This window comes from Lithobates pipiens, unplaced genomic scaffold, assembly GCF_037356315.1.
Source record: "Lithobates pipiens isolate NorthernLeopardFrog02 unplaced genomic scaffold, aLitPip1_a1.2 Scaffold_8, whole genome shotgun sequence".
In the NCBI taxonomy this organism is placed as follows: Eukaryota; Metazoa; Chordata; class Amphibia; order Anura; family Ranidae; genus Lithobates; species Lithobates pipiens.
Genome location: NW_027507903.1, coordinates 683,246,883 through 683,318,971, shown reverse-complemented (window position 1 = coordinate 683,318,971; position 72,089 = coordinate 683,246,883). Strand labels below are relative to the sequence as shown.

General features: G+C 44.6%; 1 protein-coding gene across 1 annotated transcript; it reads right to left on the bottom strand.

Moving 5' to 3' along the window:
- Positions 1-42,148: 42,148 nt before the first annotated feature.
- Positions 42,149-63,438, bottom strand: LOC143962149 (serum amyloid P-component-like). The gene is made up of 4 exons (XM_077471480.1): positions 63,286-63,438; positions 61,279-61,349; positions 44,785-45,393; positions 42,149-42,825 (listed from the first exon to the last, which is right to left on the bottom strand). The coding sequence occupies exons 2-4, from the start codon at positions 61,334-61,336 to the stop codon at positions 42,227-42,229; spliced, it is 1,266 nt and encodes a 421-aa protein (XP_077327606.1). The 5' UTR covers positions 61,337-61,349; positions 63,286-63,438; the 3' UTR covers positions 42,149-42,226.
- Positions 63,439-72,089: the final 8,651 nt, after the last annotated feature.

Here is a 72,089-nt window from a genome sequence, read left to right as displayed (position 1 = left end):
GCTAGTACCTCATGCTTATATCCCTTTTCTTCAAATTGTGTAGCTAGCTTATCAGCTTGGGAGGAAAAATCCTCCATTGAGTTGCAGTTCCTCCTAATCCTTAGGAGTTGCCCCTTTGGGATATTAGCTTTCCATTTAGGATGATGGCAACTTGAGGTGGGGATATAGCTATTCCTATCTGTTTCTATGAAGAAGGTTTTCGTATGGAGACCATCATTTCTCTTAAAAATTTCTAAATCCAGGAATTCTATCTTCTTCTCATCGCATTTTCCACTGAATGTCAATCCATATCTGTTGTTATTCAGATTTGATAGAAATCTCTCAAAGTCTTCTCGGTTGCCATCCCATAGTATCACCAGGTCATCAATGTACCACCAAAAGAATTTTATCTGAGGTACATTCTTCAAATATATATACTCCTCCTCCCACATGTTCATGAGAAGGTTGGCGACGCTTGGTGCATAGCTACTCCCATGGTCTGTACATAATAATGGTGTCCATACCAAAAATAGTTGCAGGCCATGGCCATCTTTAGCCCCTCGATAATAAACTGCACTTGTTCTTGTTTCATGTTCGTGTGTTCATATAGGGCTCTTTCTACTCCTATTAGACCGTCTTCCTGTGCAATGCTCGTGTACAATGAATTTACATCTATGGTTGCTAATAGATATTTTTCTGTACCCTTGATGTTACTCAATAGTTCTATAAGTTGTGCACTGTCCCTTAAATAAGACTTTCCCTTAACCACCAGCGGTTTCAAAAAGGTATCTAGGTATTCTCCCAACCTTGAAAATACCGAATTTATAGCACTGATGATAGGCCTTCCTGGTGGTTTATTCAATCTTTTATGTATTTTTGGATTATAATACATCACTGGTGTTTTAGTAGAATTTGACACCAAATATTCGGCTTCTTTTTCATTGAGGATCCCTATTGACAGTCCCTTCTTCACATAGGCTTTCAGCTGATCTTCATACTTTGATTTTGGGTTGCCACGTAGTTTTTTATAGGTGTTTTCAATTTTTAGTAGGTTCTTCATTTCTTCTTGATAATCTTTCTTGTCCAAGATAACTAAACCTCCCCCTTTATCCGCCGGCCTTATCATCTTCTTTATTATCCCCTAGCTGCTTAATTGTTTTCCAAATGTTATTAGATCTCTTTTTTCTATTATGTTTTAATTTCCTCAGGTAATTTTCCACCATCTTGCTAAATGCTGCCAGACATTGATTGCCTGCTGTGTTAGGGTTAAACACTGACTTGTTCTTAAGCTTTGTTTGGGTATACACCGGTATTGGTCTTATTGTACTTTCTGTGTTGGTCGCAAAGTGTTTTTTTAAATTTAGTTTCCTCATAAATTTTTTTAAGTCTATATATGTCTCAAATTTATCCAAATGTTTTTCCGGAGCGTATTTCAATCCCAGATCTAGAACTTTCATTTCATCTTCACTAAATTGTACTTGGCTTAGATTGTATATACCCTTTCCTATTATGTTCTTCTCTTTCTTGTTCTTTCCTCCACGGCATCCCCTATATTTTCTTCTCTTTCTCCATACCTTTGCGTGACTTCCATTCTGCTCCTGTATTGGTTGTTCCAATTCCCTCTCGGTATCCATTGTCCCCTTTCTTCTCTGTGTTCCTCCCTGTACTCTCCTCTCCTGTAAGGGCCCCCCTCTCTGAACTGCCTTCTCTCTGTATTGACTCCTCTCCATCTCGGGGTTCTGTATGGTACCCTTGCAGTCCATCTCCCAGGCGGTTTGTCTCTGGGGCCACTCCCCCGAAAATCCCCATATCCTCTCGATGGTTTCCTAGATGGATACCTTTGTTCTCTCCTGTATTGGGTATCTTCCTGCGGGTATGTTTCATACCTGTATTCTCTTACAGGGGAAAATTGATTCTGAGTCGGGATACTGTATCTAGGCGTTTCCTCTTCATAAAACTCCTGATGGTTACTTCTTCTGTTGCCCACCGAGTTGTTGCCCTGATAGCTACTTTTAAGTATAGGTCTCCGTCTAGGTGTTGTATTGTAATTACTCTGTATTGTTGCTAATGCCTCAGTCATTCCTCCCACTATTTCCATAGATCCTTTATTTGGATCTTCTATTGAGCCATCTTCCTGTCCATTACTCTCTTCTTGTATCAATGTTTGCCATTTATACACTCTCATTTCATTATAGTCTGCAACATCTCTCTTGATGAGGTCTGCATCATACTTTTTTATAGCTTCCTGTAGTTCTTGTTCTTTATCTTTATAGTCCTTGTGTTCAATGAATGGTACAAGCTGATTTTTGATGTCTGCTATAGTGTTTTCCACTGCTTTCAATTTAAATTCCCTTCTCTTAATTATTTTATGTAACAGCTCATTCTCACTTTTATTAAAAAATAAATACCAGTCTTCCATTAATTCTGGGTCTTCAATGCTGTCATTAGGGTTAATATCCCACCTAAGACTCCTGGGGGTCATTTTGGCATTAATATACATTTCCATGGTGGCTATATCCCACCAAACTCTCAGTTGTTTCTCCATGCTATGCTTAAGTTGTTTCATCAGGCTCTGTAAGTCCTGAGAGTTGGTCACTATTTCTTGGTTAAAGATTCCCTTCACATCTATCTTCCTGTTACTCATATATCCAAATATATCCATAGCTGCAGCTTAAATACGTGTACTCCTCCAACAAGGAGTCAACTTATTTTAAACCAGTTATACAGAAAGGCCGCGCTTAGGAGATGGATTATAATAAACAGGATTATAGGTATATAATATAGGTCTTTAAAGGGTTTCTCCCTTATACTTTATTGTTATTCTTCCTTTAGAGGTTGCTGCCACCCTCAAAATACACGGGCTGAATTCAATAACCCGTGTTTAAAAAGATGAGAAACAAATATGGGCTAATGGCGCCCATAACAATCCTCCCAAAAAAAACGAAATTCATCTACAGAAGAGCGCCTACACTACGCAATATGTTAGCACATAACGTGATTGATGCTCCTAAAAATAGAACATTTCTAGAGGAATTGAAAGGCTTCTACAGATGTAATAAGTGTTTGGCCTGTAGGGTCAGCAAGCCTCAACCTCGAAGGAAAACTATATTCAGATCAAAAACAGATCCTATTGAGTATAAGATTAGAGAACTTATAACATGTAGGAGTACACACGTCACATATGTACTGGAATGCCCCTGCAATTTGCAATATGTGGGTAGGACAACTAGACCACTACATATACGAATAAGGGAGCATATTAACAACATCAGGAAGGGGTTCCCTAATCATAATATATCCAGACATTTTGACTTATTCCACCAACGAGACCCCTCAAAATTGATCTTTTATGGAATTGACTGCATAAAACAAAATTGGAGAGGAGGTAATATGACTACTTTGATATCACAGAATGAAACCAGCTGGATATATAGATTAAATACCTTAGCCCCCAAAGGGCTAAACATTGACATAGACCTTAACTGTTTTATAGCAAATCCATAAAATGGATAGATAGAAAGATAGGGGCTCTGAAACCGGAGGTAGTGTAAAAGGTTCCCTCTGGGATCAATTGAAACCTTTGAGGAGACTCTCAGGTGACTCAAGTTTCTGCAGGGATAGTTTTACATGATAATATCCAGATATGTGTAAGATAGTGTTGGCTGTTTTGTGCCTTCTATTTTTGTTGTCTCCTATTAGAAAGGATTGGTACTAACGGATGTTGATGTAAAAGAGTCCCTCTTCAAATGGTCTACATGTTAACGTCTGAGGGAGAAAGGGACCATTTGAGGAAGCCTGATGATGGCAGAAAATAAAAAATAAGAATTAATTATGCTGCAAAAATAATGAAATAGTGTTTGGGTAAAAAAGAAGAAAAAATTTTCTCCTTTAACCAGTTGCCGACCGCCGCACGACGATGTACGTCGATAGCATGGCACGGGCAGGCATATTGGCGTACATGTACGTCCCTTGCCTCCCGCGGGTCGGGGGCCCGATCGGGCCCCCGCCCGGTGCCTGCGGCGGTCGGTATTCGTGCGGGAGCGATCCCGGACGAGGGGACGGCCATTCGTTCATGGCCACCCCCTCGCGATCGCTCCCGACGAATAGGAATCCCCCGTGACATCACTTCCTCTCCTGTAATGTAAACACAGGAGAGGAAGTGATGTATTCTCTCCTCCGTGTCGGTATTTTTCGTTCCGACACGGAGGAGAGCGGATCAGTGAGTTGCACCAACACATCCCACACACAGTAGAACATGCCAGGCACACTCACACCCCCCCTTTACCCCCCGATCACCCCCCCAATTACCCCTGCCCCCCAGTCACAGTGACACCAATGTCATTTTTTTTTTTTTTTTTTTTTTTTTGCATTGGTGTCATTTGTGACTGTAATAACTGTTAGGGCAGTTAGAGTTAGCCCCCTTTAGTTCTAATGTACCCCCCTAACCCCCCCAATAAAGGTTTAACCCCGTGATCACCCCCCGTCGCCAGTGTCACTAAGGCTGGGTTCACATTGCAGCGGTTTATGAGAACGAATGTGATTCGCACCGCACTGCAGTGCAAATCACATCCGATCTCTGTGCGATTCGAGTTCAGCCATTCGCCGCACCCGCCGCACCCGCCGCACCCGCCGCACCCACCGCAAATTCGCACGGGACCCTTTTTTTGGCCCGCAGCAGAATCGGATCGCATGGGTGTTCACACCATGCGATCCGAGTTTGCAGATCGCACTGCGATATGCGAACTGATCTGGGGGTGTCAGTAACATTTCACTGACACTCCCAGCAGTTCGCATAGGGCAGTGTGAACTGCCGCCGGGAGGCATGCGATGCGGGAACCCGCCGCGGATTTGCGGCGTTTCCGCATCGCTCCAGTGTGAACCCAGCCTAATAAGCGATCATTTTTCTGATCGCCGTATTAGTGTCACAGGTGACGCTAGTTAGGCAGGTAGGTATTTAGGTTCGCCGCAGCTTTTTATAGCGCCAGGGACCCCCATATACTACCGCATAAAGCCCCCTGATTGCCCCCTAGTTAACCCTTTCACCAGTGATCACCATATAACTGTTACAGGTGACGCTGGTTGGTTAGTTATTTTTTATAGTTTCAGGGCACCCGCCATTTATTACCTAATAAAGGTTTAACCCCCTGATCACCCGGCGGGTGTCATTTGTGACTAATAACTGTTAGGGCAGTTAGGGTTAGCCCCCTTTAGTTCTAAGGTACCCCCCTAACCCCCCCAATAAAGGTTTAACCCCGTGATCACCCCCCGTCGCCAGTGTCACTAAGGCTGGGTTCACATTGCAGCGGTTTATGAGAACGGATGTGATTCGCACCGCACTGCAGTGCAAATCACATCCGATCTCTGTGCGATTCGAGTTCAGCCATTCGCCGCACCCGCCGCACCCGCCACACCCGCCGCACCCGCCGCAAATTCGCACGGGACCCTTTTTTTGGCCCGCAGCAGAATCGGATCGCATGGGTGTTCACACCATGCGATCCGAGTTTGCAGATCGCACTGCGATATGCGAACTGATCTGGGGGTGTCATTAACATTTCACTGACACTCCCAGCAGTTCGCATAGGGCAGTGTGAACTGCCGCCGGGAGGCATGCGATGCGGGAACCCGCCGCGCATTCGTGGCGTTCCCGCATCGCTCCAGTGTGAACCCAGCCTAATAAGCGATCGTTTTTCTGATCGCTGTATTAGTGTCACAGGTGACGCTAGTTAGGCAGGTAGGTATTTAGGTTCGCCGCAGCTTTTTATAGCGCCAGGGACCCCCATATACTACCGCATAAAGCCCCCTGATTGCCCCCTAGTTAACCCTTTCACCAGTGATCACCATATAACTGTTACAGGTGACGCTGGTTGGTTAGTTATTTTTTTATAGTTTCAGGGCACCCGCCATTTATTACCTAGTCTCACTAGTGTACCCCTAAATTTAGGGGTGTCTACTTTCCAAAATGGGGTCATTTGGGGGGGGTTTGTGCCATCTTGGCATTTTATGGCCTTCAAAACTGTAACGCCCTTAGAAAGCCTGAAGGCGGTGCTTGGTTTTCGGGGCCCCGTACGCGGCTAGGCTCCCAAAAAGTCACACATATGTGGTATCCCCGTACTCAGGAGAAGCAGCAGAATTTATTTTGGGGTGTCATTTCACATATGCCCATGGCATGCGTGAGCAATATATCATTTAGTGACAACTTTGTGAAAAAAAAAAAAAAAAAAAAAAAGTTTGTAATTTTCCCGCAACTTGTGGCAAAATATAAAATATTCCATGGACTCAACATGCCTCTCAGCAAATAGCTTGGGGTGTCTACTTTCTAAAATGGGGTCATTTGTGGGGGTTTTGTGCCATCTTGGCATTTTATGGCCTTCAAAACTGTAATAGGTAGTGAGAAGTGAACTCAAAAATTTACGCCCTTAGAAAGCCTGAAGGCGGTGCTTGGTTTTCGGGGCCCCGTACGCGGCTAGGCTCCCAAAAAGTCCCACATATGTGGTATCCCCGTACTCAGGAGAAGCAGCAGAATTTATTTTGGGGTGTCATTTCACATATGCCCATGGCATGTGTGAGCAATATATCATTTAGTGACAACTTTGTGAAAAAAAAAAAAAAAAAAAAAAAGTTTGTAATTTTCCCGCAACTTGTGGCAAAATATAAAATATTCCATGAACTCAACATGCCTCTCAGCAAATAGCTTGGGGTGTCTACTTTCTAAAATGGGGTCATTTGTGGGGGTTTTGTGCCATCTTGGCATTTTATGGCCTTCAAAACTGTAATAGGTAGTGAGAAGTGAACTCAAAAATGTACGCCCTTAGAAAGCCTGAAGGCGGTGCTTGGTTTTCGGGGCCCCGTACGCGGCTAGGCTCCCAAAAAGTCCCACATATGTGGTATCCCCGTACTCAGGAGAAGCAGCAGAATTTATTTTGGGGTGTTATTTCACATACGCCCATAGCATGTGTGAGCAATATATCATTTAGTGACAACTTTGTGTAAAAAAAAAAAAAATTTTTTTTTTTGTCATTATTCAATCGCTTGAGGCAAAAAAATTAAATATTCAATGGGCTCAACATGCCTCTTATCAATTTCCTTAGGGGGTCTACTTTCCAAAATGGGGTCATTTGGGGGGGTTTTGTACTGCCCTGCCATTTTAGCACCTCAAGAAATGAGATAGGCAGTCGTAAACTAAAAGCTGCGTAAATTGCAGAAAACGTACCTTAGTTTGTAGATGTGACAACTTTTGCGCAAACCAATAAATATACAATTATTGACTTTTTTTTTACCAAAGACATGTGGCTGAATACATTTTGGCCTAAATGTATGACTAAAATTGAGTTTATTGGATTTTTCTAATAACAAAAAGTAGAAAATATCATTTTTTTTCAAAATTTGCGGTCTTTTTACGTTTATATCGCAAAAAATAAAAATCGCAGAGGCAATCAAATACCATCAAAAGAAAGCTCTATTTGTGGGAAGAAAAGGACGCAAATTTTGTTTGGGTACAACATTGCATGACCGCGCAATTACCAGTTAAAGCAGCGCAGTGCCAAAGTGTAAAAAGACCTCTGGTCATTTACCAGCAAAATGGTCCGGTCTGAAAGTGGTTAAAAGCTTTACAAGGTAATATCTGAAGTGGATAGGGTTGAGTTTGAGAAGCCCAACGCTGGTAGATAATAAGATGAAGAATGAGGGCATTATAACAATAAAGAACAAACAAAAAATTAATAAGATCTAGTATATATATGTAATCTATTCCTCATTTAGATTTATAAGGTAATATCTGATATAAGGTTAAAACCTTAAAATTGGTAACAAACCCGCACATTGAGGTGTACAAAATAGCAGCTGATGGGGAGAAATAAATAGGAAGGAAAAAAAACACACCTCTGTTATTGTCAAAGGATCCAAAATAAGTCCGGGAACTGTATACTAATATATAAAAATAAAATAATGATTAAAATATTATATTTTTCTTTTTTGCCCACTGGCAGGTTTACAGGAGAATATCTGGTATGGATGGTTCTTTTGTTTTGAGGGAAGAAAAGCCTGATGTAGGCAAAGAAGATTAATATGTTCGCTAAGATGGCAATAGAGTCAAGTAAATGTAAAGGGTGTAAAAATAGATCTTGTCCCAGCATAATATGGTGAAAATAAAGGTATACTATAAGGCTAATAAGAGCATGATGGAAATGGTGACTAGCCTAGGGTATGTAACGTCCCCATTCTCCGTACTAAGAACAGAGCACTGGAGCTTTTATAATATATAGCTGCCTTCCTTTAATATTAGGCGTTTTCATCTCTAGAAGTTATATAAATAAAGATAGGTTTGCCTGCTGTAAGTTTACTAGTAAAGGAGGCGATAACGAAAGTATAACTCCACCCTGGCTGCTTATTGGCTAAAATCCGGGAGTGGGAGGATCGATAACCTTCAAAGATGACTGTGGGGGTATGCGTGGTATCGCTGCTGAGGACATCTCTGACGAAACGCGTACAGCATCATTACGCATACCACGTCACTTCCGGCGCGCCAGTCCCGTTGGAGCGCAGCTGGAGCGCACGCCGCTCGCTCAATGGAGCATTTTTGCATTGGCGAACCAGTGGGTTTTTTTGCTTTACCCTTGTTGCGCAAGGGACGTAAGGACACTACCAAGGTAGTTACAAGGTAGAAACAATCTAGACAGAGCCTTTAGAACCTGGGAAAGGGTCCCGCTGAGGGACACATTATTTATGGAGGATAAGATTTTTTTTAAAAATCCCCACTTTCTCAAGGGAACAAAATAGGCATTACTAGATTGGCTATCTATAACATATACATTTTTTTTTTTAATTTTTTTAAAAAAAAACTTTTTTATATATATTTTTTGGTACGTCACTTTTTATATATATTTTTTATCTATTTTTGTATTGTTTATAAAATTTGTATTTTTTCCTTTTTTTGTATGATTTTGTATTTAAAAATTTTTTTCTGCAAAATATTTTTTCTACAATTATTACTGGCTGTACAAGTGCCGAGATAATATTGTTTTGCAGTTTGGAAGAATTTTTTACCTTTGTAATAAAATATTGAATTTTTAAAAATAGTGGTCATAAGCCTCCCACTATATATAAAGACCAAAAAAAACCCTCTTTGGCTCTGATATAAGCACAACAGAGCAACAGCTTATTCCCCTCCCCCCAATGAGAAGCAAGTTATGCATCAAAAATACTGCACCATGAGCGGATCTTTTTTCCTTTGAGGAACCACCACGGAATATTCTCTCTAAACAACGAAAGTGTTTGTGGGGAGTCGTTTTTGAAGACACATCAGATTGGTGAAATCCTCAACAAAAGTGGAATACAGCTTACATGCGCATAACCCCTTAGGGGGTGAGTGGATTTGGTGAGTGGGGACCCTTGAGGGGGAAGGAGCACAGAAGTCACGATTAAACTGTCATAATCACGAAAAGTCACAGCTGAACCTTTGGGAGCAGAAATAATTTGCACTATTCTGGACATTTGATAAACAGCATCACCGAGGACTTTATATGTATAAAAAAAAATTTTTTTCCTAAAAATTTTTTTTTTTTTTTTTTTTTTTTTTAGGGTTAAGGGTTTTTTTTTTAAATCCGTCACTGTATAATCACAGTATAAATATTATATTTTTATAATTTGTTATATGCACACATTGGTTTATAATTTTTCACATATATGATTGTATAGCATAATATTGCGATAATAGAAGTACTTAAGAGCCATTTAAGGAAGGTGCATGATTGGGGTATATATACACACATATATATATAAAACAAAAAAAAATTTCTGGCACACACACCACTTGGAGATATATATCTTACATAATTTTTATTTTTTATTTTTGTATATATAATATTTTCATAATTTTTGTGTATTTTCCGCTATGGGGTACTCGGAATATTTCATATAGTCGGTTTTGCTTAAAACGGGTAGTTTAGTGGGGATATTCCCAATAGAAAAGGAGAAAGTCTGCTATATATATATATATATATAAATATAAATACATCTGTTGTCTTTCATAGAATCCCCTTATCTGGGCGTGCAATAGGCCCTGGGGCCAGAGAAAGGGATTAAATCAAGGATAGACTTAAAGGTTGTACATTTGTAATACAAATAAGTGTTGAGGTAGCGCCATTAGCCCATATTTGTTTCTCATCTTTTTAAACACGGGTTATTGAATTCAGCTCGTGTATTTTGAGGGTGGCAGCAACCTCTAAAGGAAGAATAACAATAAAGTATAAGGGAGAAATCCTTTAAAGACCTATATTATATACCTATAATCCTGTTTATTATAATCCATCTCCTAAGCGCGGCCTTTCTGTACAACGTACATGTATGTGCTTGCCTTCCAGCGGGTGGGGGGTCCGATCGGACCCCCTCCCGCTGGATGCGGCGGTCCGTTTGGCTTCAGGAGCGATCCGGGATGAGGGGATGGCCGTTGGTTTCTGGCCATCCCCTCTCGATCTCTCCTGGCGAATGAGAAGCTTCCCCCCACTGTGTATTGTATACACAGGAAGGAGGAAGTGATGTCATTCTCCTCGGGGCGGTCTTTTTGACCGGACTACGAGGAGAAGACTGAGCCCTTGTACACACGGTCGGATAATCTGTCGGATTGCGTCTTATCGGACCGTGTCGTCGGATAATCTGACTGTGTGTGGTATGCATCGGACTAATTCCGTCCGAATCTCCGTCCAACCTAATTTTCCAACATGTTGGAAATATTTCCCGACCAACTGGGCCGGTCGGACCTAATCCGATTATGTGTAGAGCATTTTCATCGGACCAAGTGCCACGCATGCTCAGATCAAATTCCTACATCAAAGCTATTGGCTACTAGCCTGAATGTAGTCCCACCGTAACGAAATTACGTCATCACGCTCTGAAAGATCGGATTTTTCGCCAACTTGGCCCGACCGTGTGTATGCAACAGTTTCGGACAAGATCCGACGGACAAAATCTGACAGGCAAAATCCGACGGATTTGGTTGTGGAAATCTCCGACCGTGTGTACAGGGGCTAAAAGTAAGTGCACCAAACACTACACTGACACTAACTAACACACAGGCACAAACCCCCCCCCCCCCCATCTCGCCCCCCGATCCCCCCCCCAGTCACAGTGTCACTGATTGCAGTGATCATTTATTTACTGATCACTGCATTCAGTGTCAGTTGTAAAAGTAAAAACTGTCAGGGCAGTTAGTGTTAGGTCCAGGATAGCCCCCTACCACCCCCCAATAAAGGTTTAACCCCCTGATTGCCCCTAGAGTTAACCCTTTCACCCCCTTTTGCCAGTGTCACTAAGCGATCGTTTTTCTGATCGCTGCATTAGTGTCATTGGTGCCGCTAGGTAGCTAGTTATTTTTTTAGGTTCACCGCCAGGTTTTTATAGCGCTAGGTACCCCGATATACTACCCAATAATGGTTTTAACCCCCTGATTGCCCCTAGTTAACCCTTTCACCCCCTTTTGCCAGTGTCACTAAGCAATCGTTTTTCTGATCGCTGCATTAGTGTCACTGGTGCCGCTAAGTAGCTAGTTATTTTTTTAGGTTCACCGCCAGGTTTTTATAGCGCTAGGTACCCCGATATACTACCCAATAATGGTTTTAACCCCCTGATTACCCCTAGTTAACCCTTTCACCCCCTTTTGCCAGTGTCACTAAGCGATCGTTTTTCTGATCGCTGCATTAGTGTCACTGGTGCCGCTAAGTAGCTAGTTATTTTTTTAGGTTCACCGCCAGGTTTTTATAGCGCTAGGTACCCCGATATACTACCCAATAATGGTTTTAACCCCGATTGCCCCTAGTTAACCCTTTCACTAGCAATCACCGTATAAGTGTCACTGGTGACGCTGGTTAGCCAGTTAGTTATTTAGGTTCCCCGTCAGGTTTTTATATAGCGCCAGGGACCCCCATATACTACCTAATAAAAATTTAAACCCCCTGATTGCCCCTAGTTAACCCTTTCACCAGTGATCACCGTATACATTTTACAGGTGACTCTGGTTAGTTAGTTTGCTTTTTATAGCATCAGGGCACCCACCATTTATTACCCAATAAAGGTTTAACCCCCTGATCACCCGGCGGGTGATATCAATTAGGTTTTAGGTTCAGGGTCTGCGTCGCCCCAAGCAGTGCTAGGTTAGTGCCAGTACCGCTAACACCCACGCGCAAGAGGCATACACCACCCGTAGTGGTATAGTATCTGAACAGATCAATATCTGATCTGATCAGATCTATACTAGCGTCCCCAGCAGTTTAGGGTTCCAAAAAAACGCATTTTTAGCGGGATCAGCCCAGATACCTGCTAGCACCTGCGTTTTGCCCCCCTGTCCAGCCCACCCAAGTGCAGTATCGATCGATCACTGTCACTTACAAAACACTAAACACATAACTGCAGCAATCGCAGAGTCAGGCCTGATCCCTGCGATCGCTAACAGTTTTTTTTGGTAGCGTTTTATATTTAAATCCGGAAGGCAGTGCTTGGTTTTCGGGGTCCCGTATGTGGCTAGGCTCCCAAAAAGTCCTCCACATGTGGTATCTCCGTACTCGGAAGAAGCAGCAGAATGTATTTTGGGGTGTAATTTGACTTATGCCCATAGCATGTGTGAGCAATATATCATTTAGTGACAACTTTGTGCAAAAAAAAAAGTAATATTCCTGCAATTTGTGGCAAAATATAAAATATTTCATGGACTCAACATGCCTTTCAGTAGATAGCTTGGGGTGTCTACTTTCCAAAATGGGGTCATTTGGGGGGGTTTTGTCTTATTTTGGCATTTTATGGCCTTCGAAACTGTGATAGGTAATGAGGAGTGAAATCAAAAATTTGCACCCTTAGAAACTCTGAAGGCAGTGACTGGTTTTTGGGGGTGCCGTACACAGCTAGACTCCCAAAAAGTCCCACATATTTGGTATCCCCGTACTCAGGAGAAGCAGCAGAATATATTTTGGGGTGCAATTCCACATATAACTATGGCATGTGTGAGAAATATATCATTTAGTGACAACTTTTTTTACCCCTTTTTTTTTTTGTGTCATTATTCAATCACTTGGGACAAAAAAAAAATACTCAATGGGTTCAACATGCCCCTCAGCAATTTCCTTGGGGTGTCTACTTTCCAAAATGGGGTCATTTGAGGGTGTGTGTACTGCCCTGCCATTTTAGCACCTCAAGAAATGAGATAGGCAGTCATAAATTAAAAGCTGTGTAAATTCCAGAAAATGTACTCTAGTTTGTAGACGCTATAACTTTTGCTCAAACCAAAAAATATACGCTTATTGACATTTTTTTTACTAAAGACATGTGGCTGAATACATTTTACCCTAAATGTATGACTAAAATTGAGTTTATTCGATTTTTCTTATAACAAAAAGTAGAAAATATTTATTTTTCTCCAAATTTTCGGTCTTTTTCCATTTATATCGCAAAAAATAAAAATCGCAGAGGCAATCAAATACCATCAAAAGAAAGCTCTATTTGTGGTAAGAAAAGGACGTAAATTTCGTTTGGGTACAACATTGCATGACCGCGCAATTACCAGTTAAAGCAGTGCAGTGCGAAATTGTAAAAAGACATCTGGTCCTTAGGCTGTTAATTGGTCCGGGGCTGAAGTGGTTAAGCATTTCTTTTAGAATACTTCAGAAAAGTCCACAGAGGGGATTCAACTATTATTTAGTTTGGGAAATCTCCAGGCAAATTTTTTTTAAGGACTATAGCCAGTTCAGGGATGTTCTGGCAAGTAGTGAAAAAAAGCAGCAACATTGACAGTGCTAGGACCTGTCTACCCAATTCTCGGCCAGAGAGTAGCTACCTCTGAAGTTAAGACAACCTGTAAAGAGGTTGGGGAGACAGTTCAAGGTCTATAGTAAATATGGGTCTTGGGTTGTGAAATCAAGATTGGGATTGCTGAACTTGGAAAAAGTATTCTAAAAGAGGTACTTTTAACAGCTCTGTGGTACAATCACTGCGGGGAAGATGACACGAACGAACAAAAGAAATGCGTGGAGTGCATGGATGGCAGAATATGTGAATATTTTTAAGGAGAAAACACACCAAATGCTGAGAAGTAGGGACAAGCAGGGACAGCCACTAGAGCTACATCCCAGCAAGCCAGGTGCAGCAAGCCAGGGAAAGGGAATGCTGGAATCAAGGGAGAAAAGTCTCCCCAGTTCCGGAGACCATATACCATCAAGAGGTATACTTTCTTCCCCTCGGACGGAAGAACCTCCCGAATATAGTCCCCCATTTACTGGCTGCGAGCCAGAATTCTCACCTAGACGGTAGTCAACTAGCAATTCCACTGCTGTAAGCAATACTGGCAGTTCTGCTACAGAGTACACGGCCTATGTACCTTTACACCCCCAAGTAACTAGTTCCCCACAGCAAGGACCTGTGTGGTGTCACTCTAATGTAGAAAGCATATCACCCAACGTGGGCACACCTGTGTACCATGGGACTGTTAATGCCACCCTTCAGTAAACATAGGCGCCGTCAATAAATTAGTTTCGTTCTGTTCTAATGGAACAGAACGAAACAAATTTATTGACGGCACCCATGTCTACTGATCGGTTCGTATTAAAATGAATTTGTACTTCGTATTTCGTGTCCGAAATTCCGTTTCATTTCGTACGAAATACGAATTGTCGTTAGGTTCGTTAATTTGTATGAACAATGTTCGTTACGATGAATTTAAAGGCAAAAATATACCTCAATATGACAGTCGATGCTGATGGAAGTTTGGTTTTTATCCGAAATACGAAATTCCGTTGAAGAATTTCCTATCCGAAATACGAATTTTCATTAGATGAGAAAGAGAGAAGCGGATTGTGTGCCATGCACCGCTGGTCCAGTTTGCTCCTGCTCCTCCTGGGGCTGCTTATTATGCGGGGCTCCCACCATCCCTGTGCTATGCTGACTTCCTCCTGGGGCTGCTTATTATGAGGGGCTCCCACCATCCCTGTGCTGTGCTGACTTCCTCCTGGGGCTGTACCTCTGCTGTGCATAATGTTTAGTAGCAGCAGTTCCTTGAGCTGGATACACATTATGCCATTTTTGTTTTCCAATTTCCTTTAGATTTACCTGCAGATGTGAAGTACGAGGGTCTGCTGGATTGCCTCATATTGTATGGTGTTGGGTGAGTCTGGAGAAGAGTTGCGCAGGAAGATTGTGTGGGGTGTTACCAGCTCTTGGCTGTTCCAAGGACCCTCACTTTGGTTATATGTGTGGGCATGCTGTATTCTCCTCAGTTAATACCCATAGTGGTCCTTCCTGTCCTAGGCCCCTTGTGTACCTGGACTAGTTGTCTGTGTCCTGCATGCCAGGAAGACCAGTGCCCCAGTATTGGCACTATGCTCCTGTCATTCATGTGAGTCCTGTCTGAATAGTATAACATGTTCTGATTATCCAATTGATAAAGGAGGGAGAAGGTCTCCAGCCTCTATAAAGAATTGAGTGTACCTGTTGGCAGGTGGTTTTCAATCTGGGTATTCAGACTATTTCCCATACTTAGAATAAAGAGAAGCTTAATGGAGACTACCGTTAGAGCTGGAGGTGGGGCACTGGGTACCTTGAAACACTATGGAGCTGGAGATAATCAAATAAACATGGGAGGTCTTGTGCTACATATCAGGGAAACGGCTAGGAAAACCAACTTGCTCTGTCCAGCATTACTTTATAAGGGCAGGCAGGTGGGGGGTAGCATCCAGGTTGCCTATGAGTTATAATAGATTGGTGGATGACTCAGTTCTAACTGGTACTGTTCTCATCCCAAACGGCAGGGATGGAACATTGTGCAGATATCACGATCAATCTGGGTACTATCCTATCAGACCCTACTGTGTTACTCCCTGGAGTTCATCTTGTTTTGATGATTTAAATCTGGATAGCCTCAGATGAAGGGTACTGATGAGTTCTGGAGAAGGGAAGGTGTTGTGCTATGGCAAAAGGCAACAATGCTGGCACAGGAGGGGGCTGTGTCTAATAGATGCCGGGACAGTGTCCCAACTGGTCCTAAACAAAGTTAAAAATACTTGAGACCAGGGTACTGATGCTGGTATCACCTGTCTAATGATGCACTGTTTTCAGCATCAGGTTAAATTGCACTTAGCAGGGGACACTACCCCGGGTAGTCTATGGTACATCTCCTCTTGCCCTTGGCAGGGATATAGCAGGGACACCGGGTTGTACCCCGATCACCCCTGAAGAAAGGTTTTAATACAAACCTGACATCCCCTTACACCTATTGAAACTTCCGTTGGGATTTGGGGGAGGAGTTAATATTATAGTTTGGGCAACAGAATTTATATAATGCCAACAGTTTGTGCAGGGCATGAATAGAAGGGCCCGGCTCAAGGGGTTTATGATCTAAGGAGAGGAGGGTGGTACAAAAATAATAGTGGCTGGGAATTATCTGATACGGAGCTGGCTGGGGTAAAATTTTAGGTGGTAGGCTTTCCGGAATAAAAGGTTTTTTTTTAGGGATCACCTAGGTGTGAAAAAGGTAGGGCCTTGCTGGACATATTGGGTGGGGGAATTCCAGGAGTCTACTGCACATCTTCCTCTGTCCTGGGAATAGACATAGCAAGAACACAAGGGCGGACCCCTTTTACCCCCGAGAAAAGGCTTAATATCAAACCTGATACCCCCATACATTTACAGAATCTTCCTCTGGGATTTGGGGCTGAGTTAAAAGCTTGGCTGGTAGATTTCGGACAACAGGATGAAATATTAAATGTGCTAAGAGATGCTGAGAAACAAGCCTCCATACGACTCACCCATGATCAAAATAGATTGAGCCAAGTATCCCACGCTTTAGACGCAGACGCTAAGGTTTCCTGGTGGGAACGTTTATTTGGGTACGGTCCTAACGCTACAGCTTTCCTAAACATTTTGATCCACCCTGTTGTTGTCCTAATCTGTGCAGCCTTATTGCTTTTCCTGATGCAAGTAATAATGTGCATGGATATCAGGAGAATGAATGCCAAAGCTATGAGAATGTGTACCTCAACGAGACACCTTCTCTCAAGGAACAGAAAGGCCACTAACTCAGAAACAAGTCTCTGAGGAAGCCTCATCCAATCCAGACCAGTACAAAGAATTTGTGCATTTAAGAGAGGACCCTAAAACTATATTTTTTTCTTGTTTAGGGATAAGCCTCTTCAATTTGTAGTAGCAATGTGCAATCAGGTTTACCTAAATTCTAAAAGTTTTAATCATTTTTTATTTTAACTTTAATTTTCCTCCCTCTCGTTGTTAATATCTGTGTACCTGACCTGCAAAAATACTGCTAATTACTAGTATGGGAGAAGTTTTTTTTTTTTTTTAAGGAACTAAATTTGTTACTTTTTTATTCTTTTTATTTTTTATTTGTTTTTTGTTTTTTTCAACCAATGTATTATTATTTTTTTAATACAGATTCCATGTTCTTTAATAGGGATGAGCTTGGTGTTCGAGTCGAACGCATGTTCGACTCGAACACTGGCTGTTCGCCCATTTGGCAAAGCCAGAACTCTGTGGGCCGATTGCACCAAATTCGTGTGGCGCTCACGGCCCATAATGCACTGCGCCGTCGCAGTGCATTGTTGGCTCGTGATTGGCCAAGCATGCACTGTGACCCCGCATGCTTGGCCAATCATAGCGCTGGCAGCGAGGAGAGCCATAATTGGCTACAGGCGAGATGCACCTATGTCTACCCTTTATTGCTGTTCTCTAATAGAGCCATCTGCAGGATTTAGTGGGTGTTGTGTTCCTCCAGCACAGCACAATATACACCTGTATCTACCCTTTATTGCTGGTGTTCTCTAATATAGCCATCTGCAGTAGTTAGTGGGTGTTGTGTGCCTCCAGCGCAGTATACACCTGTGTCTACCCTTTATTGCTGTTCTCTAATAAAGCCATCTGCAGGAGTTAGTGGGTGTTGTGTGCCACCAGCGCAGTATATACCTGTGTCTACCCTTTATTGCTGTTCTCTAATAGAGCCATCGGCAGAAGTTAGTGGGTGTTGTGTGCCTCCAGCACAGCACAATATACACCTGTATCTACCCTTTATTGCTGTTCTCTAATAGAGCCATCTGCAGGAGTTAGTGGGTGTTGTGTGCCTCCAGCACAGCACAATATACACCTGTACCTACCCTGTATTGCTGTTCTCCAATAGAGCCATCTGCAGGAGTTAGTGGGTGTTGTGTGCCACCAGCGCAATATACACCTGTGTCTACCCTTTATTGCTGTTCTCTAATAGAGCCATCTGCAGGAGTTAGTGGGTGTTGTGTGCCTCCAGCACAGCACAATATACACCTGTATCTACCCTTTATTGCTGTTCTCTAATAGAGCCATCTGCAGGAGTTAGTGGGTGTTGTGTGCCTCCAGCGCAGTATACACCTGTGTCTACGCTTTATTGCTGTTCTCTAATAGAGCCATCTGCAGGACTTAGTGGGTGTTGTGTGCCTCCAGCATGGCACAATATACACCTGTACCTACCCTTTATTGCTGGAGTTCTCTAATACAGACATCTGCAGGAGTTAGTGGGTGTTGTGTACCTCCAGCACAGCACAATGTACACCTGTATCTACCCTTTATTGCTGTTCTCTAATAGAGCCATCTGCAGGAGTTAGTGGGTGTTGTGTGCCTCCAGCACAGCACAATGTACACCTGTACCTACCCTGTATTGCTGTTCTCCAATAGAGCCATCTGCAGGAGTTAGTGGGTGTTGTGTGCCACCAGCGCAATATACACCTGTGTCTACCCTTTATTGCTGTTCTCTAATAGAGCCATCTGCAGGAGTTAGTGGGTGTTGTGTGCCTCCAGCACAGCACAATATACACCTGTATCTACCCTTTATTGCTGTTCTCGAATAGAGCCATCTGCAGGAGTTAGTGGGTGTTGTGTGCCTCCAGCGCAGTATACACCTGTGTCTACGCTTTATTGCTGTTCTCTAATAGAGCCATCTGCAGGACTTAGTGGGTGTTGTGTGCCTCCAGCACAGCACAATATACACCTGTACCTACCCTTTATTGCTGGAGTTCTTTAATACAGACATCTGCAGGAGCTAGTGGGTGTTGTGTACCTCCAGCACAGCACAATGTACACCTGTATCTACCCTTTATTGCTGTTCTCTAATAGAGCCATCTGCAGGAGTTAGTGGGTGTTGTGTGCCTCCAGCAAAGCACAATATACACCTGTACCTACCCTGTATTGCTGTTCTCCAATAGAGCCATCTGCAGGAGTTAGTGGGTGTTGTGTGCCTCCAGCACAGCACAATATACACCTTTACCTACCCTTTCTTGCTGGAGTTCTCTAATACAGCCACCTGCAGGAGTTAGTGGGTGTTGTGTGCCTCCAGCGCAGTATACACCTTTATCTACCCTTTATTGCTGTTGTTCTCTAATACAGCGATCTGCAGGAGTTACTGGGTGTTGTGTGCCTCCAGCACAGTACAGTATACACCTGTATCTACCCTTTATTGCTGGAGTTCTCTAATACAGCCACCTGCAGGAGTTAGTGGGTGTTGTGTGCCTCCAGCGCAGTATACACCTGTGTCTACCCTTTATTGCTGTTTTCTAATAGAGCCATCTGCGGGAGTTAGTGGGTGTTGTGTGCCTCCAGCACAGCACAATATACACCTGTATCTACCCTTTATTGCTGTTCTCTAATAGAGCCATCTGCAGGAGTTAGTGGGTGTTGTGTGCCTCCAGCGCAGTATACACCTGTGTCTACGCTTTATTGCTGTTCTCTAATAGAGCCATCTGCAGGACTTAGTGGGTGTTGTGTGCCTCCAGCACAGCACAATATACACCTGTACCTACCCTTTATTGCTGGAGTTCTCTAATACAGCCACCTGCAGGAGTTAGTGGGTGTTGTGTGCCTCCAGCGCAGTATACACCTTTATCTACCCTTTATTGCTGTTGTTCTCTAATACAGCGATCTGCAGGAGTTACTGGGTGTTGTGTGCCTCCAGCACAGTACAGTATACACCTGTATCTACCCTTTATTGCTGGAGTTCTCTAATACAGCCATCTGCAGGAGTTAGTGGGTGTTGTGTGCTTCCAGCGCAGTATACACCTGTTTCTACCCTTTATTGTTGTTGTTCTCTAATATAGCCATCTGCAGGAGTTAGTGGGTGTTGTGTGCCTCCAGCACAGCATAGTATACACCTGTATCTACCCTTTATTGCTGGAGTTCTCTAATAGAGCCATCTGCAGGAGTTATTGGGTGTTGTGTGCCTCCAGCGCAGTATACACCTGTGTCTACCCTTTATTGCTGTTGTTCTCTAATAGAGCCATCTGCATGAGTTAGTGGGTGTTGTATGCCTCCAGCACAGCACAGTTTACACCTGTATCTACCCTTTATTGCTGGTGTTCTATAATAAAGGAATCTGCAGGAGTTAGTGGGTGTTGTGTGCCTCCAGCACAATATACACCTGTATCTACCCTTTATTGCTGGTGTTCTGTAATACAGGCATCTGCAGGAGTTAGTGGGTGTTGTGTGTCTCCAGCACATTAAATGTGATCCCACCTGGTAACCCTGATGCATCTTCTATGGAAACCCAGGAAGAGGTATTGGATATTTCTGCTCAGACGAATCCGGGGATATGGGGGACCTGAGGTTACCTCCATACAAGTTCAGGAAAGCCAGTCAGAAATAATACCTAATCGAGGAGCCCAGAAAGCTAGGGGATGAGGTCATAAGGGTAGTGTTCTCTAATACAGCCATCTGCAGGAGTTAGTGGGTGTTGTGTGCCTCCAGCGCAGTATACACCTGTGTCTACCCTTTATTGCTGTTCTCTAATAGCGCCATCTGCAGGACTTAGTGGGTGTTGTGTGCCTCCAGCACAGCACAATATACACCTGTACCTACCCTTTATTGCTGGAGTTCTCTAATACAGACATCTGCAGGAGTTAGTGGATGTTGTGTGCCTCCAGAACAGCACAATATACACCTGTACCTACCCTTTAATGCTGTTCTCTAATAGAGCCATCTGCAGGAGTTAGTGGGTGTTGTGTGCCTCCAGCACAGCACAATATACACCTGTATCTACCCTTTATTACTGTTCTCCAATAGAGCCATCTGCAGGAGTTAGTGGGTGTTGTGTGCCTCCAGCGCAGTATACACCTGTTTCTACCCTTTATCGCTGTTGTTCTCTAAAGCCGCATACACACGTAGCCGTCTGTCCAACGTACTTAGTCTGGCGGACTTCCCGCCAGACTGTCCGTCGGACTTTCCGAACGGGCTACTTGCCCACACACGGCACTTTTTCAGCGGACTAATACGGCGTACTAAGTCCGCCATACTATCCGCCCTACTTTTGAAATGAACGGACTCGCCCACACACGCGGAGGAAAGTCCGCTCATTTCGAGCACGTCTCCAGGTAGGCGGGGCCCGCGAAGGAGACGTTGTTGGCCCTGCCGCCTGGTATGGACTTAAAGGGGAACCCCAACGCCGAAAAAATCGGCGTGGGGGTCCCCCCCAAGTCCACAACAGACCCTTGTCCGAGCAGGCTACCCGGCCGGCCAGGAAAGGAGGGGCGAGCGAGCAACCCCCTCCTGAGCCGTACCAGGCCACGTGCCCTCAACATGGGGGGTGCCTTGGGGAAGGGGGGGCCGGAAGGCCCCCCCACCCCAAAGCACCTTGTCCCCATGTTGATGAGGACAAGGGCCTCTTCCCGACAACCCTGGTCGTTGGTTGTCGGGGTCTGCGGGCGGGGGGCTTATCGGAATCCAGGAGCCCCCTTTAATAAGGGGGCCCGCGGATACTGGCCCCACTCTATGTGAATGAGTATGGGGTACAATGTACCCCTACCCATTCACCTGTAAAAAAACACAACACACAAGATAAAATACTTTATTGCACAGCTCCGGGGGTCTTCCATCTTCAGGGGTCTTCTCGCCGGACTCCTCCGCTATCTTCTTGTAGCTCTTTTGCTAGCGGAGGAGTCCGGCTTTCTTCCTCGCCGCCGGCCTCTTCTTCCAACTTCGGCAGTCTTGTCCCCCTCTTCAGTTCTTCTGCCGGGCCACCGCGCCTTCTTATAGCTCTTTTACAGGCGGTGGCCCGGTCTTCTGTCACCGCCGCCGCCTTCCATTCTTCTGTTCTTCTCTTCTTCTTCTTCAGATGTTGCCTCGCTGACACTTATATAGGGACAAGGGGCAGGGTCTTTGGTGAATGTCACATGGGTTGAAGACCCCGCCCCTTGTCCCTATATAAGTCGCCGAGTGCCCGTTCCCTGTCATTGTGAGCGGAGGATTCGGCGAGGCAACATCTGAAGAAGAAGAAGAGAAGAACAGAAGAACGGAAGGCGGCGGCGGCGACAGAAGACCGGACCACTGCCTGTAAAAGAGCTATAAGAAGGCGCGGTGGCCCGGCAGAAGAACCGAAGAGGGGGACAAGACCCCCGAAGTCGGAAGAAGAGGCCGCGGCGAGGAAGAAAGCCAGACTCCTCCGCTAGCAAAAGAGCTACAAGAAGATAGCGGGGGAGTCCGGCGATAAGACCCCCGAAGACGGAAGACCCCCGGAGCTGTGCAATAAAGTATTTTATCTCGTGTGTTGTGTTTTTTTTTGTACTTTTGTTTTACAAGTGAATGGGTAGGGGTACATTGTACCCCATACTCATTCACATAGGGTGGGGGGCCGGTATCCGGGGGCCCCCTTATTAAAGGGGGCTCCCGGATTCCGATAAGCCCCCCACCCGCAGACCCCGACAACCAACGGCCAGGGTTGGCCCTTGTCCTCATCAACATGGGGACAAGGTGCTTTGGGGTGGGGGGGCCTTGCGTCCCCCCCTTCCCCAAGGCACCCCCCATGTTGAGGGCACGCAGGAGAGGGGGGGGGCGCTCGCTTGCCCCTCCTTTCCTGGCCGGCCGGGTAGCGTGCTCGGATAAGGGACTATTGTGGACTTTGGGGGGATCCCCACGCTGATTTTTTCAGCATTGGGGTTCCCCTTTAAGTCCATACCAGGTGGCGGGGCCGGCGATGTCTCCTTCGCGGGCCCCGCCTACCTGGAGACCCGCTCGAAATCAGCAGACTTTTCTCCTGGCGGGAAAAGTCTGCTCATTTCAAAAGTACAGCGGACTGGCGTACACACGGCCGGATTGTCCGCCGAAATGCGAGTCCGGCGGGAAGAGTGGAGTGTAACACGGCATTCTAAGTCCGCCGTACTTTCGGGTCAAAAAAGTATGCCGAAGGCTACACACGGGGGGATTGTCCGGCGGACTTCAGTTTGCCGGACTTTTCCACCCGCTTGTTTGATCGTGTGTACGCGGCATAATACAGCCTTCTGCAGGAGTTAGTGGGTGTTGTGTGCCTCCAGCACAGCACAGTATACACCTGTATCTACCCTTTATTGCTGGTGTTCTATAATAAAGGCATCTGCAGGAGTTAGTGGATGTTGTGTGCCTCCAGCACAATATACACCTGTATCTACCCTTTATTGCTGGTGTTCTGTAATACAGGCATCTGCAGGAGTTAGTGTCTCCAGCACACTGAATGTGATCCCACCCGGTAACCCTGATGCATCTTCTATGGAAACCCAGGAAGAGGTATTGGATATTTCTGCTCAGACGAATCTGGGATATGGGGGACCTGAAGTTACCTCCATACAAGTTCAGGAAACGCCAGTCAGAAATAATACCCCAAAATATAGTAATCGAGGAGCCCAGAAAGCTAGGGAACGAGGTCATAAGGGTAGAAATCCTTACCCAGCCCCCCCATGGTAACTATAGGCATTATCCTCCTAATCCTGATGATCGTTTTTGGAAACCTGTACCTTATAAGGGGAGAGGACAAAGAGGAAGGGGAAATTATCCTGGTAGGATAGCTCCGGTTCCCCTTCATAATGGTTATGCCCCTTTGCAGGACTATTATGAAGAGCAACCATTCAGTCAGAATTTTTTAGGACAGGAGAGGATCCCTTGGAGGAGACCTCCTCCGCTCACCCCCAAGTGGGAGGCAGAGAGGAGGGATTATTGGGCCCCCAAGGACAAGCAACAAACGGTCAGACTAGTTTAAAAAGAAAAAGCAGAGAGGATGCCGGGGAGGGAGACGGGTCCAAAAGACAAAGACCCCAGTATTCACTTGGATTATAATCTCAGTGGCGTTCCACTTACAGAGGAGGAAATTAGGGTCCTATATAAGGGCCTTAAATTCGCTCCTATCCACAACCTTAACAAATTCCAGACCTATGTTAATGTGCAAAAATTTGTTCGGAACCTGAATATGAAAAAATATTTTCTTTCTAACCCGATACAGAGGAATGCCACCCAATCAAATTTTACACATTCTAGTCTGCGGAACAAATCTATTTTCAATCCCCAATGTAGTGATAACAAGCATCTGGAGGTATTTAGAAATATGGTATGCAATGATCTAGATAAATTGAAAATAAAAAATTCAGAGATTTGCAGTATATTAAAAAGGGTATTTCCTTATTGGAACGAAGGAACGACGGAACGACATAGTGATTCATCCAGCTGATAAGGAGGGGGGGGGGGGGGGTACTGAGTAAATCCTACTACCATACAGAAATGACTCGATTGTTGAGTGATCATGAAACATATAAATTGCTCAACCGTAATCCTATGTTGAATTTTGTTAACGGTATAGACTCTGTAACCTCTAGGTTGTGAGAATATCTCGACTTTTTTCTGCAACCATTGGTTGTGAAGACTAAGGCCTATTTTCAAGATACCAAACAGATAATTCAAATCTTGGAGACCCTGCAGTGTATCTCATCTAGTGTATTAATAACAGCCGATGTGAGCTCTTTGTACACGATAATAGATCATGATGAAGCACTGTCTTCAGTAGAATGGGCATTTTCAGCTACTGATTTTCCTAATGAGCATATTGCATTCCTATTGGAAAGCTTGAAGTTCTGTTTGCTTAATGATTATTTTTGGTATAATGGTGATTATTTTTTACAAACAAAAGGTGTGGCAATGGGCGCGTGTTTTGCTCCCAGTGTGGCCAATCTATTTATGGCCCACTGGGAGGAAGAAGTTATATTTTAAGATCGCACACCCCAGTTACTATGTTATAAGTGGTATAATGATGATTTAATAATGATCTGGGAAGGTGATATGTCCAGTCTGCAGGCTTTTATGGATAGGCTTAATAATAATAACAAATATATACAGCTTACGTGGAACATAGACCATCAGCAGATTACGTTTTTGGACCTTGAAGTTTTTAAGAAAGATGACCATTTTTTCATCAGGAATAATTTCAAGGCCACCGACAGGAATGTGTTTATTCCTTTAAATAGCTGTCATCATAGTTCATGGCTGTGTAATATTCCAAGGGGCCAATTTATTAGACTCAGGCATAATTGTACGTTGGAGGAGGAGTTTGTATCACAGTCCCAAATCTTAGACAATCGTTTTAACAAAAAAGGGTACACGCAATCTACAATCAATGCGGAAATGAGAACGTTAGACTTATAGATAGAAAGTCTTTTGTGGCTGATAAAATTACCAATGTCGGAACTACCGACTAGACATGTGCATTTAATTTCATTCCGAATCGAAATTCGGACGAATTTTCATTATACGGACATTCGGATGCATCCGAATTACAATGCTAATGAATTCAACCGAATTTGGACAAAATTCTAATCAAATTAGAAAAATTACATTTTTGACCCGAATTTGGGGCCACCTATCACCTATTTGGTAAGCAAACACAGTTTCTAGCTCCAAATAACCCCGAGTTACGGGTCCCCAAATTTGGGTCGCAAAATGTCAAGCACTTTTCTGCAGCAGAGAATGAAATTTTGCGACCCGAATTTGGGGCCACATATCTCGGGGTCACTTGGAGCTAGAAGCCCCAAATTTGGTGATTTTGTAGTGCTAGTTCTACTGTGTTTGCATACCAAATGGGGTTCCTAGCTATAAGTGGCCCCGAGATACGTGGCCCCAAAGTCGGATCGCAAAATGTCATTCTCTTCTGCAGAAAAGTACTTGACATATTGTCCATATCTGGGGTCACTAGGTGCTAGGAACCCCACAACTTGTGGCAGGTGATGTGGCAAGTGGACAATCCACAACTTGGTCATGTGGCACTGGTGGCAGGTCACGTGGTACTCGTGGCCGGTCACGTGGCACTCGTGGCAAGTGTCATGGCAAGTGGACAATACACAACTTGTGGCAGGTGACATGGCAAGTGGACAATGACATACAGCATATGTACTTTGCGATCGACATCCGTCGACATCCGTGACATCCGTGACTTCTTCAATCAGGCATGCTGACAACTTCATTGATGTGATAAATATAAATGAAATAAGATGTGTGTGTTTTTTTTGCACTGGTACACTGCAAGTATGAGTTGATGTGACAGATGTATATACGTAAGTAACTAACCATCTTCCAGAATTTCTAATTCAAATAGAAACGATTATAAAAAAATATAATTTATTAGAATAAAATAGAAAGAATATACAACCATCTTCTGAAATTCAAATTTCAAATAGAATAAATTTGAATTTCGAATAGTATGAATTCAAATTTTTTAATTAATTAATTTTAAATTTGGACTAGAAAAACGATAGAACAGAACAGAATAGAATATATTATATTTTATTCTTTTCTGTTCTATTGTTTTTCTAGTCTATTCTTTATGTTCTATTAAAATTTTTTCTATTAAAATCATTGAAATCATTATATACTAAATTCAAATTTCGGAAGATTGGTGGTTTTATAATATATATATGTATATATATATATTTCTTTCCAACATTCAAATTTCGTATAGAATGAATTTGAATTTGAATAGAAAAGATTAGAATGGAAATAGAAAATAGAATAGAATATAGATACTTACTTATATATATCTGTCACATCAACTTTTCATACTTGCAGTGTACCAGTGCAAAAAAAAAACACACACATCTTATTTCATTTATATTTATGGTATCAATGAAGTTGTCAGCATGCCTGATTGAAGAAGTCACAGATGTCGATCGCAAGGCAAGTGCATATGCTGTATGTCATTGTCCACTTGCCACAAGTTGTGTATTGTATTTGTCCACTTGCCACGTCACCTGCCACAAGTTGTGTATTGTCCACTTGCCTCAACACCTGCCATGAGTGCCACGTGACCTGCTATGCGTGCCACGTGACCAGCCACAAGTGCCACGTGGCTGGCCACGAGTGCCACGTGACCTGACACGAGTGCCATGTGACCGGCCACGAGTGCCATGTGACCAAGTTGTGGATTGTCCACTTGCCACATCACCTGTCACCAAGTGACCCCAGATATAGGCAATAGGCCAAGTACTTTTCTGAAGCAGAGAATGACATTTTATGACCTGAATTTGGGGCCACGTATCTTGGGGCCACTTATAGATAGAAACCCTAAATTAGGTATGCAAACACAATAGACCTAGCACTACAATATCTCCAAATTTGTTTCTAGCATCAAGTTACCCCAAGATACATAGCCCTAAATTCGGGTCGCAAAATATTTTTGAACCCGGTTTAAATCGTTTTGAATACGGTTGAAATAATTTCGAATCATGTTGAAATCATTTAGAATCCGGTAGAAATATTTTCGAATTTGGTTGAAATATTTTTGAATCAATTTTTCGATTACGGTAGAAAACGAAACTAAATCCGAAAATGAATTTAACGAATTTAATTAAACAAAATTAATTAATTAATTAATTAAAACGAAACAAAACTAAACAAATGTTTTCCTTTTGCACATGTCTACTACCGACACCACCTCGGGTTTTAAAGTTGTGATGGACTATAGTATCCAACACAAGAAAATGGAGAGAATTATAGCCAAATATTGTCCCATTTTGAAGTCTGACAGGATCTTAGGACCTGTTCTTCCAGATCGCTCTGCATTTATATATCGTAAAGCACCCTCCCTTCCTGATCGTTTGGCACCTGATGTTATTGATCCACCTAAAATTGCAAACAATAAATTATTAAATTTTTTGTCTGGCTTTTATGGTTGTGGGAGGTGTGCCACGTGTAAAAATGCTAGCAAAAATATTAAGAGACAGAAGGACTTTGTGGCCACTGTTACAGGTAAACAGTACAAAATTGAAAGTTTAATTACTTTTGACTCTGAAGGAGTAGTATATATGCTTGAATGCGACTGTGGGCTACAATACGTAGGCCACACATCCAGAGCATTACATGTAAGGGTGGGAGAGCATATTAGTAATATAAAAAGGGGTGTCAAGACCCATAGTGTATCGCAGAATTTTAGGATGTGTCACAACAGGGACCCCAAATGTGTGAAATTTTGGGGCATTGAAAAAGTCCCTCGGCATTGGAGAGGTGGCCACTATATCCGGCAGTTGAGTCGCAGAGAATCTTATTGGATTTTTGAGACTAAAGTTATGAGTCCTGCTGGAATGAACGTTGATTTTGATCTTAATTGTTTTATTTCTAATAGATGATTTTTTTTTATATTTTTTAAATGTTCTACTATTATATTATTTTTTTATACGTGTTTGATAATTATTATGTACCTATGTGATGGTTGCGGGCTGACGTCTTACACTTCGGTGTAATCTGATTTTATAGTCTAGAGTACCCTTTTAATTGATGGTTTTGTCTCCTATATATCTTTTAGGCATTTTATTTCCTCTCTTATGAATTATGTTTTAACTGATCATTAATGTAATATAAATTATGCTAAAGGATTGACAAGGGTTATTGTATTATTTTGGTGTTTATATTTTATACTATTATATTTTATATGTTACCCTTGTCACCTGTGTGTACAATTGAAGCCATTAGTAGTGATTAGACTGAGGCTTCCGGGCTCACTGATAGGCAGACTGTGGGATTCTATGGTTATTTATACACATTTGCGGGTCGTCTGTGTACACCCTGCCCTGCGCTGAGGAAGTCCCGCCTATGGACGTAACGCGTATGAGGGGTCAGGTGTCGCGCGCGGCGCTACCCGCAGCCATCACATTGGATTGATATACATTGTTGTCTGGATGCCTAGCACTCGGTTTGAGTGCAATATTTTGTAAGTGCAATTCCGTTTGTTTTTTTATTATTAACCGCTTCCCGCCCACCCTATAGCAGAATGACGGCCTTCGGGCGGGCGGCTTCCCTCGCCTGGCCGTCCCTGGATGGCCAGGTGTTTACTTCCGCAATGCGCGCCGCCGGGGGCGCGCATCGCGGAAGTTTTGTACTCGCCGTGTCTCCCGGAGACAGGCGAATACAGATCGCCGTGAACGGCCAATCAAAGCGGCCGTTCACAGAGCAATCTAAGCTGCCAATAGGAGATGATCTCAAATGTAAACATATGAGATCATCTCCCATTGCCGTGTCTCTCTCTCCTCACACAGAGACAGCGTGTGAGGAGAGAGAGGATCTGTGAGTGCAACATTGTATCTGTATTGAGTACCAGTGCCAATTGTCAGCCCCAGTGCCAATTGTCAGCCCCAGTGCCATCTGTCAGCCCCAGTGCCAGTGCCATATGTCAACCCAGTGCCATCTGTCAGCCCAGTGCCATCTGTCAGCCCAGTGCCAGTGCCGCCAGTGCCACCTGCCAGCGCCACCTGCCAGCGACAGTGCCAGCGACAGTGCCATCCGTCAGCCCCAGTGCCGTCAGCCCCAGTGCCATCAGCCCCAGTGCCGTCAGCCCCAGTGCCGTCAGCGCCAGTGCCAGTGCCGCCAGTGCCAGTGCCGCCAGTGCCACCTACCAGCGACAGTGCCAGCGCCACCTGCCAGCGCCAGTGCCACCTGCCAGTGCCATCCGTCAGCCCCAGTGCCGTCACCCCAGTGCCGTCAGCCCCAGTGCCACCTACCAGTGCCAGCGCCACCTGCCAGTGCCAGTGCCACCTGCCAGTGCCACCTGCCAACGCCAGTGCCATTCTTCAGCCGAAGTGCCGTCAGCCCCAGTGGCGTCAGCGCCAGTACCGTCAGCGCCAGTGCCGCCAGTGCCACCAGCGCCAGTGCCGCCAGTGCCAGTGCCGCCAGTGCCAGTGCCACCTGCCAGTGCCACCTGCCAGCGCCATCTGCTAGCCGCACTGCCATCTGCCAGCCCCATTTGCCAGAGCAAATAGCCAGCACCATCTGCCAGTGCCATCTGCCAGTGCCAGCCCCAGTGCCATCTGTCAGCGACATCTGTCAGCGACATCTGCCAGCGACATCTGTCAGCGACATCTGTCAGCCCCATCTGCCTCCAGTGCCATCTGCCTCCAGTGCCATTTGTCAGTGCCACGTGTTGTCAGTGCCACCTGCCACGTCAGTGTCACCTGTGATCAGCGTCACCTGTCAGTGTCACCTGCCACATCAGCGTCACCTGTCAGTGTCATCTGCCAAATCAGCGTCACCTGTCAGTGTCACCTGCCACATCAGCGTCACCTGTCAGTGTCACCTGCCAAATCAGCGTCACCTGTCAGTGTCACCTGCCAAATCAGCGTCACCTGTCAGTGTCACCTGCCAAATCAGCGTCACCTGTCAGTGTCATCTGCCAAATCAGCGTCACCTGTCAGTGTTATCTGCCAAATCAGCGTCACCCGTCAGTGCCATTTGTGATCAATAAAAATGTCACAAAGATTGTATTCAGCTGAGGAGGAATATGATATCCTTGCAGCCGACGAGAGCAACGGGGAGGTTTCCGCTTCGGATTACTCCTCATATTCAGATTCTGAGTCTGACGTGGACTACGAGCCTGTCCTCAGCAGCGGTACCATGACAGCCTCAGAGGAGGAAGATGATAGTCTGCCCGTCAGACGAAGGCGCACTGGTGAGGAGGCGGTACCATCCACCAGCACCGCAGAGCCATCCACCGGCAACCCAGTGCCATCCACCAGCACCACAGTACCTCGGCAAAGGCCACGTACAAGTGGGGTGTCAACTCGGCCCCAAAGGGTTAGGTCCCATGCCAGCCTTCCCTATTCCCTCCAGAACCCCTTGTGGCTTCCTCCTAACTCAGGAGAAGCCAACGTTCCCCCTTTCACTGCCCACCCAGGAGTCCAGGTGGACACACAACATTTTTCCCTGATGGACTTTTTCCACCTAATTTTTACAGAGGACATGCTTGAATCCATTGTTGTCCAGTCCAACCTATATGCCCAACAATTTATTGAAAGCAACCCAACGTCCTCTTATGCCCGTCCCTACAAGTGGAGAGCCCTAACAGTGGAGGAGTTTAAAATTTTTTTGGGCCTCACATTTTGTATTGGACTAAACAATAAAAATGAAATACATGCATATTGGTCAACCCTCCCCATCTATCACATGCCCATCTTTTCCTCAATAATGTCCCGGACCAGATATCTAACGATAATGAGATTCCTACACTTTAATGACAATACCCAATGCCTTCCCCGGAATGACCCAAATTTTGATAAACTTTACAAAATTCGGCCGCTAATAAATTATTTTTCTCAGATTTTCCCCCAGTTGTTTACCCCAGACCAACACATATGTGTGGATGAGTCCCTGATCAAATTTTCTGGCAGGCTGGGCCTAAAGCAATTTATTCCCTCCAAAAGGGCCCGCTATGGGGTGAAAATGTATAAGTTGTGTGATCGAGCCACAGCGTATACATATTCCTTCATGGTATACGAAGGGAAGGACACCCAGCTACATCCCCCTAATTGCCCCGAATACATCGGATCGAGTGGAAAAGTTGTTTGGGAACTCATAAACCCACTCCTGGAGAAAGGCTACCATCTCTATGTGGACAATTTTTATACAAGTTTACCCCTGTTCCGCAACCTCCATAGAAAGCAAACTCCAGCATGTGGCACCGTAAGAACAAACCGGAAGGGCTTTCCTCAAAGCCTCGTCAACAAAAGGCTAAGAAAAGGCGAAGCGGCGAGCTTACGGAACGAGGAAATTTTGGCTGTGAAGTGGAGGGACAGAAGGGATGTCTACATGCTTTCTTCGATCCACAACAACACTTTTGTTGAGATCACCAGGAGGGATGGCCCAATACTAAAACCCACTTGTATCCATGAGTACAACATGTTCATGGGGGGTGTCGACTTGAACGACCAGATGCTCGAACCCTATCTTGCCACGAGAAGAACATACAAGTGGTATAAAAAAATTGCAATTTATTTCTTTAATTTGGCCATATACAACACGTATGTCATTTATCGTAAGTCCACAGAAAGACCCATACCCTTCCTTGGCTACCAGGAGGAAATCACCACTGCCCTTATATACCCCAACGGCCCACCACAAAACATTCGATTCGATGTAATTAGCAGACTCTCTGAACGCCACTTTCCTGACAAAATCCCTCCCAAACCAACAGGCCGAAGACATCAGAAAAAATGTCGGGTGTGCAGCAAACGAGGAGTGAGAAGAGACACCACTTATCACTGTGCCCAATGCCCTTCCCAACCAGGCCTCTGCATAGGTGACTGTTTCCGCCGTTACCATACTTTAGTGAATTATTAGTGAAGTATGGTAACCATAACCCTCACTTCCTGCCATTTACCTTCAAACCCCTTATGCCTCTGCTTGCTCTGTAACTGACCCTGGCTTGTTATTCGACCACGCTTCTGCCTACTGATTTTGTACATACCTCTGCCTGATCTGGAACTGACCCTGGCTTGTTATTTGACCACGCTTCTGCCTACTGATTCTGTTTACGCCTCTGCCTGATCTGGAACTGACCCTGGACTGTTATTCGACCACGCTTCTGCCTACTGATTCTGTACATACCTCTGCCTGATCTGGAACTGACCCTGGACTGTTTGACCATGCCTTTTGCCTGCCTCTTGGACTGATCTTGTACCCTCTGTGGACTAGTGGGATTCATAACAGGGGTCTCACATATGTGAGGGGCTCCAGAATAGTTTTTTTGGATGAAGAAGACAATTTCCCTTGTTTTCTCATTCCTAGATTAGGGTCTGGAGACTCGGAGGCTTCAAAGAGATTTGGGTGGGAGAAGCCTCTACCCCTATCCCCATTCTGTCCTGAAAAAGGCCCTACTTCTGCCTGCTGCCTGTAGGACCTATACCATCATGCCTCTGCCTGTCGCATGAACTGACCACAGCACATGGATGGACCATGTTCCTGCCTACTACCAGGACCAATATTTTGGCAATGCTGACGATCTCTGCCTGCACTGACCTTGGACTGTATATGGACAGTATCCCTGCCTGCTGCCAATAATGACTAAGGACAGTATACCTGCCTGTTGCCTGGAAAATTGTGTTCACTTTTGTTGACCAAGTCCCTGCCTGCTGCCTGGACCAGTGCTATCATCCTGTGGACAACTGCGCTGCTAAAACCACAGGTAATCTTTTGTTTACTCTTTTCTCAGTAGAATGTATTTTGGGGTGTAATTCTTGGTATGTGCATGCTATGTGTCCCTGGAACACCTGATGGTGTTCCTTGCATGTTGGGCCTCTGTATGTGGCCAAGCTGTGTAAAAGTCTCACATATTTGGTATCGTTATACTCAGGAGAAGTAGTAGAACGTATTTTGGGGTGTCATTTTTGCTATGTACATGCTATGTGTTGGAAATATCTTATAAATGGACAACTTTGCGTAAAAAAATGCGTTTTCATTTTTTTTCCACATTTTCCCAAAACTTCTGGAAAAAAAATGAACCATTCAAACGACTCAATATGCCTCATAGATTATACGTTGGGGTGTTAGCTTTCCAAAATGGGGTCACTTTGTGGGCATTTGCATTGTCCTGGTGCTCCAGGGCCTTCAAAAAGGTAATAGGTGGTTGAGAAATGAGATGTGTAATTTATGCCCCTAGAACGCCTAATGGTGCTATTTCAATATTGGGCCTCTGTATGTGGCCAGGCTGTGTAAAAGTCTCACACATTTGGTATCGTTATACTCAGGAGGAGTAGTAGAACGTATTTTGGGGTGTCATTTTTGCTATGTACATGCTATGTGTTGGAAATATCTTATAAATGGACAACTTTGCGTAAAAAAAATGCGTTTTCATTTTTTTTCCACATTTTCCCAAAACTTCTGGAAAAAAATGAACCATTCAAACGACTCAATATGCCTCATAGATTATACGTTGGGGTGTTAGCTTTCCAAAATGGGGTCACTTTGTGGGCATTTCCATTGTCCTGGTGCTCCAGGGCCTTCAAAACTGTAATAGGTGGTTGAGAAATGAAATGTGTAATTTATGCTCCTAGAACGCCTGATGGTGCTATTTCAATATTGGGCCTCTGTATGTGGCCAGGCTGTGTAAAAGTCTCACACATTTGGTATCGTTATACTCAGGAGGAGTAGTAGAACGTATTTTGGGGTGTCATTTTTGCTATGTACATGCTATGTGTTGGAAATATCTTATAAATGGACAACTTTGCGTAAAAAAAATGCGCTTTCATTTTTTTTCCACATTTTCCCAAAACTTCTGGAAAAAAAATGAACCATTCAAACGACTCAATATGCCTCATAGATTATACGTTGGGGTGTTAGCTTTCCAAAATGGGGTCACTTTGTGGGCATTTCCATTGTCCTGGTGCTCCAGGGCCTTCAAAACTGTAATAGGTGGTTGAGAAATGAAATGTGTAATTTATGCTCCTAGAACGCCTGATGGTGCTATTTCAATATTGGGCCTCTGTATGTGGCCAGGCTGTGTAAAAGTCTCACACATTTGGTATCGTAATACTCAGAAGGAGTAGCAGAACGTATTTTGGGGTGTCATTTGTGGTATACACATGCCATGTGAGAGAAATAACCTATTACATTAAAAATTTTGTGAGAAAAAAAAAAAAAAAAATCTTAATTTTGCAAAGAATTGTGGGAAAAAGATGACAACATCAAAAACCTCACCATGCATCTTAGTAAATACCTTGGAATGTCTACTTTCAAAAAAGGGGTCATTTGGGGGGTATTTGTACTTTCCTGACTTGTTCGGGTCACAAGAAATGAGATAGGCCACCAGTATATCAGATGTGATCAATTTTGTGCGATTCGCACCACAGCTTGTAGACTCTCTAACTTTCACAAAGACCAAATAATATCCAATAATTTGGGTTATTTTTACCAAAGATATGTAGCAGTATAAATTGTGGCCAAAATTTATGAAAAAAAAAATATAATTTGCAAAATTTTATCACAGAAACAAAGAAATATGTGGTTTTTTTTTTTCAAAATTTTCGGTCTTTTTTCATTTATAGCGCAAAAAATAAAAACCCCAGAGGTGATCAAATACCACCAAAAGAAAGCTCTATTTGTGGGAAAAAAAGGACACAAAATTCATTTGGGTACAGTGTTGCATGACTGAGTAATTGTCATTCAAAGTGTGAGAGCACCAAAAGCTGAAAATTGGTCTGGGCAGGAAGGGTGTTTAAGTGCCCAGTAAGCAAGTGGTTAAAAATGCAATACAGAGAGCACTAGATCGGATGTTCTCTTTTTTACATATGACCTTTTGAAACTTTGGATCCCGATATTTCCATGATACGAGGACCTGTTTGCTTCACCGTTCGTTCACATTATAGTGATTGGCAAACAGATTGATGGTCGTAAGATGTGTGGATTTTGCCGATCGTTTACTGCATAGTGACCTTTTAGGTCGAAGGTGGGAGGTGAGAGACCATCCTTTTATGTGGTGAAGGGATCACTGAATATCAGATCTATCGATCTACATCTATCCACCAGCACCTTTTCAGATTGTTTTCCATAGATTGTGGACATTTAATATATATTTTTTGCACAGCGCTGCTTACATGTTTTATGAAGTGGTTAATTACCACTACTTTTTTTAAGGAGACTGATCGGAATGCTTATATATCGCTTAGTAGTTGTCATCATGCTTCATGGTTAAAGGCTGTCCCTAAGGGACAGTTTCAGAGGATCAGGCGAAATTGTACTAACCTGATAGACTATCAACAGCAGGCGCAAGTCTTAAAAGCTAGATTTCTTGAGAAAGGATATAGGGAGGATGATATTGAGGAGGTCCTCACCCAAGTTGCCAATATGGACAGAGATGTTATGCTTGATACCTTGATACCTTGATACCTGCTTGATACCTCTAGAAGGGTCAGACAAGTTAATGAAGGATATGCATACTCCTTTGTGACAAAATACTCTAATCAACATTTTTCTGTTAGAAAGATTTTTAATAAATATTGGAGTCTTTTGAAGAATGATCGAGTCCTTGGAACAGTGCTACCTGACCCTCCGATTGTTATCTATAAGAAAGCACTGTCTATACGTCATATGATTGCTCCAAATGTTATAGACCCCCCTAGGACCCCTCCTTCTTCCAGACTATGAAAGGCTTCTACCCTTGTAGGAAGTGCGAGGTTTGCGGTATTAATTCCTTAAGGGGGCGTAGATGTGGGAGTTTTTAGTCTACCCAGATTAACAAAACTTACAGTATAGGGTCCTTTATTACATGTACGTCCCAATTTGTTGTCTATATGATACAGTGCCCTTGCTTAAAACAATATATAGGCTGCACTAAAAGAATGCGCCCTTCAGAGCATATAGGCAATATTAGTCGTGGGTTTAGCAAGCACAATTTATCAAGACACTATGTGAAGTATCATGACAAAAGATTGGAGGGGACTCTTTTTATGGCCCTAGAAAAATTACAACCCCACTGGAGGGGTACCAATAGGGTCAGAGCTATCTCTAGACTTGAGACCAGATGGATATTTGAGATGCAATCACATGTCCCCCTTGGCCTCAATGTCGAATGGGATATTAACTCTTTTATTAATAATTCTTGATAGGACATTTTATAAATTAAATTTTTCAAACAAAAACCTTTTTTTTCATAAAATTTTTATAAATAAATCTTTTTGATGTATTTTTATTTATTGTTTATATTTCTGTTGCTTTTTTATGTTTTTGTTAAAGGTGGTCTACTGTTCCCATAACCTCTATATATATTTTGTTTAGTTTTTGTTCAGTAGGGGGCGACATACTGGCTTGGTCTAGTAAGCCTTGTCACACCCCATCTTTCTCCCAAAACTTCCTGCGTTGCCCAATACTTATGTTGACCACCGCCTGTGTTCCCTGGATGCGTTCTGGCATCTAGGATTGCAGTGGTTGGGTGCATCCCTTCCTTTTTGTTTATGGGCTCTCAATGTCCAGGATGAATGCGCCTATCTTAGCAAGGCTTGCCAGTACCTAAAATGGCGGTGCCCATTGATCCTTCCTAGGCGACCAGCCTTTAAGATGGTGCCGCTTGGGTATTTATACGTCCAGAGTGTTGACGGCGACGTCCCCTCATGACGAAACGCGTAGGGTGGGACCAGTGACGCTGACGTCAACATGTTTTACCTGAGTTTGTCAGGCTATGGGAAGACAGCGGGGGAACAGTGGAGACGCCATAAAGCTCACCTTTGATGTTATATGCTAATGTGAAGTCCTGGTTTGTAAGTGTAACTTAATTGTTTTTATTAAAACCTTTTTCTGAACGATTACACTATGGAGGCATCTTTTGCTTTTTCTCTGAGCGGTACAGCTATACTATCTATACTGAGCCTGTAAGCAGCCTAGAGGGACCATAAGGTTTTTGGGAAAACCTGTGAAGCTTCCCTAAGCTTGAAGAGACAGTTTGTGGTCATATGGAGCCGGTAAGGGTAACCTAACTCTCTTTTTGGGTGGATCACGTCTCTCTTCCGGGTTGAATCACTGGTTGGGATTAAGGAATATCTACTCCACATCTATTGCATGCTGGACTTTTTCTACACACCTATTGCATGGATTGTTTATTGTGTATTATCACTATTGAGGATTGTCTTTTTTTATTTGATTATTTGAATTAATGTGGTATTTTCATAGGAGTAATTATTTTGTCCTTTTCACTACATCTCGGTGGTTGTATGCCTTTGTTTTATTTATCAAGGCTCTTTTCACTATTATTGGGAAATTGAATGAATTTATTTGTTTATTTATTTATTTATTTTCTATCAAGAATTTGAATGAATTTGTTTACTCATTTAGTTTTTAATTTGGTGAGTGTTTGCTTTAGTTTTACTCACTAAAGTTTTTTTCACTATTACAGTGAAGTTATATGAATTTATTTATTTATTTATTTATTCATACTTTTTTGGGTGTCTGCTTTAGCCTTAGTCACTAAGGGTTTTCTTTTTCACCACTACAGGGAAGGCACGTGAATTTCCTATTTATTTATATATTTTTTTCTATTATTATAAAATATCTCATAGTTATTTACAATATTAATTTAATTGTAAATATTTTCTAATGGCTATTTAGCTTTATTAGCGCTGCACTTTTTTTCTTTTGTCATTTAGCTTGAGTTGGTGTATCTAAACTCTTGTGCTAGCTGCTCTTTCCTTTTATCCTTTTCTCACTCATTTTAGCGCAGTGTGAATCCCTGTTGGGGTTGCCCTTTTTTTATTTTTCTTAGTGTGTGATACTTTTCTTTTTAATGTCATGTGACCATGGCACTAATATTGCAGTAATTTTTTTTATGTTTTATTTTTTTACAATTTTTTTCTTACAACTTATTTCTTTATTTCTTTTTCTTTTTTTTTTTACTTTTTTTTTTTGGGGGGGGGGGGGTGGGGAGTGGATAGTGTCAGTATGTTTTTTTGTTTTTTTTATTTTTTATTTTGACAATTTAACCTTTTAAATATTTATTACAATTCTTTTTTTAATTTTTTTTACAGCCCTGTTGGGGGGCTTTGGTGAGTTATCTGGGGACTTAACCCCTGACATCTCCCCTTTGAGAGAGGGAAAGGGACTGAGGACAGAGATTCCCCAGTCTCTTTCTTTGTAGCCTCAGCTGTACTGGAGATGAATGGAGAGGAGACAGAAGCCCCTCTCCATTCATAAACTGAAGCATCATAAACACAGTTTTACAATGCTTAGGCAGGCCATACTTGGGTCAAATTTCGAAAGAGTTTTCTTTTGAAAATCTTTTCCAAGAATTTTCATTAAAATTTCCCACCATTATTGGGCTGCAGCAACAGCCAATTTTCGTGCAGCTATCGAATTTGAGTAATCGGCATGTTGGAAATTTTTGGAAGAACTAACGATTTTCAAATGAATGGTGGGAGAATTGTAAGAGGAATATAATCGGGGAAAAAATGCGCACTTGCGAGAAAAGAAAATTCCCGGAAATAGAAAAGATTCCCAGCCACAAAAATAATTTTCTGTAGCAACAGGAGGTGAAATTGAACGCACAAAATTTCTGATTTTCAAAAGAAAATTCTTTTGAAATTTGACCAAGTATGGCCTGCCTTAGTTATGAAATGACAGAGTTAGTGATCACTGACTCTGTTCATTTGGAAAAGGAAGGAGCCGGTAAATGACAGATTTACCAGCTTCTTACTTCGCTCTCCATCCTGAAAGATCCAGGACAGAGGGGAGAGTGGAGCATGGAGGGGGACAGCAGAATGGAGGAGGAAGCAGAGCACGGAGGGGGAGCCAAGCATGGAGGGGGGGAGTGGAGGAGCATGGAGGGGGACAGGAGAACAGAGGGGGGACAGGAAAATGGAGGGGGGAGCTGAGCACGGAGGGGGGAGTGGAGGAGCACAGAGGGCGGACAGGAGAACGGAGGGGGAAGCAGAGCACGGAGGGGGAGCAGAGCACAGAGGGGGGAGCGGAACACAGAGGGGGGAGCCGAGCATGGAGGGGGGAGCCGAGGAGCACGGAGTAGGACTGGAGGAGACTGCCGAGACAGTCAGTGGTGATTGGTGCAGCGGTAGGGAGGAGTTACAGGCCCCGATCCCCCTGTATAGATTTCAATATAGAAGATGAAAGCCGTGGGGGGGGAGAGAAGGGGCTGTCAGCTGATATATTGAAATCTATACAGGGGGATCGGTACTTGTAACTCCTCCCCACGGTGGCACCGATCACCTCTGACTGCCCGAGTATCGAACCAAGAATTGAGAGCATTTGCTCGGTACCGATACCAATAATAGTATCGGTATCGGGACAACCCTAGTGCAGATGCAAAGCTTGTCAGAGCTCCTCGCAGGCTTGAAACAGGAACTAGCTGTGATGAGCTAAAATAGATGAAAGCCGGATAGGCCGGGAACAGCAGCGTGGTCACAGGAATAGCCAAGATCAGCAGCAGGCAGGCAGCAAGGTGCCAAGAAATAGGACAGAGACATGGTCAGGAACGAAGCCAGGGTCAGGAGCAGAAGCAGAATCCAAGTTCAGGTCAAAGGCAAGCTGAGTCAGCAGCAGGGGTACAAGCAGAGTAATAGCAGAAGCCCCTTTACCACTTGCCACCCAGCCGTTGTCATTATACGGCGGCAGGCCGGCTCGTTCCTGCAAATCACCGTAGGTGTACGTCGGCTCCTTTAAGAGCTATAGCAAGCACGTGTGTGCCAATGTGCATGATTGCGATTGCTCCACAGAGAGCCAGAATGGGGATCTGTGTATGTAAACAAACAGATCCCCATTTTGTCAGGGGAGGAGAGAGAGATCTGCTGCTCCTAGTGATTAAGAACAGTGATCTCTGTCCTCCTCCAGTCAGTCCCCCCACAGTTAGAAAAACCTCCCAGGGAACACATTTAACCCCTTGATCACCTCCTAGTGTTAACCCATTCCCTTGCCAGTGACATTTATACAGTAATCAGTGCATTTTTATAGCACTGATTGCTGTATAAATGTCAATGGTCCCAAGAAAGTGTCAAAAGTGTTAAATCTGTCTGCCGCAATGTCACAGTCCCGCTAAAAATCAGTGAAGGAGAAAAATGACTTAGTTACAAAGAAACAAAGAGAAAATATTTTTTATTTTTATTTTTTCAACATTTTCATTCTTTTTTTTATTTTTAGCACATACCACCAAAAGAAAGCTCTATTTGTGGGAAAAAAAATGATAAAAATGTTATCTGTTTGGGTACAGTGTTACATGATGGCACAATTGTCATTCAAAAAGTGAGACCGCTGAAAGGTGAAAATTGGTCTGGGCAGGAAGGTTTATAAGTGCCCTTTATTGATGTGGTTAAAGTGGTTGTATACCCGTGGGTGAAAAAACAAATGCCAAAAAAATAACCTGTAAGGCAAAGGCATAATGAGCTAGTATGCAGCGCATACTAGCTCATTATGAAATACTTACCTTAGAACGAGGCGCCGGTATCTCACCCGATCCACGCTGAGGGAGCTGACATTTTGCACTTGGCGTGTCTTCCGGGTTCGCGGGTCCGGTGCTGTGAGCGCCGGACCCGCATGCGCACGGGAGTTTCCATAGCTGCAAGGTCCGGCAGTGTTTGCCAGACCTTAAAGAGGGAGTCCACTGGAAAAAAAAATATTAAAAGCCAGCAGCTATAAATACTGCAGTTGCTGACTTTTAATAAATGGACACTCACCTGTCCCGGGGTCCATCAATGTCGGCAGCCGAGAACGATCGATCGCTCGGTTCTCGGCTGCTGCCGCCGACATTCTCAGGGAGGGAATCACCGCTGCGGCTTCACTTCCCGGTTCCCTACTGCACATGCGCGAGTCACTCAGAGCAATGTGAATGGTCCGCGCTGTCTCTGGGACCCGTGTCCCATGCTTAAAAAAAACCTGTGTGTAAAAAAATAATAGAAGGACTAATTTACTAAAGGCAAAAAGGTGTTTCAGTTTCCTAGATAATTTTCACTTAGCTTAGTCAAGGTGACGACAATCCACTTGGCAAAGAATACCCATTTATATGCAAGAAAAAGAAGAGTATTTTATACTGGCACATGATTGGATGATGGAAGTCAGCAGATCTTCACCTCTGAGTTTCCCATTGACCCAAAGTTTGTCCCCTCTAGTGTTGAAGTTCCAAGCCACATAGATGTGCCTCCAAACCAAATGTTGGAAGTAAGCAGGGATGCACCTCATACACTAAGGGAAATTCCCTTGCAAAGTCAACAGCCTATTTGTATTTAGTAAATCTACCTCGAGGTCTATATTATAAGCTGATAGACTGACATTCAGGTTTGAACGGGATAAGCAATTCCCCTTTGATTTCATAGACTAGAAACTTCTAGTTAATGACATTTCCAAGGAGACCGCCAGAGATGACCTTCTGTACATCTCCTGGTGTCAGGGCGACATCCCACATATTTCACCAACCAAACCCCCCCACCAAGAGTTTTGTTCCTCCCCCAGAACAATGCTGGTTTCAGCTGCTATAGAAGACCCTTTTTATGGAGACTCTTCTGGGGTACAGGTTCCCAATGAACAAAACTTGGACGATGCCAGTGTTGGAGTCCCAGGTCATACAGATCGGCCTCCAGTCCAAATGGTGAGGTCAACAGAGCTTTGTCTCGTACACTAAGAAACATTCCACTGCAAAGTATACAGCCTATTTGCCTTTAGTAAATCAACCACAAGGTGAGAATTATAAACTGGTTGCAAACATTATACGCTGGTTGAATTAAGGTTTGGGCTGGATGAGAACTTCCCCTTTGATTTCATAAACTACAGACTTTAAATCAATAACATTTCCATGGAGACTACCATATATTACATTCTTTACATCTCTTGGTGTCAGGGCATAATCCCACATGTGGATGTCACTTATTTCACCATCCAATGACTGAGAAGCTTCAAACCCTCCACCAAACGAGTCTTGTTCCTGTCCCAGAACAATGCTGGTTTCAGCCGCTATAGAAGACCCTTTCATGGAGACTCTTCTGGGGTAGAGTTTCCCATTGATCCAAAGTTGGACCAGTCCAGTGTTGGAGTCCCAGGTCACACAGATGTGTCTCCATTCCAAAGACTCAGGGTCTGTCTTAAAACTAGTGACTTCCTGGTTGATATATACAGAACAAGTGTTTGGAGGCTGTAAGAAGATCACAAAGGCATTGTCCTTCCCGGGAGTAGCGAGAGAGAAGGGAGTATAGGGGTGGGAAAGGTCGGTATAAGATCGTAGACAGACGCTGACTTTCTGCAATGGTCTTGTAATTGTAGGTCTTAGAATGACATGAGCCGTGTTGGTTCTTTTGGGGAAGACGAAGACTTTATTCTCCAAGTCTAGAGAAGAAAACACACAAAGATCATTACTGCTACATATAACAATCTATCTACAAAACACTTGGATACACTCATATATCTCAGGAAGGTCAGTATATTCATTTTTGTTTTGAATATATGTGGTTTTTAGATCCACTAACTAGTGTGCCAATGTACCTTTAGTCATCTTTTCAATTGGCCAATCAACAGACTTTCCTACCACTGATGGAGTTTAAGAACAAGGAGCATACACAGAAAGAATGGAATTTGTATATAGATAATACACCAATCAGTTGTAACATTATGATCACCCACTATAATCCATTGAGGCATGGGCTCCACTAAACCTCTGAAGGTATGCTGTGGTATCTGTCACCAAACCATCAGTAGCAGATTCTTGAAGTCCTGTATGTTGTGAGTTGAGGCCTCCATAGATCAGACTTGCTTTTACAGTATATTCCACAAATGCTCAATTGTATTGAAATCTGAGGAATTTGGAGGCCAAGTCATCATCATCATGCTCGAACCATTTGTGGATTCATCAGACCAGGCCTCTTTCTTCCATGGCCCTGTGGTCCAGTTCTGATGTTCACGTGCCCATTGTGGCTACTTTTGGCTGTGAACACGGGTTAGAATGGGCATCCTGATCAGTGTGAGGCTACACAGCCCTATACACAACAAACTGTTATGCAATAATTAATGTAGAACCCTGAAGTTTAGGCAGAGTGGCTCCTAAATTTACCTGCCAGGTATAGCTGCCTTGGCCAATTGTTAGGGATCAATTGATTTCACCCTAAGTCTGGAATTGCTGCACTTCTCTCTTCTGTCACTAGATGGCCTGGTATCTGGGGACATTAGATAAGACAAAGGCATTGCAAGCACAGATTAGGAATGAATAGAGTATCTCAGCCAATGGGCTGAGATCTTCATGAGTCCCTTGGCCTGCTGGGAGAGCCTATTTATTTGGGTGAGGTCAGGTGATCGGGGGTTCTGCGCCACCTGGACGGTGGTCTGGGTGGACTTGTGTTGTGCTGCCCAGGCTCCTAAGCTGCAGTTTGGGCCCACCCCGGTTACATCTGGCTGCTAGGCTGTCTAAGGCCTATCCAGAAGCAAGAGACCAGCGTAGGGTTAGGACTGCGGCTTGCAGTTCAAAATGAAGTGCCGGTTCTGTCAGCCAGAAGACCTGTCGTGGTCAGAGGTAGAGGGAAGCTGTTGCCACTAAGGGACCAACCACCTTGCTATCAGGGACCACGGTGAGTATCTGAAGCAAGTACCGGAGCATTATTCTCACCAACCAGGGACGGTGAAGAATCTGGAAACTTCTGCAGGTGCCAAGCCAGGAACTCAGTCAGCAAAAGCAAGGGACCGAGCAGGCCAGTTTGGTGTCGCTTGCGGAGTATCTGGAGTGCCAAGCCAGGGACTCAGCAGGGAAGCGGGGGTGACGCTTGAGGAAGATACTGGGTGATGGGATTGTGAAGAGCTCAAGGGATTCAGTGGTAGTGAATCAGCAAGTCTTGTGAGAGAGACTGGGAGCTCAGAGAGTTGAGAATATATCAGAAGTGATTGTAGAGGAATGCCAGAGTTCATTACAACTTGTGTTAAAAACTGTTATAAGACTGTTGTCATAGGAGACAGCAAACCTACACATGCAGATGTGGTATCCTGCTGGGTACCTTTCCCTGCATAGCTGTCTACCTGTAGAGATCTCGGAGTCTGCCAATTGGCATTGCAACTGCTGGGGTGGTGTCCTGGCCCAAACCCTCTCTCCCACAGTTTGACCAAGAAAAAATAAATCACTTTGCATTCAAGAAATGTCTGGCGCCCATGAATCTAACTTACATTTCACCCACTATGCCTTGCAACCCACTCTATACAGAAGGATGTCAGCTATCCCTGGCTCTGGAGGTTCTCATTGGACTAAAGGAGGCCTGGGACCTCACTACATTAACAAAGAGTAAATAGATAAGATGACAGACTTACGCAAATTTTTAGGCTGGACAAGAACTTCTCCTTTCATTTCATAGAGTAGAGACTGCCAACTAAGAATATTTCCATGGAGATCACCAGAGGTGACTTTCCGAATGTCTTCTGGAGTCAGGACATAATCCCACATGTGGACGTCACTTATTTCACCAACCAATGACTGAGAAGCATCAAACCCTCCACCGTAAGAATCTTGTTCCTGTCCCAGAATTAGGCTGATTGCAGTTTCAATAGAAGACCCTTTACTGCAGACTCCTCCGGGGTAGAGCTGTCCATTGACCCAAAGTTGGACCAACCCAGAGTCAGAGGCCCAAGTCACACAGGTGTGCCTCCAGTCCAGAGGTTCTGAGTCTGTCGTGATAAAATTGCTTCCTTGATTTATATGCATCACATATACATTATAGCGACTTGGAGGGTAGAACATGATTATTAAAGCATCAGAGCTCTTTGAAGTCGCACCAGACAAGAGACAATAGCCGCGTGAAAGTTCACTGTAGGAACGTAGACAGACGCTGACTTTCTGCAATGGCTCTGTAATTGTAGGTCTTAGAATGACATGAGCCGTGTTGGTTTCTTTGGGGAAGACGAACATTTTACCTTCCATGTCTAGGGAAGAAAACAGACAAAACTCATTACTGATACTCATCAAAGCTTTAGATGATGGACAATAAACTCAGAATTTATTTATAGATGATAGAAAAGAAAAATGTATATACTCATATACTGTATATCAGGAAGATCATGTACATATATATATATATTGTAGACATGTCACTGGAGAAGTGGTTGAGGGGGTGTACATCTCACCTAGGTTGCTACACAGTGTGAGATGGTAAGTCCAGGATGGATCAGTTTCTCAGCAGCGATATGCTGCTGAGTTGTTATTTAATCTTGCCGGGCCTGGGTTTATATGGAATGGCAGGTAGGTTTGGTAGAGGGACCTGTCATTCCACACCCCCCATCCCTCGTTCCAGTTCTGGGTTTTGGATCAGGTGAGCTTTGATCCTAATTAGCCTGGGAAGGTAAAGGCTCTGCTGGGCCTGCAGGTGATTGCTCTCAGCCAGGGAAACGAACAGTCTGTGTGTTTGAGGAAGCTGCAAGCACAGCCACTGCTGGAGCTAAAATCCACCCTGCGATATCCAGGCGAAAGACGCTGTGTTTATAAGTGTCAGATAGGTGAGAAGAACCTGTTAGTAAGCGCCCAGCCGGGCTAGGTTGTTTTGTTTTTGTTATTATTTTGTTCCTGTTATACACAAGAAGCACGGTGTTGCTGTATACTTTGTTTGTTGGATTGTTTATACCACGAATAAACGCCAAGGTCTACTTTATAAAGTCCAAGTCTGCTGTGAACTGTGTCCAAACACACCCTACCCCGGGAAGATCCCTTACAATTGGTGGAGGTAGCGGGCAACACGGTTGCTAGGGGCAACGGTGTGGACAGACTTGGCTACAGCTGCTGATGTCCTGGGTGAAAGCTGCAACTACACTCCAAGAACAGTCCAGCAACATGGAGGAGATGCTGAAGCAGTTTATGCAAGTGAGTTTGCAACAACAGCAACGACATGAACAGTCCATGGCTGCACAACAACAACTTATCGAGCACCTGATAGCAAATCGAGAGGCGCCTGTGGTTGCTAATCCACCCACAGTGATGGGAGCCGCTCCAGAGATTTTTTTTGGGAGAAGGACTGTGCAGAATGCGCTGCAAAAGATGACTGCTGAGGACGATGTTGAAGCCTATCTAACAGTATTTGAGCGCGTGGCTGAGCGAGAGAAGTTACCAGCCGCTGAGTGGGCAGAGGTAATTGCGCCATATTTAACAGGTGAACCTCAAAAAGCCTACTATGACCTCAGTGAGCAAGAGGTTAAGGACTATACTCGGCTAAAAGAGGAGATACTTGCCCGACTAGGAGTTACTACTGCAGTCCGTGCCCGGAGGGTACGCAACTGGAGCTACAGTCTGGACAAATCAGCGAGGTCCCAGATGTATGACCTAATCCATTTGGCAAGAAAGTGGTTGGAGCCAGACACTTCTACTCCTGCACAAATCCTAGAGAAGGTCGTGATGGATCGCTACCTCCGAGCGCTTCCTACTGACCTACAACGCTGGGTGGGACAAGGTGATCCTAAGAATGCAAACGAACTTGTCAACCTCGTGGAGAGGTTCCAGGCGACTGAGGACTACCTCCGTGATGTTCCTGCAGCATCTTCACCTCCCCGGAGCGCCAGATCTGTGCCGTCAGCTGGTAAGAGACTTCCATCTATTGGGGGAGTGTGGAGGGGTGCTGATGGAGGGAAAAGGGCTCAAGTGGTGTCTCAGGGACAAAAGACTGGTGATGGTCCCGGGTGGCTAAGGGGCTCTGAAAAGGACTCCTTGCCAAAGAGACCAGGCCCTATCCAGTGTTGGAGATGCCATGAGGCGGGACACGTGTCGGCCCATTGCCCTCTTACCACTGAACCCATGGAGTGTGACGCTAGCCGGCGTCAGTCGCTGTTTGCGGAACCATCTTGTGCTGCAGTTCCTGGACTAGAGACTGAACCGCAAATCTGCAATATTACCATCAATGACCTTCCCGTTGAGGCGTTAATGGACTCGGGAAGCCTCGTAACCTTGGTGCATGCTAGCCTGGTGACTGGGGACTTAGAGTCTAAAAAGCATATGAGTGTTGTGTGCATACATGGTGATACAAAAGTGTACCCTATAGCGCTGGCTAAAGTCGGGACTGAACAAGGCACCGTACAATATGAAGTGGGTGTGGTTAAAAACCTCATGCATAATGTAATATTGGGGCGCGATTTTCCATTATTCTGGGCTCTCTGGGAAAAAAGAAAAATCCCAGAAAGGAGTGAGGATACCTCTAAGGGGGTTGCCTTGTCCACTGTGAGTGATAAAAGTATGCAGGATGAAAATGATTGTTTTCCTTTGCAGGTCCTGGCTGGGGAGGAGGAGGCTCCTCCCACTGAGCAAAATATACTAGACTTAGAGGTGTCTAGGGATAATTTTGGGGCTGCACAATTACAGGACCCCACTCTCAAAAATGCGAGAGAGCAGGTTGCTGTAATGAATGGGGTACCTCAGGAACCAGATGCTGAAAAAAGATTTCCACATTTTTCGGTGACTAATGATCTTTTCTATAGAGTCAATAAGATTAAGGATGAGATTGTGGAACAGCTTCTGGTACCTAAGCCGTACCGGCGTCAGGTGCTTGACATGGCACATAACCATGTTCTTGGGGGACACTTGGGGACTGACAAAACGCGAGAGAGGGTTCTCCAGAGGTTTTTTTGGCCGGCGATATATGATGACATTAAAAAATACTGCGAGTCGTGCCCCACATGTCAGGTTAGTGCCCCAGTGTCACATTTTCGCAGTCCTTTGGTTTCGCTCCCTATTATAGAGGTGCCTTTTGAGCGTATTGCCATGGATTTAGTGGGTCCCGTTGTAAAGTCAGCTAGAGGACACCAGTATATTTTGGTAGTCATCGATTATGCGACCCGCTATCCTGAGGCTGTACCCTTAAGAAACACTGCATCTAAAACAATTGCACGTGAGTTGTTTTATATGTTCTCTAGGACTGGGATCCCCAAAGAAATCCTAACTGACCAAGGTACGCCGTTTATGTCAAAACTGATGAAGGAATTATGTAAACTATTTAAAGTCTCACACATCCGTACCTCTGTATACCACCCCCAGACGGACGGATTGGTGGAGAGATTTAATAAAACTTTGAAACATATGTTGAAGAAAGTGGTGGCAAAAGATGGTCGTGACTGGGATCATTTATTACCCTACCTCATGTTTGCTATTAGGGAAGTGCCCCAAGCGTCCACAGGGTTCTCACCATTCGAGTTGGTCTATGGTCGTCACCCTAGGGGTCTACTGGACATTGCAAAAGAGACATGGGAGAGTGAGTCCACCCCATACAAGAGTGTTATTGAGCATGTAGCACAAATGCAGGACCGTATAGCCACGGTAATGCCCCTGGTAAGGGAACACCTCCAGAGAGCTCAAGAGGCCCAAAGTAGAATTTACAACCGGTCCGCAAGAATCAGGACATTCAACCCAGGCGATAGGGTTCTTGTACTAGTCCCCACTGTTGAGAGTAAACTCTTAGCGAAGTGGCAAGGTCCTTATGAAATTGTTGAAAAGATCAGTGAGGTGAACTACAAGGTGCACCAACCAGGTAGAAGGAAGCCTTTCCAAGTTTATCACATAAACTTGATCAAGCCCTGGAAAGACAGGGAATCCTTGGTGGCGACAAATACTGTTAATAATTTGTCACCACCAATCCCTCCAGTCAAGGTAGGTGATGCTCTATCAGTGTCACAGAAACAGGAGGCTCTGGAATTTTTACAGAAAAACAAAAACAAGTTCTCTGACCTCCCAGGGCGTACCCACCTCATCCATCATCACATTGAAACTGAGCCTAGAAGCAGAGTAAACCTAAAGCCCTATAGGATACCGGAGGCACGTAGAAAAGCCGTATCTGACGAGGTAAAACGTATGCTTGATCTGGGGGTAATTGAGGTGTCACAGAGTGAATGGTCCAGCCCGATTGTGCTAATCCCAAAGCCCAATGGAACTTGGAGGTTCTGTAACGATTTCAGAAAGTTGAATGAGATCTCCAAGTTCGATGCGTATCCTATGCCCAGGGTAGATGAGTTGATTGAGAAGTTAGGTAATGCCAGGTACATAACCACCCTCGATCTCACAAAGGGCTATTGGCAGATTCCACTTTCTGGCGAGGCTAAAAAGAAAACTGCATTCTCCACCCCTGATGGGCTATTCCAGTATGTAGTGATGCCATTCGGGTTACATGGAGCGCCTGCAACTTTCCAGAGGTTGATGGACTTGATTCTGCGACCACATCGGGATTACTCAGCCGCCTACCTCGATGATGTGGTCATTTTTAGCCCTGATTGGGAAAGTCACCTCTGTAAGGTACAGGCCGTGTTGGATGCCATAAGTGATGCAGGGTTGACCATAAATGCCGAGAAGTGTGCTCTAGCCCTAGAAGAGGCCAAATATCTGGGCTACATTGTTGGAAGAGGATTGGTTAGGCCACAGCTAAATAAAATTGAGGCAATACAGAATTGGCCTAGACCCCTGACAAGGAAACAGGTTAGAACTTTCCTGGGTATTACGGGTTATTACCGTTGATTTGTGCCGAACTTTGCCTCAGTTGCTGCTCCACTAACTGACTTGACAAAGGGCGGAAAGACAGCAATGGTCACGTGGACCCCAGAGGCCGAGAAGGCTTTCCAAAGCCTTAAGTCTGCCTTGTGCCAACCACCTGTGTTAGTCACCCCCGATTTCAGGCGAGAATTTCTGGTCCAGACAGATGCCTCTAGCACAGGCTTAGGTACAGTACTCTCACAAGTAGTGAATGGTGAGGAGCATCCGGTGACGTACTTGAGTAGAAAACTAACCCCGGCCGAGAAAAATTATGCCATTGTGGAGCGAGAATGTTTGGCAGTGAAGTGGGCCCTAGAATCTTTAAAGTATTACTTGCTAGGCAGGAAATTCAAGTTGGTGACAGACCATGCCCCCCTAACATGGATGAAGTTAAACAAGGAGAGAAATGCGAGAGTGACTAGATGGTTTCTGTCCCTACAAAACTTTAATTTCACTGTGGAACACAGGCCAAGGAAATTACAGGCAAATGCTGACGCATTGTCGAGGGTAAGTTGTCTGTGGGGACAAAAGGCTCAGCCCTCCGGTCTGAAAAAGAGGGGGGGGGATATGTAGACATGTCACTGGAGAAGTGGTTGAGGGGGTGTACATCTCACCTAGGTTGCTACACAGTGTGAGATGGTAAGTCCAGGATGGATCAGTTTCTCAGCAGCGATATGCTGCTGAGTTGTTATTTAATCTTGCCGGGCCTGGGTTTATATGGAATGGCAGGTAGGTTTGGTAGAGGGACCTGTCATTCCACACCCCCCATCCCTCGTTCCAGTTCTGGGTTTTGGATCAGGTGAGCTTTGATCCTAATTAGCCTGGGAAGGTAAAGGCTCTGCTGGGCCTGCAGGTGATTGCTCTCAGCCAGGGAAACGAACAGTCTGTGTGTTTGAGGAAGCTGCAAGCACAGCCACTGCTGGAGCTAAAATCCACCCTGCGATATCCAGGCGAAAGACGCTGTGTTTATAAGTGTCAGATAGGTGAGAAGAACCTGTTAGTAAGCGCCCAGCCGGGCTAGGTTGTTTTGTTTTTGTTATTATTTTGTTCCTGTTATACACAAGAAGCACGGTGTTGCTGTATACTTTGTTTGTTGGACTGTTTGTACCACGAATAAACGCCAAGGTCTACTTTATAAAGTCCAAGTCTGCTGTGAACTGTGTCCAAACACACCCTACCCCGGGAAGATCCCTTACAATATATATATATATATATATATATTTTTTTTTTACATTTTCCATCTTCTGAGTGTAGCGCCCACTACGTTTAGGTAGGTGTTCAGTGTTTTTTTTTTTTTTTTTTTTTTTTTTTTGATAGTGTAGGATATAGAGACAGGTAAAATTGTCCAGGGTCTTGTTCTTTTTTTGGCCTGGTTGTTTATTTAGGGATGGGAGTGTCAGAGTAGATGGGGGCATGGCTGCCTACACTTGGGCTCAGGGATACCTCCTCTTCTTGACAGTGGATTTTGCTGGAAAGAGAGGAAGGACTGAGGCCTGAGTGGCAGGAAACCCATGTGAGAGAATTGACCAATGGTTAATTTCTTTGGTCAATGGGAGGTCTCTCATATAAAAAGGGGGGGTCACATGCTCCAGGGGGAGTCAGGAGGGAGATCAGAAGGAGTCTGAAGGCCGCAGGGCCGGGGGTTCAGAGACCCCGGAGCCGGATAGCCGGAAGAGGAGTCCAGGGAGGCCAACGTCTGGTCCCTGGACGAAAAGTCATCATGTAGTACTAAAGGAAGACCGTGTGTTCCAATGCGGGGATGCGCTGGACAGCATAGAGGAGGAAGTAGGAGCTAAGTGGACCGAGAAAACTGGGAATCAACTTTCTGTGAGTAACATGGACTGTTGATTGGGAGAGAGCAAAGGGAGTGCAACCCAGTGGTGCTAATCTGTAACTTAATACTATGCATCCAAGGACCACATTATCAAGCACTTTTCCAGGACTGACGGGGATTTGACAACAAGAGTCATGGAAATAGGCAGTGTGGCCTGCGACTTTGGAGTCTACATCCACAGCATTATTCAGAGTGATGCTTGTCTGTCCATATTGGAAGTGCTAAGGTCTGAAATGGGAATCGGAATCAGGAAAGTATCGCTAGAAGGGTGTTAACTATCAAATACTAAGGGCAACAAATCAGTACCCTTTTTGGATTCAAAGCTGGGGTCGGATGGAGCATCTCATATATTCCATTCAACAGACCACCGATTTATGTCCAGAATAAAGTCTTATAAAATCCAGAGTTTGCTTGGTGTCCTGAAATTGCATGGGGGATTGAAAGCGGGGTTATTTGACAAAAAGGTAATGAACAAACACAGCAGCTCCCAAGGGGGTAGTGCGCTACATCAGTTAGCCAATATAAGGTATAATTATGTTAATCTCCAAATGGTCCTCCAACTGAAGGTTTCAGTTGTAGACGTATAGAAGCCCTAACACTATCAGGTATGAGAACAGTTCAACGTAAGTATCCATATCTGATACTAGACATGTGCAATTCGTTTTGGTCCAAATGTAAATTCAAACACATTTTGTGGTTATTCAGAAATGTGGCTGTGTCCGAATCTCCAAATGAAATAGTAACACATTTTGTGAACATTTGTTGAAGTTCCTTTTGTTTAGTTCGTTTTTTTTGATCGGTCGAATAATGATCGATGATTCAAATTCTGTGTGAAGATAGCTGGTTGTTAAGGAGCGGGCTGGGAATCTAGAATGCCATGACTGACAACCGATGACTTTTCAGCTGTCAGCGGGCTTCCCTGCTGAGAGCTGAAATGTAAACAAAAGAATGCCGGCTATAGAAAATTCAGTAAAAGAACAGCGTGGGGCCCCCTTGCCAATCCATACCAAGCCCTTTGGACATGCAGCCTGGCAGGAAAGAAAAGAGGGGGATGAGAGAAGCGAACCCCCCCCCGAACTACAAAATGGAGCCTTGTGGATGAGGACCCCTTCCCCACAACCCTGGGTGGTGGTTGTGGGGGTCTCCTGATGGGGGGCTTATCAGACTCTGTAAACCCCCTTTAACAAGCAACCCCCCCCACTATGTAAATGAGTATAGGGGAACATAGTACCTCTACCCATTCACCAAAAAATGATAAAAGGTAAATAAAGACACAACACAAGTTTTTGACGATTCCTTTATTAACCACTTAAGGACCGAGCCTCTTACTGAGATTTGGTGTTTACAAAGTTAAAAAAAAAAAAAAATTGCTAGAAAATTACTTAGAACCCCCAAACATTATATATATTTTTTTCTAACACCCTAGAGAAAAAAATGGGGGTCGTTGCAATACTTTCTGTCACACCGTATTTGCGCAGCGGTCTTACAAGCGCACTTTTTTGGGAAAAAATACACTTATTTGATTTGATTTTGGCGTGGGGTTCCCCTTAATATCCATACCAGACATGGGGACAAGGTACTATGGGGTGGGGGGGGGGGGGGTATTATTATTATGCACAATTTCTATAGCGCCAACAGTTTACGCAGCACTTTACAATGTATAGGGGGGACAACACAATTACAGTACAATACAAAAGGTACAGGAGGGCCCGACTCGTAGAGCTTACATTCTAAAGGGAGGGGGTGGTGGTACAAAAGGTAATAGCTGCAGAGAATGATTTGATGGGGGTAGAACCCAAGTTGGGGGCATGTGGTCTGGTATGGTTCAGGAGGAAAAATAAACAACGAGGTATGGAAACCGGCCTCTGTAAATGAACAGCTGGCACTCATCTACTCATCCTAATACAGTGGGGCTCAGTATCCAATGATACATGGAAAAATATATACATCGATACCAAAAGCAAGCATAGAAAAAGATGCCACATATAGAGCCATAGAAATATCGTGTCTAAAAAATGCAACTCCAGCATACAAATACAAATTCTGGATAAAATATCCAAATATGCAAGACCATGAAAACATGAAAAATCTCCACCGTGCACCAAGGGAGAGGCAGGTGACTACACTTGACATCAAAAATTCAAAACAAATAAAAAAAAAAGATTTTTTGAAAAATCCAACGGTCAAGTTAAGTAGTCTAAAATGCTTTGGGAGAAACGGCAGGACGAAAATGAGGAGCTGGATACAAGCTGGATAAAGTTCCACCTCAAAAATCCTGATCAGAGTGGATCCGGAGAACAAAAAATTAAACAGGCATCTGTCTGAAACCATGAAATCAAGCTGAGACAGAAGTACAGGTAAATCACACTTGTTTAATAATAAAAGTAAAAAGAACAAACGTAGTCAAAACATAGCCAAAGTTCAGTAACCGGAACTGATAGTCAGGGATCAATGTAGTGGAACAGCAAGCAGAATCTGAAGCCAGAAGGGATGTCAGCAAAGCAAAGCAAGTCTTGAACAGGGTCACAAGAGAGCGTTTCTGTGATGTTGACCAAGGCGAAGGCAGAGAGCCTCTGGACTGGGTGGCTTAGGTAGGCAGGACTGACGAGCAGGATATCATCAACAGGTGAGTAACGGTGGAGAGATGGGAGCTGGCAATCAGCCGACAGCTGAACAGCCAGCTCAGAGAAGGAAGGGTTGAGCCCAGCTCAGAGAAGGAAGGGCTGAGCCCAGCTCAGAAAAGGAAGGGCTGAGCCCAGCTCAGAGAAGGAAGGGCTGAGCCCAGCCCTGAGAGCATCATATCAATCAGTAATGGAGTCAACCCAAATTCCAGCAGGGGGAACAATTGGCAATACCCGTACCTATAGTGTGACCTACCTTATTCGGGTATGAGGGTGAATGCTCTGCAGACAGCGGACGTGACTGTAATCTGTCACATTTTAATTTTCTGTTATCCATTATGTTGAAGAGATCAAACAGTGTCCAGGCAGCTGAGCAAGAGATCACTCTATTATCCTGCTATTACCTGTGGGATTAGTCGTGGTATACACCGCATCCCTATCCCCACGGGTGGCTAGGGAGTGATAACATAACTGCATACACCTTGAATAGGCGTGTGGATAGCCGCTCGATACAATAGCCTGGATAGCCGCGTCTCTTGCTCTCGTGCCAAAGATTGTCCGTGCTGCATCGCCGCCTGGGATTCAGGGCATGGACAAACTTTGGCACAAGAGTGCGGGACACGGATATCCAGGCTATTGTATCCAGTGGCTATCCACAGATGGAGAGTCAGACGTTCAAGGGAGAGTGTGGCGTCAACGCGTTTCACAGGGAAACCCCTCCCCCCCGCTTCTTCTGGACGCACTGACAACTTACCTTGACCATTGGATCTTTCAAAAAAAATATTGATATTTTTGACGTGCTGGATTTTGTCAAGTGTAGTCACCTGCCTCTCCCTTCCACCTGGATTGTCCACCCACACGGTGCTTGCTATTACACTATCCAATGATTTCACAGTGCTCCTATTGATCCTTAATACGATGCATGCGTAGTGCAGACATTTTCATATCTGTTCGTTTGTTTCTCTTTACGTATTTGTTTGTTCACTGACAACGTTGTCATCAGATTTTTTTTTTCTTATATTGCCGTCATTGTTTACATTTAAGTTCTCAGTGGAGAAGCCTCCTGTGCCTTTATCACTAACTGAGTTTTGGCTACAACAGCAATTCAAAATCATGCACTGTTCCTACATTCCTTTTACATTCTCAAACAATGAACTGCCGTGTCTCCTCCAACTATCACTGATGTCAAAATAGAAACTTTCTAGGCTCTTACGCAAAGAAAAACTGAACTTAGCCCTCTCTCCTCACAACCTGTTCTCTCAACTTCCACAACAAATGATCTCAGAAGTATTGCCAGTAAGGATGAGCCGAACACCCCCCCAGAACCTGCGAACAAATCTAAAATTTGCATGAACTTTAGAACCCTATTAAAGTCTATGGAACTCGAATGTTCAAAATCAAAAGTGCTAATTTTAAAGGCTAATTTGCAAGTTATTGTCCTAAATAGTGTTTGGGGACCCGGGTCCTGCCCCAGGGGACATGGATCAATGCAAAAAAAGTTTTAAAAACGGTCTTTTTTCGGGAGCAGTGATTTTAATAATGATTAAAGTGAAACAATAAAAGTGTAATATTCCTTAAAATTTCGTACCTGGGGGGTGTCTATAGTATGCCTGTGAAGGGGCGCATGTTTCCCATGCATAGAACTGTCCCTGCACAAAGTGTCATTTCTGCAGAAAAAAAAGTCATTTAAAATCACTCACGGCTATAATGAATTGTCGGCTCCCCGTAATACTCATTGAAAGTCATTGATAAAAAAAAAGCATGGGGTTTCCCCAAATTCAATTACCAGGCTCTTCAGGTCTGGTATGGATATTAAGGGGAACCCCCATCAAATAAAAAAAAATTGACGTGGGGTTCCCCCTAAATATCCATACCAGACCCTTTATCCGAGCACGTAACCTGGCAGGCCGCAGGAAAAGAGGGGAGGACGAGAGAGCGTCCCCCCCTCCCTCCTGAACCGTACCAGACCACATGCCCTCAACATTGGGAGGATGCTTTGGGTTACATTTGTACCCCCTTACCATTTCAAACGGGGGGGCGGGATCTGGGGGTCCCCTTGTTATAGGGGGCTTCCAGATTCTGATAAGCCCCCTGCCCGCAGACCCCCACAACCACCGGCCAGGGTTGTGAGGATGAGGCCCTTGTTCTCATCAACATGGGAACAAGGTGCTTGGGGGACCCCAAAGCATCCTCCCAATGTTGAGGGCATGTGACCTGGTATGGTTCGGGGGGCGCTCTCTCGTCCCCCCTCTTTTCCTGTGGACTGCCAGGTTGCGTGCTCGGATAAAGGGTCTGGTATGGATAAATTTGGATGGAGTTCCCCTTAAAATCCATACCAGGTATGGATATTTGGGGGGAACCCCACGTCATTTTTTTTTTAAATTGACGCTGGGTTCCCCTTGATATCCATACCAGACCTGAAGGGACTGGTAATTGAATTTGGTGGAACCCCACACTTTTTTTTTATCAATGACTTTCAATGAGTGTCCTCTGTATTACGGGGAGCTGACAATTCATTATAGCCGCGAGTACTTTTGAATGACTTTTTTTTCCTGCAGAAATGACACTTTGTACAGGGACAGTTCTAAGCACAAGAAACATGCGCCCCTTCACAGGCATACTATAGACACCCCCCAGGTACGAAATTTAAAGGAATATTACACTTTTATTGTTTCACTTTAATCACTAATAAAATCACTGCTCCCGAAAAAATGACAGTTTTTAAAACTTTTTTTTGCATTGATACATGTCCCCTGGGGCAGGACCCGGGTCCTCAAACACTTTTTAGGACAATAACTTGCATATAAGCCTTTAAAATTAGCACTTTAGATTTATCCCATAGACTTGTATAGGGTGTTCCGCTGCTTTTCGAATTTGCCACGAACACCCCAAATTGTTCGCTGTTGGGTGAACAGGTGAACACCCAATGTTCGAGTCGATCATGAGTTCGACTGAAACTCGAAGCTCATCCCTAATTGCCAGCCTCGAAGATCTTCTCATCTGGGCCCCTTTCACTGGACAGTGGGATTGATTGACCTGCCCTAGAACTTCCTCCAAAAAGCTTGATGCTGCAGTTCTACCTTCTTACTGCTCATGTTGTCGGACACTGGTACCTCATATAACTTTTTTTTTTATATAGTTATAGTGATGTTTTTATATTTATTACTTCTCCCTCCACCCGGTGTTAAGTGCTACCTAAGTGCTACCTATTTCACTATTTTACCTCCCTTTTGAAAAAGTACTTGATATATTCTGAGCTCCTCTTATGTAAGATACCAGCCTTGGTTTCCCCAATGCCTCCCCACTACCCCCCCAGGATTCCCACGCAAGGGTTTTAACTTCAAATCAATAAATAAACAACGAATGGAAAATACCGAGCCAGCTGGCTCTCTGATGAGCACTGCTGTTCAGGCGTTGACCTCGGTCCTCTTGACCCTGTAACTGTGTCCCTGTTTGGTACCCACTCTGTACCTCTGGTGACACTCTCTCTTATAGCTTCCTGTCTGCTACAGCCCACCGGCTTGGGGCCTCTGTCTGCTCTGTCAGACTGTACTCCCTTGCACGCCTGGACTCCTCGGGAGGGTGGAGCCCAGAACCCCGGTCCTGGCTTCTCTCTAAGCCCAGGACCCACCTGCACAATCAACAAGCCAGACTCCTGGCTGTTCCCAAAACCCAGTCCCAGGATTGGAGATTCCATCCCACCCAGATTGCTATGAAATCTCCAGGCTCCAGGTCCACAACTGGATTTTACCAACCACAGAGGAAACTGAGAAAAAACAAATGTCCCCCAAATTAAATAATCCCCCTGGAGCCTCTCAACCTGTCTATTTGAGAATCCTGGGCGACAATCGCTCAAAGAGGGATCTGTACTGTCACGTACCCTGTTACCCCGAGAAATAAGACCTAGTGTGATTATCAGTGATGGCTACAATATAAGCCCTACCCCCAAATAAGCCCTACCCTGAAAATAAGACCTACGAGGACTTTAACTAGGGCTTTTTTGGGGGGTAGGGCTTATATTGCAGCCATCACCGGCAATCACGCTAGGTCTTATTTTCGGGGAAACAGGGTAGTATATGTAGCCCCCTTTTCCCAAAAATGGGGCTGTAAGGTAAATTTATTTTTGGCTGAGCTGTAACCAGCTCAGATTGAATGTGCATAGTTCATTGGATCTGTTCTAATCTTGACTGTGTTGTGCATTTCCCACTGTTGCCAGTAGGTGTCACTGGTATCGCAGGACAGTGTGAGAATAACAACAAGGTTTTGCATTTATTTTTGCGCTGTTAAATATAAAAAAGAGTGCGGAAACCTTTTAAAGACCCCCTGACTTTTTTTTATAAATGGATTTGGGCTTTAAGCACGCAGTTCTGGATACATCCCTTGCTCATTCTGATGGGATACAGACAGCAATAAAAACATGACATAGGGTCTAACCCTTCCACAATCCACCCAAAAATAGGAAAATGTTTCACCTGGAGTTCTAATTTAAAACCCGAAGGATATTTTGGGGAACTTAATAATTTTAAGGCTCCATGCACACTGGACGTTAAAATAACTTTATAAAAACACCAGTAGTTTTGCAGTGAGTCTTTCAATGGTTTTTGCAATAGCGTTTTTCAGGGTTAGCGTTTTTTAGCTTTTTATTTTGTTGTTGAAATTTTTTATTTTTTTTTCCAATGGATCAAAAACCTTAAAAAACTAAAGGGAGCCACGTTTTTGAGCGTTTAGCGATGTTTATTGGCGTATGAACGTTTGGCCTTTTTTTGTGGTCAGAAAAACGACTCCTGAACGCGATTTTATGGTTTCCAAAAAAATAATAAAATAAACTCCACTGCTGATAAAGTTCATAAATTTCCATGTGTGCATGGACACATAGGATAACATAGAGTGGATTTTATTGGCTGTTAAAAAAAAAAAATAACGCTTAAACTAAAAAAAAAACGTCCGTCTATGAGCCCCAGTGTGCATGGAGCCTAATGCCGTACACACATAGCAGACTATCCGACGGACTTAGTGTGGCAGACTTTCCGCCGGACTGTCCGCCGGACTTTCCGAACGAGCTACTTGCCCACACACGGTACTTTTGCAGTGGACTAATATGGCGTACTAAGTCCGCCGTACTTTTGAAATGAACGGACTCGCCCACACACGCGGAGGAAAGTCCGCTCATTTTGAGCGCGTCTCCAGGTAGCCGGGAAGAGTCCATACCAGGAGTGGCTGGCCCCATCACCTGGTATGGACTTAAAGGGGAATCCCTACGCCGAAAAATCGGCATGGGGGACCCCCCTAGGTCCATATCAGACCCTTATATGAGCACGCGACCCGGCCGGCCAGGATAGGGGGTGGGGACGAGCAGGCACCCCCCCCTCCTGAGCCGTACCAGGCCGCATGCACTCAACATGGGAGGGTGCATTGTCCCCATGTTGATGGTTGTCGGGGTCTGCGGGTGGAGGGCTTATCGGAATCCGGGAGCCCCCTTTAATAAGGGGGCCCTGGATACCAGCCCCCCACCCTATGTGAATGAGTATGGGGTACAATGTACTCCTACCCATTCACCTGTGAAAAAAGGAAAAAAATAAACACAACACACAAGGGTTAAAATAGTTTATTGCACAGCTCACAGCACAGCTCTTCCGTCTTCGGGGGTCTTCTCGCCAGACTCCTCTTGTCCACGTCTTCGGTTCTTCTTGCCGGGCCACCGCGCCTTCTTCTAGCTCTTTTACAAGCGGTGGCCCGGTCTTCTTTCGCTGTCGCTGTTGCCGCTGTCGCTGCCTTCTGTTCTTCTCTTCAGGAGATGTTGCCTCGTCGCTGTCTCCGGTAACAATGACAGAGACCCGGCGTGTGGCGACTTATATAGGGACATCACCGGATGATGTTCCCGCCCATTATGATGTCACAGTCCCAAAGGATGCTTATTAAAGGGGGCTCCCGGATTCCGATAAGCCCCCCTCCCGCAGACCCCTACAACCAACAGCCAGGGTTGTCGGGAAGAGGCCCTTGTTCTCATCAACATGGGGACAAGGTGCTTTGGAGTGGGGGGGCCGTGCGGCCCCCCTTCCCTAAGGCACCCCCATGTTGAGGGCACACGGCCCGGTATGGCTCAGGAGTGGGGGCACTCGCTCGTCCCCACCGCCTTTCCTGGCCGGCCGGGTAGCATGCTCGGATAAGGGTTTGATATGGGGGGGACCCCCACACCGATTTTTCGGCGTAGGGATTCCCCTTTAAGTCCATACCAGGTGACGGGGCCAGCGACGGGCGGGAAAAGTCCATTCATTTCAAAAGTACGACAGACTGGCACACACACGGCCGTACTGCCCGCAGAAATTTTACCCAAAAGTCCGGCGGATACACAGGCAGCCTACACACGGGCGGATTGTCCGGCGGACTTGAGTCCGCCGGACTTTTCCACTGGATTGTTTGATCATGTGTATGAGGCATTAGTCATTTCTTGTCCCAAAAGGTCCATGAGAGAAATGCTGCGCCAGACTCCTGGCATCCAAACGTATTCAATATCAGCCCATCACACCACTTACTGTAGACTAAGTATTGAGTGATCCAAATGGACAGCTGAGACAGTTCCACCCTTACCAAGCCATCTGTCTCAGTAGGGCTGAATTTAGGTCATGGCTCACACATCACCCGGCCCCTTGGCTCTCCTATGGACCTCGGTGATCTAAGGGCTGTAATTCAATGAGCAAAGCATCCATTGAGTAAGTGGAAACATCTCAGCTCTTCCATGTGGAACCTCTTTAAATAACAAATAAATGGAAAAGCAGAGGAGCATTTGAATAGCATAGCATGGAATATTACACATCACTGGTTTCTGCTAGCATCAAGTGTATGTAGGCTCGACCACCTACCTTCCTGTGCAAGAGACACGGGGACCACCAACAGCAACACCAGCACACCCAGTTCCATCTCTCTGATTAACCTATAAAATGATTAAAAATAGCTATATTGGTAAAATAGTAATCAGTGTTAAGTAATAATTCAGCATTTGTTTAGTAGACAAAGAATGGGACTATATGGCCAAAGGTACCTGGACATCCTCTTAAATTAGTGGCTATAAAAGTTACAACTATTGCAAACTCAGATGTATAACTGTACAAATGTACATTCTACATCAGGGGTCTCAAACTGGCGGCCCTCCAGCTGTTGCAAAACTACAAGTCCCATCATGCCTCTGCCTGTGGGAGTCATGCTTGTAATGGCCAGCCTTGCAATGCGTCATGGGACTTGTAGTTTTGCAACAGCTGGAAGGCCGCCAGTTTGAGACCCCTGTTCTACATCAACAAACACGACTTGTCACAGTGACAGTAAAATAATCGTAGTGAAGGGCCCACTGACTGGCACCATTACAGGAGACCATCTCTGAGGCTAATGAGATCTTCAAATGCCTGCCCTGCTGGCACAACTCAGTTATTAGGGAGTGATGTGGGCAGTGGTCAACAACAGTTCAATTTTGATCAATTTAATGGGTGGAAGGAAATAGTTTTCTTCACCCATGAAGCATGGATTACATACTCCCAATGTTTGCTTTCCTTCATCCTGACTAGGTATGAGCTCGGTGTTCAACTCAAATGCATGTTTGACTCGCCGATTGGCCGATTGTATGTTCGACAAATTCAGAACTTTGTGGACTGTTCGCACCAAATTCGTATGGCACAAATTGCCCACAATTCATTACGCCATCGATGTACATTGCTGGCATATGATTGGCCAAGCATGCACTGTGAACCCGTATGCTTGGCCAATCACCGCACCGGCAGTGAGGAGAGCCATAATTGGCCACAGACAGGATGCCTGTGGCCAATTATAGCTCAGGGGGTTTAGTACATGCCCCACACTATATAAGGCCGCCAGCCCAGCGGCCTTGTGTAGTGTGTTGTGGCGTGCATGGAAAGAGCAAGATAGACAGGGACAGTGTTCTTTTCTCTGGCATCTGCAGGAGTTAAAGTGGGTGTTGTGAGCCTCCAGCACAGTATACACCTGTATTTACCCTTTTTTGCTGGTGTTCTCTAATACAGGCATCTGCAGGAGTTAGTGGGTGTTGTGTGCCTCCAGCACAGTATACACCTGTATCTACCCTTTTTTGCTGGTGTTCTCTAATACAGGTATCTGCAAGAGTTAGTGGGTGTTGTGTGCCTCCAGCACAGTATACACCTGTATCTACCCTTTTTTGCTGGTGTTCTCTAATACAGGTATCTGCAGGAGTTAGTGGGTGTTGTGTGCCTCCAGCACAGTATACACCTGTATCTACCCTTTATTTCTGGTGTTCTCTAATACAGGCATCTACAGGAGTTAAAGTGGGTGTTGTGTGCCTCCAGCACAGTATACACCTGAAGATATCCCTTATTGCTGGTGTTGTCTGTTGCATATCTTGCATATTATCCTTTAAAATTATCACTTTTGATTTTGAACATTCAAGTCAGATAGACTTTAATAGGGTTCTAAAGTTTGTACGAATTTTTGGTCCGTTCGAAGGTTCTGGTGCGAACCGAACCAGGGGGGTGTTCGGCTCATCCCTAGTCCTAACTTATTTCCTGGACAAAGCAGACATTGAGCACCCCCCTTCAACTCTCAAATTTTGTGTGACGGAAATTTCAATGGAAAATGTCCAATAGAGCCAACACACAGTCGGAATTTCCGTCAACAAGTTCCCATCGAACATTTTCCATTGGAAAATCCTATCGTGTGTACGGGGCATAAGGGTGTCGAGTTCCTGGCTGTCATACTGATCCTCTGGCTTTAATGTTGTTGGTCACTGACCAGAATCAAGAATTTGCAGGATTTTTGATTTTTGTCATCTTCTACCTATCCAGGACAATCAAACATATTCAGCATACTTCCCCAGCTTTGTGTGTTACCTGTGATCTCTGTGTACGGTGTTGTTGGTCTGGTTGAAGCCTTCTCCCTTTGTCCAGTCTCAGCCCTCAGAAGATCCTGCTGGTAATGGCGAGATGAGAGGATTGGAGGGTGTTATAAAGTCTCGTCCTAGTTAATAACTCCTCCTCCGACCTTCATCTGTGAAATCACTATTTCTCAAAAATGAAACTACACAAAAAGAGCCTCATTGTTCACCACAAGGACATCAAATAAAAGTTAAGCAATCTGTACCTTTATGGTGATAATCTAATCTTCTCTCTGGTTCCTTGAGTAAACAGCTCAACTATCTATGGACAAACTCTGCAAGTGAACTTAGGTCAGAGAATTTCCCAAGAAAGCAAAAAAATCTATCTCTATATCAAATATCCTCCATGTTCTCCATTAATGGGATCAATATTTTTCACAATCTGACAGGACTTCCATAATGTGTAATCTATTTTGTTGTACTTCATAAACTAATAGTATCCAGTCCAGAAGTCCATAATAATGCACCATCCAATACTATAGCCGCGCTCCTGTCAGACCATAGTATGACCGGAATTCATATGGTTAAAAACATATGAGAAACAGATGACGGACAATTGGTGGTGAAAGTCCAGAAATCAGGTGGTGGTCCTAGTAGTAAATAATAAAGCGTGCACTGTACACCAAGATACAAAACACATGCGACACCCTCCCCAAGGGCTTCACACTCACCAGAAATAAGTATACCTCAAACCTTGAAATACTCAATTAGCTGTCATCCGAATCACTGGTAGGGTCAGAGCTGCATATCACTTCCACAGGTACTGATAAAAAAATAAATAAAGAAGGATTTGGTGTGTGGTTGTCAGATTATCACAGATCAGTCATATTTTAGGAGACATTCTTTGCTTATGTCCAATGCAATGAAATTCAGCTCCTGGGTGAAGTCTGCTCTGGGCACCTGGCACACCACTCGGCCTCTTCACAACCTCCCCTCAGATGTTTTCTCTCGCTCTTCTGGGTCACTTCCCAACTACATGATGTATTCACCAAAGTCTGCTTGCTATGGGGTCCCTCGTGCATACTTGTGCCTTAGCCCCGCTTTGTGTGTTCATTCTAATGCCCCGTACGCACGATCTGACTTTCCGACAACAAAACCGTGGATTTTTGTTCAAAGGGTGTTGGCTCCAACATGTCTTGCATACATATGGTCACACAAATGTTGGCCAACAATTCCGAACATACGACAAGCTGAGAAAAAGGAAGTTCAATAGCCAGTACAGCTCCTTCTTCTTGATTCCAAGCATGCGTGAATTTTTGTGTGTCAGACTTGTGTGCACACGATCTGAAATTCCGACAACAAGGTTTTGTTGGCGGAAAATTTGAGAACCTGCTAGCAAACATTTGTTGGTGGAAAGTCCTACAACAAATGTTCGATGGAGCGCACACATGGTCGGACATTCAGCCAACAAGCTCACATCCAACATTTGTTGTCAGAAAATCTGATCGTGTGTACAGGGCATTAGCCAATCACCTGGCTACACACTTCTCCCACCAGAGAATCGTTGGTCTCCAAAGGAGGGACAGAGTCCCTCATATAATGTCCATACCTTTATATTACCTTAGATAAACAGCTAAGAACAAACTTAGATTAATATTTACACAGAACTAATCGGTTCTGTGTCAGGGAGACAGTGACCGAATTGGAAAGATTCAGAGACACTCATTTGAGCTTCGGAGGGCCGGGCCAGCTGACAGAGAAGCAAGCTGCAGTCACTGGATCAAAGTTACTACATGGCGCTCCAATCCAGTTGGTGAGCTAGTTACGGCCCACAGTTTGTTAACTTTTACACACAGTTAGACTCATACATAGGTCTCACTGGGATTTATAGTTCCACAAAAGGAGGAGCAGAGCAACTGACACTGAGCAGGCTTGAGGCCTACCTACTCTGACATCCCAAGCCTTGTAGTATAAGTACTGAAGTTATACCAGGAGCACCTTTACCTCAACTTAACTTACTTTAACCTGTGGATTACAAATCACAAGGAATTATTTTAGCTAGTGAAGACAAGAAGACCAAAGACCAAGTACTTTAAGTGAGATCTCACGCTTAAAAAGTAAGGGGAGCTCCCGGGTATTTATCTATAGGTATATTGTTTGAAATTGTTTATATTGAATTCCATTGTACTGTCGTCCTATGTTGGGATGACAACGCAATTATTGTAATCACCTCTTTGTATATTTTCACAGTAAAATACACTTTTGTTTAAGTATCCAGTTGTGTGGCATACTGTTTTCTCCCAGCAGGTGGAACCAGTGGATCCTGAGGTTATAATACAGGTACCTTGCATTGTATTATATTGTACTGTATTGTATTGCACCACAGCTGTGTCAAGGGGATAGAGCCAAGTTACTGGGGTGTTGTTACTAGAGTTCAGGCCCAAATCAAATCAGCGGTTCTTTCGGGGGTCAGTGCTACATGTGGGGGCTCGTCCGGGATCACTCTGAAAACAAGCCGACCTCAGTAGTGCCAGTATGGATCCCCTCACAGTGGTCCAGTGGTGCGAAGCAGAAGGCACTCGCTCAGAAGCGAGCGTGGCCATTTAACTCCCATGAGAAGACTGGAGGGGGAATCAAGTTAAAGAAATTATGCAAGCATTGTCCCCAGACAGAAAAGCTTATGTGGTCGCAGTGAGACCAGACTATGAGACTGATTGCACTTACGCATTACTAGAGTGGAGGCAGGGTGTCCCTGAAAACTTTCAAGGTGCCAGTGTAAAATTGTCAGAGAAGACAAAGTTGTACCTGACACATCCCACCAGGTCAAAAAAGGACTGTTCGAGTCGGAAGCAGATAGAACCCTTTGACAAGGAAGTAGGGACCGCTGCCAAATCACGGTCAGAGCAACAGTTGGCTGACCTGAAAAGGCAATATAGTGACATACAGGAGAAGTTTCAGGAGACCTCCAGTATGATAGCTGAGCACATTAATGGATTACGTGTCGCATATGGAGGTCAGAAAGACAGCCAGACTACGTCAAAACCTGGGTCAGTAATGAAGAATTGACTATCCGGAGAAATTTCTGCATTGATGGCCAGATAGGAGAGAGAGGACAGAAAGACAAACTGTCCTACACAAACCTCAAATTGAGTTGGGGCTACAAAAAGGATATTCAGAGTCCAAAATCAGAGAGGCTGTAATCCATGCCATTAACCCAGGTTTAAGTGTCAGGAGCATGCTGGAGAGGAAAAGTGGATTGACTCTGACTCAGCTCAAGAGAATATTAAAGAGTTATTACGAGGAGGAAGATGCCACTGAACTATTCCACCAGCTAATAAATATGGCACAGAGCAGTCAAGAAATTCCCCAGAACTTTTTATTCCAAGCCATTAAACTTAAAGACCGCCTGTTGTCTGTATCACAGGGGGAAGGCGTCGGAGAACACTTTAGAGCTGAACTGGTTCAGAAAAAATTCTGGAGGTCCGTGACTACAGGACTTAGGAGTGACTACATCAAATTACAGCTGAAGCAATACCTGGAAGATCCCTCTACTCCAGATGAGATACTCATTGAGAAAGTTAATGAGGCAGACAAGATGGAGACTGAGAGAGATCAGAAACAGAGAAAGCTTCAACCTCCCAGCACCACAAGTGGCAAAGTCTATCAGTTAGAGGTTCCCGAAAGCACGAGAGAACTCAGAGTCCTAACAGCAAGTGCTGAACAGAGACCGTGGGTTTCATCCACTCACCATCTACCCACAAGCCAGCTTGAACTGTAAAAACTACTCCAGAGACAGAAAGAAATACTGTAATGGCTCTGTTGACTGCCAGATACACCATTCCTCTGGATAGAGAGATTCGCACTCCTAAAGAACTGACCAGTCCCACGGTGATAAAAGAACTCATGACCTGCCTCAACTGTGGAGGAGTGTAATATCTCAGGCGAATGTGCCCAAGCCCAAGAAAGCGGACAAAATCCCAAGTGCCGGCTTTAAACTTCAAAGGGCCCCAGTGGAGGAGTCAACTGGGTGCCCAGTCATCGAAGGAAACTCTAATCCAACCCGTACGCACCAGACCCCTGACACTGCAGTAAAGTCAAGACGGAAGAAGGAGAGGCTACAAGGGTCAACTACAAAGGTAGAAAGGTACAAGCCACTAAGCACACCAAAAGTGCCACTTCCCATGGACCTCCTCCCAAGAGGGCCCTCTCCAATTGTCCCCATCCAGATAGAGGGAATATACACCAAAGCCCTGCTGGACACTGGACACTGGAGCACAGGTGACATTGCTCTACAGGGATTTCTATGACAAGCATCTCAATCATCTGCCCTTACAAAAGCTGGAGGAGCTGGAGATATGGGGATTAGGGACACAGAACTTCCCATATGATGGTTACCTGCAGGCCAAGCACACTATCGACCTGAGTACAGCAGGGAATGTGGAAACCTTTGATACCTTGGCAGTGGTGTGCCCTCACCCTCCAGGAGCTGACAGAAGTTCCCTCATCAATGGAACAAACACTGACTTGTTGAGAAGACTACTTGCACTGCTTGTACAGCAGGAAAAGACTCTCCCACAAAAATACACCCAATGTTAGCCCAAGTGTACCGAGACCTTAAACATGAAGAGAAGGCCCCAGAAGAGGGAGTGGGAAAAGTCTGGCTTCTAGACAAGAAAGAGAGACTGATTCAGCCAAGTTAAGTAGTCTGCCTGAGAGCTTCCGTCAAGTTAAGCTGGAAGAGACCGGGTCCTTTCATTGTTCTTGAGATGAACACGGGGGTTAGAACTTATCCCTGAAGTATTGCCAACCAAGGCATTGAAGAGGAATCACGGCAAGATTTTAATCAGTGTTCGCAATACAGCAGCTGTGCCAGTGAGGGTGCCAGCCAGAAGACTGTTGGGACAGGCCAGCCCAGCAACTCCAGTCTCGCCATGTGGCTCAATGGGAGAACAGGCCGGAGAGACTCCCCAAGAAGAATTCTCTCTGAAGAATGCACCTCTTAGTCCTGCCTAGATGGAGAGAGACAAAGCCCAACTCCTGAGATTGAAGTCAACTTTCTCTACAAGTGAGTTTGATGTGGGGCTGGCAAAGAGTGCGACTCACCGGATTCGTCTGGAAGAAGACAAGCCCTTTCAGGAGAAAGTCGGGCAAATCCCACTGGGGGATCTTGAAGATTTGAGAGAACCGCTGGCTGAACTCAAAAGGACGGGCATTATTAGCGAGTCCCGGAGTCCTTACGCCTCTCCAATAGTGGTGGTGAGGAAGAAGAACGGGTCCCTACGGCTGTGCATTGATTATAGGACCCTGAACCGGAGGACCATTCCTGACCAGTACACCACACCTCGGATAGAAGTTGCCCTGCAGAGCCTGGTGGGGGGTGAAGTGGTTCAGTGTGCTGGACCTAAAAAGCGGGTACTATCAGATCCCCATGTGTCCTGAAGATAGGGAGAAGACCGCTTTTATCACTCCTGTGGGTTTCTTCTAATTCAATAGGATGCCACAAGGCCTGTCTGGAGCTCCAGCAAACTTCCAGAGACTAATGGAGAAAACAGTGGGCGACATGAACCTGACTGAAGTGCTGGTGTACCTGGACGATATCATAGTGTTTGGGAGAACATTACAAGAGCACGAAGAACGTCTGGAGAAAGTGCTGATTGGCTAATAGCTGGAGATCATAGCCTTATGTTGTGTGTAGGAAGCTTCCGGAGCTCCCAGTGTATAAAATCAAGCCAGAAGGGAACACTGGGCCAGTGAAAACTTGGCATCGGAATCACCTCTTACCTTTCACAGAGGCAGTCAGGATAAGTCGGAACTTCTCTCCAAATCCACTTTTGTGCATAGGCCAGGCAACTCATCACACAGAGGAGCCCAGTACTCCTGGTTACTCTCCATCCTTAGCTCCTGAGAGGAGGGAGGAAGACAATTGTCAAAAATGAATGGATACCCCGAAGGTGCAAAGAACAAAGAGAGACATTCGCCCACCACAGAGACTGACTTATGATACACTGAGCGAATGCTCTGAAGTGTCTCAGATTGTCAGCAAAAGAAACCCTGAACTGCCTGGTCCCTCTGCTTCTGATTCAGTGAGGGACAACCCCAGCTCACTCTTTGGCACATCTGTACCAGACCCGGTAGTATCAGCTGGAAGTGCACAGGACAGCTCCCCATCACATGATAGTTGGTGGGAAGCTTCTCTGTTAACATTTTGAACCTCTTTGGGGACCAAAGAGACAAAGCAGGGGGAGTGTGTAGCGCTGACATCCTCGCTTATTAATGTGTGTTTTCAGGCTATAAACATAAGCCTATGGACATTTCTTTGGTTTAGTATTTGGCACCATCTAGCGACCAAATACTGGTACTGAACTTGAATGTTTATTGTTTTGAAGACAGCGCAAAAGACATACAGGAAGTGACTGTTGTTTTGATCAGAAGGTTGACCCTTTTACCCAGGAGTCTTGATGACCTACCCATGAACACTTTCTACAGCAGTGCATGCTGGGTAGGACATAAAAGGACCCGGAGCAGCTATTTTAGGTCTCTTGGGATCACATGGCCAGCCTGTGAGGATCTGTGGGGAGGCTCTCCCAGAGACAGGGGCCCACAGCCTTTGCAGAGCGCAAACCTCCCTTGTTTGTGCGAGTGATCTGATGGTGCCAAAGAGACAGTGACTGGATTGGAAATCCAGAGACACTCGTTTGAGCTTCGGAGGACCAGGCTCACCCAGCGGAGCGGAACGGAGCGTCAGGGCCAGCTGAAGGAGAAGCAAGCTGCAAGCTTAGACTCATACACAGGTCTCACTGGGATTTATAGTTCCACGAAGGAGGAACAGAGCAATTGACACTGAGCAGGCTTGAGGCCTACCTAATCTGACATCCCTAACCTTGTAGTATAAGTATTGAAGTTGTACCAGTTTCACCTTTACCTCAACTTAATGCTGCCGAGCGTACGCAGATGTGCGTACTTGGCTTCCGGGGGTTATACCGGGATGATGCCCACACCTGCAGGCATCATCCCGGTACCATTTTTCAGAGCGGGCGATTTGATTTCCAGCCATAACAACTGATGCGGCTAAAAGCTGATCGGCTGTTTTGCCAGAGGAGCGGGAGGGGACGTCCCCCCTCCCGCCACCTCCCGCCGCTCTTACCAGGGCTCCCGTTCAATCGGGAGCACCAATGCACAATCCGCCGCTTCCAGCGGCTAGGGAGGGACTGGAATGAAGCCGTAAGTGGCTTCATTCCAGTCTCCTAATTGTAAAAACGGAAGCGACATCATGACGTCGCTTCCGGTTTACTTGGCTGCCAATGGCGCTGGATTTAAAAATATATACACTATTCAGAATCGACAAAAACAGCGATCTGAATACTTTGAAGTGTAAAGGAGGGATCGGGGGTCTTTTAGACCCCCCCCCCGATCCCTCCATAAAGAGTACATGTCACCACCTATTACTGTCACAAGCAATGTTTACATTCCTTGTGACAGCAATAAAAGTGATCAATTTATTTATTTCTTTTTTAAAACTATTTATTAATTTTAAAATAAATAAAATAAATAAGAAAAAAAATAGAAATTTAAAGCGCCCCCCCATCACCGCGAGCTCGCGCAGCAAAGAAAACGCATACGGAAGTTGCGCCTGAGTATGAAAACGGTGTTCAAATCACACATGTGAGGTATCACCGCAATTGTCAGAGCAAGAGCAATAATTCTAGCACTAGACCTCCTCTGTAACTCTAACCTGGTAACCAGAAAAAAAATGTAAGCGTCACCTATTGAGATTTTTAGGTACCGTAGTTTGTCGTCATTCCACGAGTGCATGCAATTATAAAGTGTGACATTTTTGGTATCTATTTACTCGGTGTAACATAATCTTTCACATTATGCAAAAAATTGGGCTGGTTTTACTGTTTTTTTTTTTTTTAAATTCATGAAAGTGTCCCTTTTCCCAAAAAGTAGCGTTAAAAACACTGCTGCGCAAATACCGCGTGACATAAAATATTGCAACAATCACCATTTTATTCTCTAGAATCTCTGCTAAAAAAAATATACATAATGTTTGGGGGTTCCAAGTAATTTTCTAGCAAAAAATATGGATTTTAACTTGTAAACACCAAATGTCAAAAATAGGCTTAGTCATGAAAGGGTTAACCTGTGGATTAAAGATCACAAGGAATTATTTTATCTAGCGAAGACAAGAAGACCAAAGACCAAGTACTTTAAGTGAGATCTCACGCATAGCTTAAAAAGTAAGGGGAGCTCCCAGGTATTTATCTATATGTATATTGTTTGAAGTTGTTTATATTGAATTCCATTGTACTTTCGTCCTATGTTGGGATGACAGTGCAATTATTATTTAAGCTTCCAGTTCTGTGGTGTACTGTTTTCTCTTGATGGGCGCTGGAGAGCACTGCTGTGAACTATTATATCAAGAATTGTAATTATGTGCCATTGTTGAACAGTGGTAGAAAAATTGGGCCTTTGGTGGTGGTGGTGGTGCTGGTGCCATAACACTGTAAGTCCTCGCAGTTACTCTCAGTGGGCAATGGAACGGGCCCTGCTGTGAAATATTATATCAAGAAATGTAAATACATGCCCCTGTTGAACAAAGGCAGAAAATTGTGCCTTAGGCACTGGTGCCACAACACTGCAACCCCTCACAGATACTCTAGTTGAAGTGCAGAAATGAGCCCTGCTGCAAAGTATTGGATCTAAATTTGTAATGACATGCCCCTATTAAACAGGGGCTGAAAAATTGGGCCTAAGGCACTGGTGCTGGTGCCAAGACACTGCAACCCCTCACAGATACTCTAGTTGGAGTGCAGGAAT

Coding starts and splice junctions, on each gene's coding strand:
- LOC143962149 (XM_077471480.1), bottom strand. CDS start 61,336: ATGGAACTGGGTGTGCTGGTGTTGCTGTTGGTGGTCCCCGTGTCTCTT. Junction 45,394..61,278: donor CGTGTCTCTTGCACAGGAAG/GTAGGTGGTCGA, acceptor TTTCTTCCCTAG/ACATGGAAGGTAAAATGTTC. Junction 42,826..44,784: donor TGTCCAGCCTAAAAATTTGC/GTAAGTCTGTCA, acceptor TTTCTTCTCTAG/ACTTGGAGAATAAAGTCTTC.